This window comes from Aphelocoma coerulescens, unplaced genomic scaffold, assembly GCF_041296385.1.
Source record: "Aphelocoma coerulescens isolate FSJ_1873_10779 unplaced genomic scaffold, UR_Acoe_1.0 HiC_scaffold_94, whole genome shotgun sequence".
Lineage (NCBI taxonomy): Eukaryota > Metazoa > Chordata > Aves > Passeriformes > Corvidae > Aphelocoma > Aphelocoma coerulescens.
The window spans coordinates 618,609-688,757 of record NW_027184076.1 but is presented as its reverse complement, the minus strand read 5'-3'; the positions used below and the strand labels follow the sequence as shown (position 1 = coordinate 688,757).

Here is a 70,149-nt window from a genome sequence, read left to right as displayed (position 1 = left end):
TTGATATTTTCCCTGGGAAAATATCATAATATTCAGCATCACAACTCATAATATAACTCATAAGATGACCCATAATTCATACAACATACGGCGAAAACCAACTCTCAAGAAGTCATTTATAGCAATCCCCCCTCTTATTCTTTGAAACCATTATTTGGCTTGAGCTGTATGTTAGATTCTTTATCTGTGTCATTAGTTCATACCTTTGGTCTTAATCGTTTTTTTCCACCAAGCTTGCCTAAATAAGTTATCGCAGCAGTCACTGTTTAAGATGAATAACAAGCACCTTTTCATGTGAGTATGGGTTACCAGATAAGAATCCCAGGTACTTCCATAAAATAGATTTTGATAACCCTTCCAGCAGGGAGGGTTCCTTCTGCTTGCATCTCCAAATAAGAAGTGGAATAAGCACCAGAGGTCCAGTAGGACTCCTAATCCCACAGCCACAGCCTATGGGGTTGCCACCCATAGCTGGCTCCTTACGTGGAGAGTACAGATATCCACCTGGTCTTGCCCTCTGGCCTTGTAGGCTCACATCCACATCATACGGAGTTCCTGCTGGCATTTGGAAATACGGGGTTTGATTCTCTTTGATGGTCTCTTCCTATTCGATTTTGGTTAATTCTTGATTCTCTGGCAGCAATAGTTTGAATCCACAACATAAAACTACAATCACAGTTCTGGGGTTCAGATACTTCAAACAGGGTACGTAGCTAGCAAGAACCCCACAGATTTTAAAAGGACCAGGTGGGGCTTTCCTCTTTTTATATCTTACACACATACAAAGACAGTGATTGCTATACCCCAAACCTTCCCCCGCCGTTTGTGGACGGATTAAACCATCCCTGGGACGATGTCAGAGTTTATACAGTTTTTGTCCCTCAGGTATCCCAAACCACCGGTCTACTTGCCACCCGCTTTAGGGGCATCCTCAACTGTCCTGCTGCTGATGTTACAGTCCACTGGCAGGGTTCGTTGACAGGTCCTTTAACTCTGTTGACATGGGTCCAGCCTCGCTCAGCAGTCCTGACGGCTGTCTCGGTTGTTACCAGCACCTAAAAGGGGCCTTCCCATTGTGGTATTAATGGTGGTTCATTCCAAGATTTAATTAACACCCAGTCCCCAGGCTCGAGGTGATGTATTTTAAATCTAGAAGGGCAGTTTGGGGAATCATCCCTCGTTTTCTTCAATGTTCCAAATTTCAGGCTATGGTTTTAATATATTTTGTGATGTTTGCCTCCCCTTCCTCACCAGTTGCGGCTCTGTGAGCTGCGGCTAAAAAAGGTAACCCAAAGATCATTTTGTAGGGAGATACCCCTGGGTCAGATCGTGGTTGCGTTCTAACCCTTAGTAACGCAAGGGGTAAGCATTTTATCCAAGACATCTGAGTCTCAATCATCAATTTGGTCAATGCCCTTTTAAGAGTTTGATTCATCCTCTTGACCTGTCCGGAACTTTGCGGGTGCCACGGTGTATGTAGCTCCCATTTTATCCCCAGTGCTTGGACTAATTGTTGTAACACTTTAGAGACAAAGCGTGTTCCACCGTCTGAATCAATTCGGTTAACCATCCCATATCGGGGAATAATTTGTTCCAACAACATTTTAGAGATGGTGTTGGCTGTTGCTCTCACAGCAGGTATAGCCTCTACCCAATCGGTTAAATGGTCCACCACTACCAGTAAATATCTCCAGCGCTGGATTTGGGGAAGTTCAGTAAAATCCACTTGTATATTTTGAAAGGGTCTTAGGGCCAGGTCCTAGGCACCTAAAGTTGTTCTTCTCATTACCTTTTTGTTCATCTTCTGACAAATCACACATCTTTTGGTTACTTGTTTTGCAATTCCAAAAACACCTATACACCCATAACTTTTCAAAACTTCATCACAAAGGGCCTGCCTGCCCCAATGGGTCTTTTGATGTGTTCTTTCTAATATTTCTTTGGTGAGGGGTCTGTTTAACAGCTGCCTTTCATCTGGGAGTTTCCAATTACCTGCATCATCTATTTCTGCTCCTATTTCCTTCAACCTCTCCTCTTCTTGCTTACTAAACCTTGGAGCTTCTGACTCTTTATCTTTGGAAGTTAGGACTATCATTACTTTCTCCTTCCCATTCTCTGCAGCATCCTTTTCTTCTCTGTCAGCAAGAGTATTTCCTCTAATCTCTGGAGCCATTCCCCTTTGGTGACCTTTAATATGAACAACAGCTATATCCTCTGCTGATCTCAGGGCTTCTAAGACCTCCAAAATCAGTCCTTCATGAATCAGTCCCTTCCCTTCTGAGTTTAGTAACCCTCTCTCTTCCCATGTCTTTCCAAAGGGATGCACCATGCTGGAGGCATATTTTGAGTCAGTGTAGATTGTTCCTCTTCCACAGCCTATTAACTTTAAAGCCCGGACTAAAGCACATAATTCACAAGCCTGGGCTGACCAATTTGGGGGCAATTCTCCTTTTTCAGCTACTGTCATCTTTTGTCCATTTATGATGGCATCCCCTGATTTCTGTCGCCCTTGTGTTGAGCTTTTGACGGGGTACCCTTCCTTCTTGGACCAGGGTAAGAGAGCAGAGGAGGCTGCTGTTCTGCTAAGTTCTTTATTTCATAGTCTCATAGCTTTCTTGAAGGCAGAGTTCAAAGGGGCTTCATGATAAAGCCAAGCAGCAACAGCAAACAGTAGGCAGAAAACAACTTCTTCTTCTTCTATATGCTCTATGTGCTCTATATGCTCTATATTTTTTCTTACAGAATTGTGGATTATATTTGTTAACTGACCAATATGATTAACACACGATTCTACTTTTCCTTTTCTTAACCTATCCTGGTCTAATTCTAGCAATCCTAAGTCTTCCACAGGTGTTACATAGGTATTACACAGATTTGCGTCTATAGTTTCTATCAGTTCTTGTTGTTTATGTGAACACTCTATCTAAAAAACATGAACAGTATGATTCTACCTATATTTTGTCTAAAGTAAAGAATTCTGTGAATAGGTAACACTGCTGCAGCAAGAACTGTGTTTAAGGTCTGTGCTACAGCTTTTTAATGTTTAAGGCACTTAGCATATATTTCTACTAAAAGTTAAAAAGATCTATATTTCTATTTCACTTTGGTGTGGCTTCATGTATCTCAGCTTGTCCAAAGGTTTTAATTCAACCCCTGTTCTTTGGCTTCCCTCTGGGCCTGAGTCCAGAGGAGCTTTCACTCCAACACCCTTATATGCATCTTGAGAAGCCATCTATATACAGAATCTTCCCTCCTTGGAGTGGTTAGTCAGTTAAGTCCTCCCTCACTTTGGTTTGATAATCAATTATGTCTAGGCAGACATAAGCTCCAACCAGCTCCCCATATAAGAATTGAGCTGGGTTCAAATATTTGTTTGTGATCCATTCCAGATCGTTCCAGCCTGTTAGGATGGCCTCGTACTTGAGTATCCAAGAGGCTGTGAGCCATTTTTCAGCCTTTTGATTTAAAATGGTCCTCACGGAATGAGGAGTGTGTACGTTTAACTTTCCCCCAAAGGTTAATTTCCTGCTCTCCTCCACTAACAGTGAAGTGGTGGCTACAGCTTGAATGCATGTGGGCCACGCCCTACGAACGGGATCTAACAGCTTGGATAGGTACGCAACGGGTTTTTAGATCCTCCCCAGTCTTGAGTTAGGACCCCATGGGCCACCCCATTGTCTATGTTCACAAATAGAGAAAAGGCTTTTTTTAGAGCAGGGAGACTGAGGGCTGGGGCAGTTATCAATTTTTGTTTTAATTTCTCAAACCTGCCTTCATCCTCCTTAGTCCAGATTACTTCCTCTTCAGTTAATTTCTCATAGAACCATTTAACAGCCTGGGTGTATCCTTCAATCCATAGCCAGCAATATCCTAACAGTCCAAAAATCTGCCTTAGTTCTTTCTTTGGTTTTGGTTTAATAACTATCCCTGTAATTCTTTCTGGATGTAACCGTCAGCTGCTTCTGCTAATTATGTGACCTAAATATTGGAGTTCCTCTTCCACAAATTGGAGTTTTTTCTTTGACACTCTCAATCCCTGAGCTCCTAGAAAATTTAGGAGGTCTATTGTGGCCTTCTTAACTTCTCTTTCTTCTGTCCCGAAGAGTAACAAATCATCTACATATTGTATGAGTTTAATGTTGGGATTTAGGACAAAGGATCGTAGGGTGTCCTCCAAGGCCTGCCCAAACAAATTCAGGGATTCTTTACACCCTTGGGGTAGTCTTGTCCACCTAAGCTGTTGTTTTCTTCCTCTATTAGGATCCTCCCACTCGAAAGCAAAGATGTCTCGACTTTCCTCAACTAAGGCACAAGCCCAAAAGGTGTCTTTGAGATCTATTACACTGAACCATTGATGCGAGGGTGGTATCTTACCTAAAAGGGTGTATGGATTAGGGACTACAGGATAGCGGTCAAGAGTTCTCTTATTTACTTCCCTTAAATCTTGTACCAATCTATAGGTACCATCTGATTTCTTAACAGGTAGAATGGGAGTGTTATTATGTGGGAACATACATGGCTCGAGGGTTCTGGTTTTGACCAGAGAATTAATAATGGGTTGTAATCCCTTACACCCTTCCGAGGAAATAGGGTACTATTCCGAGGAATAGGAACTTGGATTGGGCGGCTTTTATCAGTTATTTTAATCGTAATGGACATCATGTCAAATTCACTCTGATTCTCTGGTCCTGCCCATACAATTGGATTTGTCTGTTTTTCACCATCCTCTTTTAGTTTGAACAATTTAACTACTATTTCCCCTTCTTTGGGCAGTACCCCAGTTCCTAATTGTATTTGCAAATCCCTCCCAAGAAGATTACATCCTGCCCCTGGTACTAGTAATATGTCCCCCTTTCCTGTTTTGTGATTTCCCTTAAAGATTACTTGTTTAACAATAGACGCTTGAAATCCTTCCCCTTTCACCCCCACTACTTGTAAAGATTCCTGGCTCTTCTCACATCCTTTTGGGATCTTACAGACACATGTTCTCTCAGTTCCTGTGTCCACCAAAAACTCAAATTCTTCTCCCTGAGGACCTAATTTTAAGCTTCTCAGGGGCTCACGATGCTATTTTGTTCCCAAGAGATAGAGTCCCTGACACTCCTGATCTTTTTGTTTTCCCTTTTTGTACTTCTTCAAAAACCTCCAGATCTTTACTCCTTTGAGAACAATTCCTCCTTAGATGTCCCTTCCCTTTACAATAAAAACATATGGGACCTTGGTTTTAGTGGTTGTTCTCACTTCATCCAGCTTGTTACCATTCCCGAGTGTCACGATCCGCTAATGCAAGCGGGGCTCGTGATGGTTCATTTATCGATCTCAGAGTGTAAAAGGACACAAGGGATTTCAGTTTTAATCAAAACAGTGCACCTTTATTAAGTGCCCACAACACAGTAATGCAATAGAGGAGAGAGATAAAGAAAAACAAGAGAGAGAAAGAGAGATAAAGAAAAAAAAAGTAGAGAGGAAGAAAAAGGGGGGCCAATAGCTACCAATGGATGAGATAAAGTGGTCTTCCACCAATAGATTCGTCTTCTTTCTGTGGGGAGATCTGGGGCTCAGTCATTTCAGAAAGTCCCTTTATAGTCCTTTTCAGAAGCGAGGGGCAACTGGCCAAGAGGTGGGGAAATCTGCAGCCGTTGTTATGGGGCCCGTTGCTTTGGGAAACAGGTACAGGACAGGCGTACAGGACAGGTGTACAGGACAGGTCATTCCTTTTCGCTTCAGCGCGGTCCTTCCCGCCTGGGCAGCAAGAACGGCGCAGTCCATTGTGACCTGCACTAATTTTCCTCAGGAATGCGTACCAGTTCCCAGTGGGCACACCCACAGGCAACACTTGGCAGACACCCCACCTCAGCCAGGCCAGGACTCCTGTGTTCAGTCTCTGTCCTTGGCGATGATCGTGAGGCAGATGAGGGATCTTCAGACCATCTCTTCCAGCGAGCATCTGTTGTTGCCACCCCCTATCCTGTCAGAGTTCCACTTCTCGTAGGTCAATTCCCTTCTCTCTCAGTTGCCACCATAACTTTAGCTTTTGTCTTGATTTTTTCCTCCTCCCTTCCAACATAGACTTTCTGGGCCTTCCTCAATAGTTTATTTAATTCTTGTTCCTGCCAATCCTCAAGCTTATGCATCCTTCTCCGGATATCTGGCCAGGCATGCATGACAAAGTTGATTTTTAATAATACCTGGCTAGCCTCTGTCTCTGCGTCTATGCCAGAATATTGCCTCATGTTTCTCCTGAGTCTTTCTAACCATTCTGTGGGGGTTTCCTCTTTCCCTTGCTGTTCATCAACAGCTTTATTAACGTTCTGGTTTCATGGAGCAGCCTCCTTTATTCCTCTAATTATCAAAGCCCTATAGTCCTCCATGTTTGGCCTTCCCTCTTTGGTGTTGTGATCCCAGGGGGAATGGGCATTTTCTCCCCCCCATTTTGTTGTCCGTTCCAGTGTTCCTTATCCCAAATTCTCATACCTGTCATCCTTATAACTTGCTTTTCCTCTTGAGTGAACAACATGCCTAGGATGGACTGCATCTCGTCCCAAGAATAAGTGCTTGGTCCTTAAAAGTGATCCACCTGTTCAGACAAAGCAAGAGGCACATCCAGTAATCCTTTCAACTCCTTTTTGAAGGCTCTCACTTCAGAGGAGTTGCGACAGATGTTTATAAACCCTACCCCTCCTTGCATTCCTTCCATCAGTACTTCTCTGAGGGGACACACTTGGAGCCTGTGACTCCCATCTCTAGAATTCTCCTTGCCCCTGGATATTGCTTTACTCCTAGTATTCTGGCTAGGTCCATCTGAGGGTATCCTCCTCTCCGGAGGCACTGGTGTTTCTAGAGGTACCAGTGCACCCGGGTCAGTCGGGGGTGCTGGAGTTTCTAGAGGTACCAGGGCACCTGGGGTAATCAGGGGCGCAGGAGCTTTCAAAGGTATGGGTACATCTGGGGTAATTGGGGCTCCTGGGGTTCCCAGAGGTACCGGTGTGTAGAATTTCTCACGTTTCACTCGTCAGAGGAAATAACTTTCAGGGATGGGACCATGTGACTAATTGGATCTATTGTTTAAAGTAACAAAATGCATCAGTCGAGGCGTGAGATTTTACAGTACCTCCGAATAATGGCGAATAGTCACAAGATTTAGAGTTACGTCGTAATTTCTAACATTCTAATCCAATAGGCACTTAAAACGACACTTTGCTTTGGATTTATGACCTATCACCTGTGGCACTTCTCCCTGCAATGCAGCTCTGTCTTGACCAATAACTTCTCATGTCACATACACACAGATGTCTCTATTATACCATCTACATTCTAAACTCAAACTATATGAAATCACACTATTATATTTAAAACCCTCCACCAGAACACCCAGTGTACATTTTTACTTATAACTATAGGAACACAGGCTTGTAATGCTTTTGCCTAAGATCTGTAAATCTCTGTCAATTAAGCCAGACCTAGTCTCTTCCAGGGTTGCAAATCAAAGCCTCCTCTAACTGCAGGAGTTTCTACTCCTCTGTCTCCCACACCGGTGCACCTGGGGTAATTGCTGTTTCCAGGGCTTCTAGGGGTATATCCATAGGTACCTTTTTACTTTCCTTCTTAGGCTTTTCTCTGCTCTTCCTCTGTCCCACGTTACAATCTTGGAGTTATCCTCCATTCCCTCTTCCTTCTCTGCCCCCGTACGCAACAACCAAATCCTTCCCCCTTTGCTATACACTTCTGGTTTCCACCTCCTCGTTTTCAGGATCCTTCTCCACTACAATTGCCTTCCCTCCCAACAGCTAAGCCCCCCTTCAGGGCCTTCTTGGGGCTTTCTGCTACCTTTCTTTTGCTTCCCACCATCTAGAAGTTTTCTGCTACCCTCTCTTCGCATCCTCACCGCCACCCTGTCCGTCCCTCTGCGTCTCGCCTTGCCTCTTTCATGGTTGCATCTTGCCCCAGCAGAATCCTGCTACCGTCTCTTTCTGCGTCACCAGCTATCCTATTTCTCATGTCTCCCGCCGCTTTTCTTTCACCTCACATCTCTGCCACTTAGCAGTTCCTCTGCTACCCCTCTCACTTTGCGTCTCTGCCACTTGCCAGTCTCTTCACGTCCCACTCCAGCAGCTCCCTGCTACCTTTCTCTCTCTGCCTCACCACGCTGTTATCCAGTCTGTCACTCTGCAGGCAGTTTCATCCTCGATCCCCCCGGAGCTCTTCAGGGTTCTCCCACCCAACTCCACCCCTGGCCAAGTCCCCTCCGCCTGTGTGGGCAGGGTCTTCATGCAAAGAAATTATAAATAACTGCCGCAAAAAACCAAATAAACAGGGGAATTTTTACTTTTGCTTTGCTAGTTCTCCTCGTTCCTGGTAATCCAGCTTGGGTCTAAGGATCTACTGGAGGTGCCAGGTGGACCACCGAAATCAGCGGGGCTGGCCTTCCCAATGAGTGCAGCCCTGGGACCTGCAGAACTGGTATGTGTATCCCAGACAAGTCCCCAAATTGTTATAAACGACCCAAATCCGATATGGAAATGAGTTATTAAAATTTATTGAGAACTCAATAAAAATGGCAAAGCTAAAGGGGACAGTGCTGGAAGTGTGGCTGGGTGCCAGAGGCTCACCCACAAAATGGTGGTCCTGCCTTTTAAACCTATTATAAGTGGTTTGATCTCTGCTAATTAAAAAGGTTAAGGAGGTAATTAATTAGTAGGGTCAGCATTGGATGGCGCATGGGACCGGTCAGTGGGCTGGAGTATCTGGAAAGTTCCGAGACGGACATTACATCATCGCTAACCCCACCAGAGAGGATATGGATTGGACTATAAGAGCAGAAATTGCTTGTCAGGAAAATGATTGGCCAGGAATGCAGCCCTAAACGAGCCAAGGACAGCGCGGATCAAACGCAACTGACCAATGTTGAGCAGGTCAAAAGACTGTATAAACTGTTCCGGTGCCTGGCACCGGGTCCTCCTTTGCTGACATGCTTGTCGGGGGAGCAGCCAGCGTCGCGCGTGCTGCTTCATCTGCCTTGTTGTTTTGGGTTCCTGAGCTACTCTCGGTTCCCATTCTCAGTCACTGTTCATAAAACCAATTAAAATTGGCAATATTGTCCACCTGTTTCTGACAATACCCTTCTGGCTGTATCAGCCTGATGCATATTTATTCATGGCTTTGCATAGTCTCGCCCCCTGGTCAGTCATTTGGGAGCCTGCGCTTTTCTGTTGCTGTGGCCTTCAGGGTCCTCACTGGTTGGAGTCCTAGTCCTTTTATGGTGGTGCCTTCAAAGTCTGGCTGGCAACAGCGCAGCCCTTTGCAAACCCCAGAACTGCTATTACAACATACAGATATACAGCCCTGCAAAACCAACCTCCACAACAAGACCACCCCAGCAACACAAAACATTTCAACATATCCTATCACCTTGATATTTTCCCTGGGAAAATATCATAATATTCAGCATCACAACTCATAATATAACTCATAATATAACCCATAATTCATACAACATACGGCAAAAGCCACCTCTCAATAAGTCATTTATAACATGCCCTCATTGGCTCATTTGCCTTCGCGCCTGTCCTGCCTCCCTGTGTCCCTGACCGCCGCCTTGCTGCTTCGCCCCCACGTCCCTGCCTGAGCTACCCACGTTCAACCCTGCTGCTCCGATCCAGCCATCACTGCAATCTTTGCCGCGAACCTGTGCAGGGTCCTGGACCTCCTGTTTGATTTCGCACTCACTGCGTGTGAGTCTACTCCCATCACCACGGGAGCGGCGCCTGTGAAGCTGTGCCTCTCCGAGAGCTGCGCAGGCTCGTTAGCAGGCAGCCCATCAACCCCCCAGTCGCGTGGACGTCGACGGCACTCCCTGATCTGCTGGTGGTAACGCCCTCTTTTGCTCTCTGTCTCCCCTCTCTCTCTCTCTTCCCCGCCCATTCCTTTTCCATTTTCCTTCCTTCTTTTCTGTCTTTTCCAGTCTCCTTTCGTTTGGGTGATTCCTTTTTTGTGTTGTTCTTTTTATTACTAATAAACAGGTCTCAGTTACAAGGTTTGCCTCATTTGGCTTAATTTTATTCTTGACCATCTAATTCTAAAAGAACTCCTCACAGTTTCCCTCAGTGGAACGGGACAGACATACTCATTACTTTGCTGAAACTTACAGGCTAAACTTTCCCCCAAATCCTTTGACATATTTAGATCACTTCTCAGAATTTATTCACATGAGAGTAGGGGTGTCTTGATGGTCTCTACTGGTTTTTGCAGCAGGTTCAGGAGAAGACCCATGCACAAAAAAACATAAGACACAACTGGGGTTGCAAAGCAAATTTATTTTATTAGATGCAGCAGCAAATGAAACATAGCGACCCCTGGATTCCCAAAAAGCTGCTGAGCAGGACAAGGCGATGGAGCATGGTGGTCAGAGGGAGTGGCAGGTAGGCAGTGCACCTTCAGGACATCCCCTGGATCAAAATGGTGTGCATCTTGTCTTTGTCACCTTCTCACCCCTCTGCTCAGAAGTGCCGTGCCTGAAGGACGCTGCCCCGTGCTCGAGCCTGCGGAGCAGCCCGGCTCCCTCCCGCTGTGCCCAGGCTGCTGCACACACTGCTAACCTTTCCCAGGACTTCCAGGGCAGCCGGCAGAAGAGTAGCAATCCTCAGCCGGGGCACCAGCCCTCGGCTGTCTTTTGCCTTTCTCTCCTCCTGGGCCGCCTCCAGACGGCCAATGGCACCAGTCTGCGCTGTGCCCAGCACGGCTACGCTTCCCTCGGGAGCAGCCAGCTGCCGCTTTGGCTCTGAGATGGGACGATGTGCCCGCTCCCAGGAAGAGGCACCCAGTGCCAGGCTGCTGCCTCTTGCAGCTCCAAGGGCCTCCTGCCAGCCTGCCTCTGCCCAGCCTCAGGCTGCTCTGGGCTCTGCGTGGGCTCTGCTGGGGCTCCGGCCTGGGCAAGGCCGGGCCGCTCTCACCTCACGCTCGCTGACAGCTCTGCCTCAGACGAGACCTTTCAGAGCACCCTCGCTGAGCTTTCTGCTTTCTCAGCTGAGCAAGACTCTCCCCGAGCCAAAGAGATTGCACTTAGGGATACAAATCCAAGTGGCAGGAACCCCAATGCTCTCGAGTCACAGCTCAACACCTACATCTGCACAGGATGTCTTGGCTGCACAACTCCTCCTCTGCTTTTGCCTGCAAATGCCATTGCCCGTTCTGCCTCAACTACAAGCACAATGGCTGGGCAAAAACCGGCCAGTGTGCCGTATTGCAAAGGCAGTGTGGTCTGGAGAGGATGAATGAAGAAGAGCCTGCCCCACTGACAAACCATACCAAAGAAGCCGTAAGTGTCACTTTCCACCTTTAAGGAACAATGGACAATTGAGAAAGAAATCTTGAGCTTCCCGACAGGGTGAGAAAGAAAGGAATCTTACAGATGAGTTGGGGTTTCAGAAACTTTATTTATTTAGAATCCTACTCTACAATCCTATTCTGCAATCCTACTCTACAATCCTACTCTACAATCCTCATCTAAGCTGGTCATGGAGAAAATAGTCCTGAATGGATGGATTGCCACTGCAATCTTTTCTCCTCCTCCTTCCACTTCTTCAGTGACTCGATCAGTGGCACCAGGCTGGATGCAGGCTTGGCTGATGTTACAAATGGATGCTGCCCAAAGGAAAAAAACAACCAAGAACAATGAACCATGACTTTCCGAGCTCAGTGCTTCAAAGGCAGGGGTAATATTTTTAAATGAAAAGGGGATTTACTCCGAGTAGGTCTAAGGAGCATAGTGCAACAGTGGCACAGGTTGTCCTGAGAGCTGGTAAGTGTCCCTTCCCTGGAAACATTCCAGGTCAGGTGGGAAGGGGCTCTGAGCAGCCTGATCTCTTTCAAGATATCCCTGCTCATTGCAGGCCACATGGATCAGATGGCCTTGACAGGTCCCTGCCAGCCCAGCCCAGGATTCCTCACCATTTTCATTTGGAAAGCACCAAGAGTGAAGATGAGGAGGAAGGGGGCTCAAATCTGATGCCTTGGGCTTCAGTGGAGGAGGAGCCCATCCTCGGACACTGTTTGACCTGCAGCCCCTTTGCATTTTACCTGCAGGAGCTCCTTGGCAGACCAGCGCCGCTCCTCCTTTGTCTGCAGGCAGCAGTTCAGGAAGTGACGCATAGAAGCCGAGAACAGGTTGGGCTGCCGCAGCTGTGGGGTCCCTCCTAAGGCTATCAGGAGTTCAGCCTGGAGAAAAAGGAAACACAAGACTCCACCTGCTTCTTTTGATGCCTTAGGTTTTAACTTTTCTATTTTTCAATTCCTGTACTGCCTAGTGTGTAGCTCAGAAGTTTTGTGTGGCCTGTTAGCTACTGTTCTCTCGTGCTAGTTAGACATAACAAAGCCTCTCTAGGTTTGCTCTCCAAGGACACTCCGATTGTCCCAGGGCCCAAAATGTGTGAACTCAAAGCCTCTGAAGAGGGGCAAACTTGGGCTAATTACATCATTAACTGGGCTCATAATTGGAGAATTAACCCTGCTATGGAAATGGACCAAGCTTACAAAACTGTGAAGAACTCATGACCCAGGGTCCATCTTGGATGTAGCCTTTTGACTGCCCAGGCTGTATCTTTGAAGGCCATTCAAATAAATACCTATTTTGATTCTCTTATTCTTGTCTAGTCTCTGGTTTTAGGTAGCCACTCCAGGCATCAGTTTCAAGTCTGTAAATGCTCTCCCAGAGCCCCTTGTTTAAGCTCAACTCTGCAGTGGCAATTTCTGCCTTGGCAGAGAGGCAGAGATGACTTTCCTATACCAACAAAAAACCCAAACCCCAAAGCAGCCACAGCTTTTCCAGCATCCAGCGGAGCTTGCCTTGGCAGCTGATTTGATTGGCTGACCTAGTTAGGGGCAACTACATCAGCAAAAGCACGTTTTGCTTCTCTGAAGATTCCCACCAGCTTGACAGGCAGTTTGGAAGAGGGACTTTGCTCTAACTGTTTTCAAGCATTATTATAGAAAAGGGAGTTATTGCTCAGGTAAGGAAAGAAACATTTGGAACCTCGCGTTCAACACAGACACGTTAAGATGCATGCAGAAAGGTCTTGGGATGAAAATGCCTGTTTGGGCACACAGGAGCCACCTGCAGCTCTGTCTCGCAGCAGTCTGCAAGTTCCAGCTTCTCTGATGTGGCAAAAGAAAATCTTTTCGCGGTCAAATCAGCAGAAGGAGAAATGCCATCCCTATGGTAACCCTCTGCTCCTCTGGATACTCAAGTCAATGCATTAAAGATGTGCCCATCCCAGAAAGTGCCAGGTAACAAATGGGAGGTTTTGGCAGGCTCTCCATGTCACCAGGCTGCAGCTTGGTCACGTGGAGAACGTGGCTTGGGCTATGACAGAAATATGGTCACTAAGTGTTTCAGCAACACTGCACAAGAAGCAGAAGACACTATGTGGCCTTTACACCCTCATGCCCAGGTTTTAGGCAAGTGACAAGAAACCGTACAGGGAGTGCAGTTCTTCTCTAGAAAAGCACTGTTTTAGAAACTTTGTTGGTTTGGGTTTCTTTCCTTCTTTTCTGGAAATGTAACACCAGCTCTGAGATGTGTGTTTTGTGTTATTAGAGACCTCTACACAGACAGATGAGCTGGAACACCTTAAAACCTAAAGGAAAGTGTTGCCTGAGAATGGAGAGTGTTTGCATGTGGTAGGGCCTGAGTTCCCCCACTGATGCAACCAAAACTACAGCAGATGCTGATGTGCTGCAGGGCCATTTTTAGAAGGGGACCTTGGTGGAAGCAGTGCCAGCAGACGGCAATGGGATTTTTTCTGATGGAGGACAGAACACAGGATAGGTGAAAAAGACAGAGGGATCAGTGAGTATTTGCTCCTTACCAAGGAAGGACTTTCATTCCAGTGAGGAGCTTCTCGTTCCACCATTTCGATCCCCACAATTCCAAGAGACCATATGTCCACTTTGGGGCCATATGGTTGACCTAGCACAACCTCAGGCGCCATCCACCAAGACGTCCCGACCACTGAGCTCCTTAGATTCTGCTCAGGGGTGAGCTGAGCAGAGAGGCCAAAATCAGCTGAGGAGAACAAAAAAGTTCTGTACAATTAGGAAACCAAGCAAAAGAACTCCCCACTGTAAGTCTGAGAAAGCGCTGTTGAATCTCCTGGAAATCCGTCCCTGCTCTGTTTCCTCAGGACTTTAGCCAAGGAAACACGGAAGTGGCTGCTTTTATAATTTTTTAATCCTGCCCCCAGAAGTGGCTTTTATTCCCTGGAACCTTTAGATTGTAGCTCCCTCCCTCTGGAAGGGACACCCACAGACCCAAACCAGTGCCACTCTGGACTGCTTTTTCCTCGCCATACCTCTGTGCACGTTGCAACTGTGCCTTCAGCTCGCTGCAGGGGTCCCTGCACTGCCAGCAGCACCACTTTGGGGGAACTGGCAGTCACTCAAAAGCAGCCCCAAACCCCACATGCCCGGAACGCTCTGCCTGGCCAAGAATATACCAACCCAGCTTGACAGAGCCGTCAGTTCTGAGAAGGATGTTGCTGCTCTTCACATCTCGATGGATGACATGGTTTGAGTGAAGAAAATCCAGTCCTTGCAGGCACTGAGAGAGAAAACAGAGACAGGAGGATAAAAATGAGTGGTGTGATTTGAGCCCACAAGAAAGGAAACAGCTCTAAAAGATTCCCTTTCCAGGGGAATAGAGTGTAATGGCAGAACACAGAGCCATTGAGAGGAAGAGCTTGCTGCTCCAACACTACCTTTCTAAGGGAAGGCACGTCAGCTTTTGAGAGAGCCAACGGGAATTGCTGTTCTAGACTGTCCTCTGCAAAGCAGCCAGAATGACTGCTGCTGCAGTGGATGTGCTTTCTTCATCCAGAGGACAAGCAAGGCTTTGCCAAGAAAGAAAGAGTCCCTCCCTTTGCTGTGAAGCGGCTCACTTTTGGGTGGGAGGCTGCATGGCAAAGGTTTTCTTGCTGGCCTCAGCACAGACTTGGAAGTATCACATGAGTCGCCTTTCAGAAGCAAACAGCATTTTGGGTGCACTACTACCCTTTTCAGCTGAGGACTCTGAGAAATGAGTCCCTTTTACCATTAGTTTCCAATTCTGCTACCAGCACCTTTGCTTTTACAGGCAAGGAATGCCGTGCAGACAGGCTCCAGGCAAGCATTCAGAGAGGCAAGGTGGAGAACAGCAACTACAAATACAAGAGACAGAGTGAGAATGCAACAGCAGGAGATAAGAGTACAAGAACAGAGTACAGGGAGTGCAGGCACACTGCCACGCAGTTCCCCTGCTTCCCCATAGCATAGCAGCCACACAGAAGCAAAGTTTGGCACATGGAATCCCTCCAGTTCTCAGCCCCTGTTTCCCAGACAATCCTGCCCAAGCCCTCGGAAGCACAGGTGGGATCCCTGACCTCCCGACTGACGGCTGCCATCTCATCTTCAGATATGTACATCTCATTGATGGCATCTCTCAGAGTGCCTCCATCCATGTACTCCATCACCAGCCAGACTTCATCATCCACAAGGTAGCTGAAAGAAGGAAATGAGGCCATGGAGATGAACGTGCATGGCTACGCCACTGTTTGGAAAAGACAACGATTGATTCTTGTTTCCAGGTCCCTTTGAAACGAGAACAGACTCAAAGGAATAGACGTTCCCTCTAGGCTGTGCAGCGATTGCAGTCTGTGCTGTGTCAAGGAGAAAGGCACAGCTGTGAAAAAGGAGATGTCTTAGATGGCCAGCAAGTGAAAAACGCAGTTTACTAACAGCCCAGATAAAAAGCTGTCACACATGGTGTTTATGGAAAAAAAGCACCTAGTCTTCCTGGCATGCCCAGCAATGGAAAAGAGGGGCTGCAGTCCAAGGGAAATCCTCTCTCGGATGGCTCATTAGCATTTAAGACTCTTGAGAAAAATCAAGCCCCAAGACAACGTGGTGGCAGTGAACTTAGAGGGTATTGACTTCGTAAGATAGCACTGGTGCAGGCTTTTGAAGAATTGTCAAACGATGTGTGCCAGGGAAGACTAATGCAGACAAAATGCACTCTCTTCCCATCCATTGGAGATGAGAAGAGAAATAATAATTGATCAGTAATTAATGGCTCTATTTTCTGCCACAGACCAAAGTGGGTTTTTGACCTCTCATGCTTGCAGTAGGTAAACAAACATTCATGGGATAAGACCACGACCACTCACCTGTCTAAATAGTTGACCAGGTTGGGATTCCTATTCATCTTCATGATCATGAGTTCATTGACAGTTACTTCCTTCCTCCTCAGTCCTTGCAGACTAATTTTCTTTATGGCCACCTAAAATGACAATGACAATCAGTACCTTGAGAAGTTGGTGGCACGAGACCACAACACACACGGAGCGAGTGATTTTGGAATGACACAGCTGAGCTGTGCCAAAGTGCCTTGTGATTAGACACTGGAGTAATTAGGAACTGACATTCCAACAGCCCATTTCTCCGCTCCCTTGTGGGCCAGAAACAGGACACATGGCCACTGACGTTTTGCCTTGTCCACTTGGTAACAATGGTGTCAACTATCACCCACAAAGCTCTGCCCACACTCTCTGCTGCTCTGCCTGGGATCCAGAGAAGTAATCCAAGCCTTGCTACTCTATGGATACATCCTGGGCTATAAGCAGGGCTTAGGGCTTTTAGGGACGCCTTGCAGATCCCTCCCTACGTGCAGTTCCCAAGTGCAGCACTGCAGGTTGCTAAGGAACTACCAGTAAGGTTCAGATGTGTTTGCTGGCAGCCAGAAATGAGAATTCAGGACTCTGAAGCTGTAGCCACAAGAAAGCAGTGAGATGCTCTAAGGCACCACCTTTGTTTTAGCCACTGAGAGTGAGTGAGCATTTCCTTCTCCAAAAGGAACCACTGCTCTCTTTGCCTTCCTTCTGGCAGCTGAGAAGGACAACGACTGTCCCAAATGTATTTTGCAGGCTGGCACCAGTCTGTGCTTCTTGTGCCTTTGCAGCACAGCTCTCGCGGTGACCCAAAGCTCCAGCCACAACTCACACCAGAGGGGAAAGCCCTCAAGAGCTGCAGAATCTGCAGGGACTGTTGACATTTACCTCTCCTCCTGTGGCAGTGTCGAATGCTCTACAAACTTCTCCGAAACCCCTAGAAACAAAACAGCAGCAAAGAAAGGAGAAGCTGTTTAGATCTTGGCGTGAAAGCCAGCCCGGACAGGAGATCTCTGCTCTAAGTGCCTAAAACCTGCAGGAGGCATGAGGGCTCTGCCAGAGGGCACATGATGCATTTTCCTCTCCAGTGCATGGGCACTGGGCCTGTTCCTGAAGCTTTGGGCTTTAGTCCCTCAGCTCAAAAAGAGAGCTTATTCTTTCATCTTGAGTTTCCGTTTCTAAACTGTGTGGTTCTAATCCTGACCACCGAGTATTTCCTTCAGCAACCTCTTGGAAAGAACTGTTCCTGAGAACTGTTATCTGACAGCTACCAGGGGCTAGGCTTCTCTTTCAGGCAAGCAAGATTCTCCTTTCATTAGTGTGGCCGTATGATTTTGAGACATACAAAAATGCTAAGGAAATTAACACACAGCTGTCCCACACTTGAGAGACAGGAGATCTTCCAGCTCCTGTTCCTTGCTGCAGGCAAGACCGTGGCAGCATGGAGATGTCTTTGACAATGCCTTCTGACCACACTTACAAATTCTGACCAGCACTGAGAGATGGGTCAATCTAAGCCCAGTGTCTGAACATGTTTGCAGCTTGCCTGACTTGACACTTGATAGATATTCCACCAGCAGAACAGCCGGCCCATGGTTTTGTAGAAGAAACTGTGGTTGGACTCACCCACTGCCGATATTTTCCAGTTCAGTGTATTTCATCACTGGATTTTCCATGCTCACCATTTTCCCTGAGGGAAACAAAGTGCAAGATGCTCACTTGAAAGCAGAGATGCCACCTTCCAGGAGATACAAAAGGCAGCCCCACTCTCTGGGGCTCTGAGCCTTTTGTGGTCATCTGGGTAACAACAACAACAGCGACGAGAACCACAACAGCAACAGCAACAGGCCAGGCAGCTCTGCAGCACAGATGGCCAGCACTGAGACTGATTTTCTACAGTCCTCTGAAGAGATCTCTTGAGAGGAAACAAAGCACAGAGAGATGCATTCGCAGGAGAGGATGGCATCTTGCCAAAGGAATGCCTTTCTTTTTGTAAACCAGAGCAGCTCACATTGTGACCAATACCAACGGGGCTTTCCGCATCAGGATGCTCAGCCTTTATGGGCAGGCTGAGTTCAAAGATGCCCTTGCCCGTGTCCCATGTGAAGAACCACACTGCTTGTCTTCCCCCTGACTGCGCGGATCAGTCGCTGGCATTGGACTCGCCCTCTCAGCTCTGCACACGTCCCCGCCTTCCCAGCTCGGCACAGCGGCCACGGGCAGCAAGGACAGCAGTGCTCCTCGGGTGCCGGCGTGGCACGGACAGCTGCCCAGAGGAGATGCTGAGCCTCTCGTGAGTCCAGGCCGTGCCATGCAGAAGCCGGCCCAGACGAGGGGCTGCTGCCTCCTGGCAGCTCCGCGCTGCAGCGGCCGGGCAGCAGCAGGACTCTCTCAGCTGAGGAAGGCTCCAGCCTCTGCAGTCGCAGCGGCCGTCAGGGGCAGGGCAGGTACCACAGCAGGGCTGGGAAGGCCCAAGGATGAGCACTGACAAGCACTGGGAAGAAGCCACAGCCAGACCGAGCCCCGTTCCAAGCTCTTGCCCCCTTTCAGGACACAAGAGGATTGGCTTTGAGATCAGACACACCGAGGTGCACATCAATGCCCTTCTTGTCCCAACAGGTGATGGTAGACACAGAGTCAACTGGGCTCTGTTCTCAGCCCCCCCAGGTCTTACCTGAGAGCACAGCACTGGCAGCTGTTATGGGCAGGAAGCAGATTCAATGGGCTGTGCTGCAGAATCACAAAGGGCTTCATGTGTTTTCCTAGAGAGTGAGCTGTGCAGGGCTTGGGCCAACGGGTGGCATTCTAACAGTCACGGGAATGACTGGGAATCAGGGATGAAAAAGTGCCACGGATCTGAGGGATAGACAGTGGATGGGCTGGAGGCTCACTCCTGAGAAATGCCTGCAGTGCAGTTTTACCTGACCACGCCACATCAATGTGTCTCTTGGACACATCCTTATAAGCATGAAACTAGGATATTAAATAGGGATTGTTATAAAAGTATCTGCTTTTTCTTTGGGGACATGTGGAAAACACCTCTTGCTCTCAATTTGTGCTGTCACTTGATGTTTTTTCAAAGAAGTGGTCATTGGCAAAAACGTTGCATTGTCATAAAAACCAACTGTAGATGTAGTAGTGGAATAGTAACAGTCATCAAAATTACACCAATAAGACACATGAGGAAGAAGAGCTCCTTCAGGATGGAGAAAAAACAACTTCACCAGAAAAAAAAAAAAAAAGGCCCAAACCAAACACACAAAAAAACCCCAAAACAACAAACCACCAACCAAAATCCTTACAAACCCACCAAAAGACAAAACTCCAAAACCAAACAATTTCTGCGAAGGTCTTTTGCTCTGATGAATGCTGAGAAATCAGGAGTCTAAGGAGAATTTAGGAAGCCAAATATTCCGTTCAGTTTGGCCACTAGCACAGAGGACTTGCCTAGATCATTTGCTAGGTCACAGCTGATGCAGGAACAATCCCTGCTTCTGCCTTCAGCAGAGAGGGAAGCTCAGGCAAAGCCAAGGCAGTCTGAGCTGTGCTCAGAGGCAGCAGGAACACCCAGAGCACTCCCTCGCTGCCTCGAAGCACAGCACTTCCTGTGAGGAGTCCTAAATGTCCCTGTGACAGCAAACTGCGGAGCAACATTTGGCACAGCTATGCTGACACATGCACACAATACACTGTCCCTCACACAAGAAATACACAAGACGTACTCAGTAGCTCCAGGAGGTCATCCTCCATCTCCTGTTGATGGGAAGAAGCTGTGTTGGTGTTGGAGCTGAGCAAAGTGCCCGGGCTCCACTTCTCAGGCTGGGGTGCAAAGGCTCCTTTAGACAATGCTGCTGCTGCTGCTGCTGCTGCAGGAGCAGGTTCCATGCGAGAGCCTGTGTAGATCTGAGACAAGAAATGAGGTTGTGTCAGAAAGTGTGGCTGGCAGAGATTGCCCTGGGATCCCATTTCAAATGCAGGCCCAGAGGAAGATGCTGTCAGCCACATGCAGGGCTCTTAAAATGGTTTTTTTTGCATGTCCACTTCTCAAACCGGATGGGTCAAAACCAAAGGCTGATTTTACTTGAGTTCATGGCCAGATTCCTGTTCCATTCTCATGGATTTTCTGAAGGATGACTGCTGCAATGACTATTCCACTTCCTCCCAAGCACTCTTTTCCCCCTCCAAGGACTATGGACACACTTGCATCTCCTTGTTCTAATGTTCTACCTCCTCCCATGGAGTCCTCTTTTCCTCCACCATCTTCGGGACGGGCTCAAGCTGCAGCAGGTCCGGCTGGGACAGTTCCTGTGCCCCACGCCAGCCTTGGGGCTCTTTGTGGCCAATCACTTGCTGGAAGTCTTTGCAGGCTGCCAGCTGAGATGTCCACACTTCCACCTCAAGTCAAACACAACAAAGCAGTCAGACACTACAGCTTATCCCTGTCAGCCGTGGGTCAGCGACTGTGAGGAAAGGGAAAGAACAGGTTCACAAGGGATACAGACAGCTTGTTTCAAGATCCATCAGGGTCACCAAGCTGACCTGCAAAAACACCTCAAGAAACAAGGAGAGCAGGAACAGGCCAGCAGGAATCCATTTGGATGACTGCTGGCCAAAAGGCCAAAGGACTAGTCACACTGTCCAGGGCAGCAGCTGAGATTCAGCAGCCCAGGACGTGTCCTTCAGAGTGGCTGTGATAGAGACCACAGCAGGATGGCACTCAGAGACATCACCCCACCCGCCTGCTGCTCTGCAGAGGAAAAGCAAGAAGGGCAGAAACCACCAGTTTGGTGACTGCAGCGGCTCTCTCTGTTTCACTCACTCGCTTTTGTAGAGCCTCATGCTTTTGGAGTAGAAGATTAATTTCCTCTCGGATGATTTTCAGTCCTTCACCCAGCCTCTTCTCCCTTGCCTTGATCCTAGCCTCAGTTTCCTGCAGCTCTGCCTGCAGCTCTTTGTCAATGTTCTGCAAGGAAGCAGAGAGAGGATGTCTCACGAGTGGAGTGGCTTCAGCTCTTACACTCACCTGCTCTTGTAGATCGCTCCTGTGCTGATGGAGATTCTTCTCCTCTTGGATGCTTCTGATGTCTTCCTTGCTCCTCCTCTTTGCTGCCTTGATGTCACTCTTGGCTTCGGGCAGCTCTGCTTGTGGCTCTGCCTTGATGTTCTGTACACACAAATGCAAAGCAAGTGACTGGCAGCTGCCATCAGGCTCAGCTTTTTCCTCTTTCAGCCTCAAAATCACATTCATTCAGCCCCTCCCTTCTGCTTCCCTACCCAGCTCTGCTTCCATTGGAACCCTCCCATCCCAGCACTGGGCTCTGCAGATGACAAGGCTCTGTGCTTTCAGTGCCTGTGGGACTCCTGGCCTCCTCAGTCCCAAGAGCTCCGTTTTATGTCCCTGTTCCTGCCCTTCACTCTGTCACCTGGCTAAGCAGGCTCACCTGGCCATTCTCTTGTGCCTCTTCCACCTGCTGCCTGAGCTGCTGCAGCTGCTCTCGGGCTGGGAACAGCTCTCGCCGAGTCTGGCAAGGCATCTCTGATAGAGCAATCTGCTCATGCTCTTTCTCTAGAAGGAGCTGCACAGAAAGCAAGAGAAGATGGCTTTCAACTTCCCATAAAATATTTATGGGGCAGGACTCAGAGACTGATGGGCTCGCACATTCCCAAAGCAATGTGCTGCTGCTCTCCCGGGTCCTTCTCTGCCCACGGGGAGGCACAGATTCCAAAGTGACACTGGCACTACAGTCAGGCTCCATCTGGGACTGAAGCTCCAACAGACTCTTAGGCATCTGACAAGGGAACGTGGGGCATTTCTCAAGGCTCTGCTGAGGACCTCGCTCCTCTTCTGCCGTGTCCTGCTTGTCTTTCAGAAGTGACTGACACCCAGCCCTGTCCCACAGCCCCACCCTGGCTCTGCAGGTGGCTTCCTGTGGGAGCTTGCTCCTTGTGAGAGACACTTCTGGAGTTCATGTTCTCTTCAGGCCTGCACTGCCATTCCTGCCTTTCTGACATCTACACTCTTGTTACAAATCCTGGATTATTCAGGAGATGAGGATGCGAACAAAGAGCCTCCAATGGAGGTCAGAGGGCCTCTATGGCCACCTCAGTATATGGAGGAGAACCAAGGTGTTTCTTGTCCTCCCTCTTTTATCAACTGAGAATTCTGACCGGCAGTAACAGAGACCCTCAGAAGGCCCCATTAACAAATTAGCTTAGACACCCTTCAGGATGCCAGTGAAGGAAACCATGTGTCCTGTAATGCATGTTTGACCAGAGTCACCAAACCCCACCTAGAGGATGGGATTGCTCCACACCCATAGGACAGACCAAACTTTCACGGATAAACAGGGGGAGGAAAACACCTCTGAGGGGAAAAAACAACCATCTCTGGAGGGGGAAACATATCTGCCTGCTTGGGATCGCTTGATGGAACATGTCTCTCCTCCTCTCCTGAAAGGATGTCTTTAGGTGAGCTTTGCACCTCCAATTGCCTTGGAGCAGAGCAGGGAAGTTTCATTTAGATAAATAGATCGATCGATCGATCGATCGATAGATAGATAGATCTATCTCACTGTTATCATCTCTCTTTTCCTATGCTTTCCCTCACTACACACATCAACACTTGGTAGCCAGTGCCCTGATTAGCAGCAGTCCTGAACTTGCTCTCCTGTTGCTTCAATAAACCACACTCTTGGGGAACCTGGAGCAGGAAGGTCCTTCTAGAATGCGATCAGACCCAGGACACTGCACTGGGAACTGCACTCTTTGTGCATCTGTACTGGGGCAAGTTCTTCTCTTGGACTCAACCAGACTGATGATGTTAAAGTGGCTGCACTTCAGAAGTGAAGCTGAGCCCCTCCCAGCCCCTCTGACCTCAGAGGACCAGCTGGAATGCAAGGGTGTTGATTTCCTGCTGAATTCCTATACCTGGAATACAACACATTCTGCTCCCCTGGGCTGCCAAAAGGCACGGGCGCTGTTAACCTGAGAGTGATGTGCAAGGCCCTGCTGGCTGGCCGGACACCAGAACAGCTCCTTCTGCACCAATCTCCCTGCCCCAAACTACGTGTTCTCATGCAAAAACACTGCAACTTCCAAAACCGCCAGCTTGCAAGCTAAAATTCTAGCAGAATCTCGTCCAGTGCTAGAAAAGTCCAGGAAAGGTTGAGTAAAAGCACCTTTGTTTGCCGAGAAAGAAAATACAGGGAGTCTCCTCCTAGAAAACCAACAAACCAACAAACAAAAAGATGAAAGTGTCACCTACTTCAGAGCAACATCTTTGCCCCCACTCTAGGCTCCAATGCAGTTTTCAAATGCAGTTTTAAAAACAGACTTCACAACAGAAAGTATCTGCAGAAACATGGCAGCCTCGGGCTTCTGCCCCGGAAGAAGGGCTCCCAACTGCGCACTTTGCTTCTTTTGCCACACGGGAGAAGAGGGGCCCCACACAGGTCCGTGCACAACACAACCATCTCTTTGCAGCTTATCAAAAGCAAAAACACAGGCGCACTCAGAGCCCCTGTCAGCTCTGCTCCTCACTGCTCTGCCTGAAGAGGCCAAAGAACAACCTGGCAACCAAGGCACCAAAGTCCCTGACTTCAAGCAGCACCTCCCCGTCCCCAGTGTGTCTCTGAAATACTCCCAGCTCGGCCCACCCAAGAAGCTCATGTGGACAAACCACCCCAAAGCCCTTGTGTGCTCACATCAACAGCTTTTGTGCCAGCAGCTACTTGGCCAGCCTGTGCAGTGGGACACGGCTCTCCAGGCCACCGTGTCCCCCACGTGTCTGGCAAGGCTGAGAGCGGTGTCTTTGGAGCACTCCCTTCTCTGGCGACAGGGGAGCCTTCATGATTCGTGTTTGCCCCTCTTGGAATCCCAGCAAGCTGGGGCCTAAACACGACAGCTCAAAGGCCGTGTTCCAGCTCTCACTGGCTGGGGGGAATCGCTAGGTCCTGCCAGGACTCCAGCACTCAGCATCCTCGGCCACCACCAGCAAGTGCTGGCCGCTCAGAAACTTGCAGCTCTGATTTCCTCTAAACACAGCCCCAACCACAACTGGCACTTACCGGCTCAGGACGTTCAGGTTCACGTCTGATGCCAGCTGGTGATTTCCAGACATTTTTCACCCATTTGGCCCTTGCTCCAGGAGCAGAGGGAGCCAGAGGAGCGCCGGCGGTTGGTTCTGTGCCCTGTGGACAGGCAGGAGTGTGAGGGACAGGCAGTTGCCTGTCATTTCTAACCTTATCTCTATTCAGCTCTACAACCAGCTCTACTAAGGAGAAATCATAACCTTGCATAGCAATGGGATTCCAAGTGCCTCCAACTAAAGTAAAATGGGCTAATTCAACAGTACTGCATATTGCTCTGAATTAGATATTGCAGCCTGGCTACTCTCAGCAAGCAACGTTCTCTCTGCAAAGCTGGGCTTTTAGTTCTGCGACAGCTCTGAAATGCAAAAGCAGCTATTACACAGCGATGCCTTTGCTATTGCTGCTGCAGACATGGAAACCTAAAACTGGATAAAATCTGTGCTAGTGCTGGAAAAGGGCAGGAAAGGTACAGCAAAAGCACCTTTGCTTGCTGGAGAAAGAGAAAATAAACAGGCCTTCTCCTCCGTGCAAACCAACAAACCAAGAGACCAAAAGACAAAAGGGTCACCTGCTGCAGTGCCTAAAGCCCTTGGGTGCAGTGAGGGGATGCTTGGCAGGGGATGCAACGGCACTTGTGGCGAGCACTGTCATGCAGGCATTTAGGGAAGTCTGCCTGAAGGTCCCGCAGGAGCCTCCCTTTCTCCAGCCTAAAGCTGCTTCAGCACCTCCTCATGGCACTTGGCCTCCACACCCTTCCCCAGCTCCCTTGCCCTTCTCTGCACACGCTGCAGCCCCTCAAGGTCTTGCTTCTTCACAGTGGCCCAGAACTGGACACAGCACTCCAGCTGCGGCCTCACTGGTGCCCAGCACAGGGAGACGGTCACTGCCCTGCTCCTGCTGCCCCACTCTTGCTGACACAGGCCAGGATGCCCTTGGCCTTCCTGGCCACCTGGCCACACGCTGCCTCACGTTCAGCTACTGTGGACCGGCACCCCTGGCTCCTTTTCTCCCACGCAGCTCCCCAGGCACAAAGTTGCACATTGACTTCAAATACAGCAGCCAGAACGGCAAGATCTCCTTCCTGTTCTTAACCCTACGAGACAGCACTCAAGGAGCTGCAGCTTTGCCCCCACTCTAGGCTCCAATGCAGTTTTCAAATGCAGTTTTAAAAACAGACTTCACAACAGAAAGTATCTGCAGAAACATGGCAGCCTCGGGCTTCTGCCCCGGAAGAAGGGCTCCCAACTGCGCACTTTGCTTCTTTTGCCACACGGGAGAAGAGGGGCCCCACACAGGTCCGTGCACAACACAACCATCTCTTTGCAGCTTATCAAAAGCAAAAACACAGGCGCACTCAGAGCCCCTGTCAGCTCTGCTCCTCACTGCTCTGCCTGAAGAGGCCAGAGAACAACCTGGCAACCAAGGCACCAAAGTCCCTGACTTCAAGCAGCACCTCCCCGTCCCCAGTGTGTCTCTGAAATACTCCCAGCTCGGCCCACCCAAGAAGCTCATGTGGACAAACCACCCCAAAGCCCTTGTGTGCTCACATCAACAGCTTTTGTGCCAGCAGCTACTTGGCCAGCCTGTGCAGTGGGACTCGGCTCTCCAGGCCACCGTGTCCCCCACGTGTCTGGCAAGGCTGAGAGCGGTGTCTTTGGAGCGCTCCCTCCTCTGGCGACAGGGGAGCCTTCATGATTCACGTTTGCCCCTCTTGGAATCCCAGCAAGCTGGGGCCTAAACATGACAGCTCAAAGGCCGTGTTCCAGCTCTCACTGGCTGGGGGGAATCGCTAGGTCCTGCCAGGACTCCAGCACTCAGCATCCTCGGCCACCACCAGCAAGTGCTGGCCGCTCAGAAACTTGCAGCTCTGATTTCCTCTAAACACAGCCCCAACCACAACTGGCACTTACCGGCTCAGGACGTTCAGGTTCACGTCTGATGCCAGCTGGTGATTTCCAGACATTTTTCACCCATTTGGCCCTTGCTCCAGGAGCAGAGGGAGCCAGAGGAGCGCCGGCGGTTGGTTCTGTGCCCTGTGGACAGGCAGGAGTGTGAGGGACAGGCAGTTACCTGTCATTTCTAACCTTATCTCTATTCAGCTCTACAACCAGCTCTACTAAGGAGAAATCATAACCTTGCATAGCAATGGGATTCCAAGTGCCTCACACTAAAGTAAAATGGGCTAATTCAACAGTACTGCATATTGCTCTGAATTAGATATTGCAGCCTGGCTACTGTCAGCAAGCAACGTTCTCTCTGCAAAGCTGGGCTTTTAGTCCTGCGACAGCTCTGAAATGCAAAAGCAGCTATTACACAGTGATGCCTTTGCTATTGCTGCTGCAGACATGGAAACCTAAAACTGGATAAAATCTGTGCTAGTGCTGGAAAAGGGCAGGAAAGGTACAGCAAAAGCACCTTTGCTTGCTGGAGAAAGAGAAAATAAACAGGCCTTCTCCTCCGTGCAAACCAACAAACCAAGAGACCAAAAGACAAAAGGGTCACCTGCTGCAGTGCCTAAAGCCCTTGGGTGCAGTGAGGGGATGCTTGGCAGGGGATGCAACGGCACTTGTGGCGAGCACTGTCATGCAGGCATTTAGGGAAGTCTGCCTGAAGGTCCCGCAGGAGCCTAAAGTCTGCCTGAAGGTCCCTTTCTCCAGCCTAAAGCTGCTTCAGCACCTCCTCATGGCACTTGGCCTCCACACCCTTCCCCAGCTCCCTTGCCCTTCTCTGCACACGCTGCAGCCCCTCAAGGTCTTGCTTCTTCACAGTGGCCCAGAACTGGACACAGCACTCCAGCTGCGGCCTCACTGGTGCCCAGCACAGGGAGACGGTCACTGCCCTGCTCCTGCTGCCCCACTCTTGCTGACACAGGCCAGGATGCCCTTGGCCTTCCTGGCCACCTGGCCACACGCTGCCTCACGTTCAGCTACTGTGGACCGGCACCCCTGGCTCCTTTTCTCCCACGCAGCTCCCCAGGCACAAAGTTGCACATTGACTTCAAATACAGCAGCCAGAACGGCAAGATCTCCTTCCTGTTCTTAACCCTACGAGACAGCACTCAAGGAGCTGCAGCTTTGCCCCCACTCTAGGCTCCAATGCAGTTTTCAAATGCAGTTTTAAAAACAGACTTCACAACAGAAAGTATCTGCAGAAACATGGCAGCCTCGGGCTTCTGCCCCGGAAGAAGGGCTCCCAACTGCGCACTTTGCTTCTTTTGCCACACGGGAGAAGAGGGGCCCCACACAGGTCTGTGCACAACACAACCATCTCTTTGCAGCTTATCAAAAGCAAAAACACAGGCGCACTCAGAGCCCCTGTCAGCTCTGCTCCTCACTGCTCTGCCTGAAGAGGCCAGAGAACAACCTGGCAACCAAGGCACCAAAGTCCCTGACTTCAAGCAGCACCTCCCCGTCCCCAGTGTGTCTCTGAAATACTCCCAGCTCGGCCCACCCAAGAAGCTCATGTGGACAAACCACCCCAAAGCACTTGTGTGCTCACATCAACAGCTTTTGTGCCAGCAGCTACTTGGCCAGCCTGTGCAGTGGGACACGGCTCTCCAGGCCACCGTGTCCCCCACGTGTCTGGCAAGGCTGAGAGCGGTGTCTTTGGAGCGCTCCCTCCTCTGGCGACAGGGGAGCCTTCATGATTCACGTTTGCCCCTCTTGGAATCCCAGCAAGCTGGGGCCTAAACATGACAGCTCAAAGGCCGTGTTCCAGCTCTCACTGGCTGGGGGGAATCGCTAGGTCCTGCCAGGACTCCAGCACTCAGCATCCTCGGCCACCACCAGCAAGTGCTGGCCGCTCAGAAACTTGCAGCTCTGATTTCCTCTAAACACAGCCCCAACCACAACTGGCACTTACCGGCTCAGGATGTTCAGGTTCATGACTGACCACAGCTGGAGAGTTCTGGACATTTTTCTCCTCTTCAGCCTCTTCAGCCTCTTCAGCCTCTTCAGCCTCTTCAACCTCTTCTCCAGGAGCAGAGGGAGCCAGAGGAGAGCCTGAGGTTGGTTCTGGGCTCTGTGGACAGGCAGGAGTGTGAGGGACAGGCAGTTACCTGTCATTTCTAACCTTATCTCTATTTAGCTCTACAACCAGCTCTACTAAGGAGAAATCATAACCTTGCATAGCAATGGGATTCCAAGTGCCTCCAACTAAAGTAAAATGGGCTAATTCAACAGTACTGCATATTGCTCTGAATTAGATATTGCAGCCTGGCTACTGTCAGCAAGCAACGTTCTCTCTGCAAAGCTGGGCTTTTAGTTCTGCGACAGCTCTGAAATGCAAAAGCAGCTATTACACAGTGATGCCTTTGCTATTGCTGCTGCAGACATGAACATGGATTTTCTTTCTGCCCACCCAGCTCAGCCTCCTTACTCTACTGCCGCAGGCCAAGCTCACAGCTTTCTACACAGTTCTTAAACACCAGGAACATCAAAAGTTCCTGTCTCACTCACCTCAGGGTCAGGACTGACGAATACGCGGATCATGTGACCTGCAGTGGGAAGGGAAAATGAACCAGATGCTGTGAAAAAACCGCCTGTGAAAAAAACGCTGTGAAAAAACCTGGTTAATCCCGCAGAACAAGTCCACCCAAACAGAGAGTGTTTTCTTTTCACAATAGCCCTCCAGCAGACACAGTTCTTCCACACATCCAGCAAGAGAGCAGGACAATATTCTTGGTTGTGCCTATGCTTTGGCCTCTTTTGCCAGTAAATGAATACAAACTTGATCAAGAAAATGCAAATTGTTCTTTAACACCCAATATTTCTCTTCTGACCAACAGCTAAAGCTGCCTTTTTTATCCTCTCCTTCAGGTTCTTTTTTTATAAAAAGGTTGCTAGCACTAATTCTCATTAAGTTACTGAAAACCTGTTGCCCAGAAAACCTTCCCCCAAACCCCCCTGAGGTGTCATAGTTCTACTGGGAAACAGCCCAGGAGCAGCTCTGGGGTTCAAGAGCAGACACTCACTGTTTGGGAGTTTGCACTTCATTGCAAAAAGAATCACTATTTTAGCACTCATTAAAGGGTCGAGTTAGACAGTCAAATCTTTTAATGACAAAATTTAGAAACAAAGAAGCTTTCCCTGAATTCCAGGCACAACTGCAGAGTTCTTTGAAGGCCTTCTGAGAACACCTCCCAGGCTGCCTTTTCAAAGTTGTCCTGCTTCACCCAGCCCCCTGAGGAAATGACAGACTCGGCTGCCACAGACTCTCCCGTGGAGGGAAGGGAACCCCTGCACGTTCCCTTGCAAATGCTGCCCACACCTCCCTGGCTACAGACACCCTCTTTTGAGCTGAATGTGTTGACAGGAGCTTTACCAAAGCAGTGGCATCCTAATGGTCTTTTTGTTTCAAAATCAACTCAGTTACTAAGAAAGAGCAGGAAGACCTACACAAGCCAGGTTGGGTTACACCCAGGGAAAACCTCTACTCACGTGTCAGGTTAGTCAGGTAATAGGCAGAATAACCAATGCCATACACAGTGCAAACTGCAGCAGCAAGTGCCTCCATGATTTTAGCACTGCTGTGCAAGTTTGCAGACTGTGCTCTAACACAAGAAAAAACAAGGCTCCTGTCAGAGTGCAGCTGCCCCCTGACAAGGCCTCAACCAGGAGGATGCTCCTGCTCTGAGCAAGCCCAAGAGCTGCTCTGACACTGAGACCTTCTGTGCACCAAGGCAACCTTCTGATGACAGCACCACAACGTGGCAACCATGCCCTGACATCACAAAGCAGCTGCTCTGCGTTGGTCTGGGGATTGATGCTAAGCAACCCAAGCTTCCCTGCAGCAAACACACAATAGCCTGGGAAGTTCTCCTCTGTCACAAAGCAGCACAAAGTCCCCTCGTGGGCCAAACCCTGTTGTTCAAGGGCTCCAAGAGTAACTCAAAGAGTGCCCCAAGCACCTGCAGCCTGTACCCCAAGTGAACACTGAGATGGGACCAAAGCAAAGGAAACTAGACCAAGAAAATGGCCCAAAGCATTGCACAGATCCAGGAGAGAAGGCACTAATTGCATGACAGCTGTAATAATTCCTAACAAATCTCCCCACACATTTGCACTTTTATTGGACACGCCCTGGTCCCCTCTGTAGGTACGTCTCTGCCTCTGCCTTTCGTCCTCTTTGGAAGCAGTCGAACGGGCAGGATTTGCCCACCCGCAGGAGCTGCTCCAAGCTGGGAATGCAACTGGCAGTGCTGATTTCCAGAGGCTTCTGGCTCCCGGCTGAAGCCAAGGCCAGGAGCGGGTTGAAAGGTGCTGGCACTGCTGCTGCTCTGTGCCAGAGAGCCCCGGCTGGGAGGGCACGGTGCCCACTGCGCCGTGGGCTCTCTCTCTCCTGCCAGAGCTGGGCGCACCTGGGAAGGAGTGATGATGACTTGTGGGAAAACCAAGGGCTTTGTGGGGGCTGCATTTCTCTGCACACACCCAGGCCACCTGGGGCACAGAGCTTTGGCCCCCAGGAAAGGGAAACCAGAGGGAAACGGCTTGAAATATTTCATTTCAACCTTTTTTACTGTTCAATATAAGTGACCACAATGAAAGGTTACCAAGCAGGGATCCATCCCTGCTGCCAGCTCAGCGTTAGAAAGGAGGCGGCACTTGATTTCAGTGCTGGGTGCATGGGGAATCACTTCCCTAACACGTGCACACCCAGCAATCTCACTTACTAGTTTGTACCCATGGAACTAAGACACACTCATTACTTTGCTGAAACTCACAGGCTAAACATGACTTCAAACTATTTGACATATTTAAACCACTTGTCAGAAGTTCTTGATGTGAGAGTAGGGGTGTCCTGAGGGTCTCTGGTGGTCATTTGGGGAACATCCCCATGTGTCAGGGATAGGAGACAGATCTGAGGCCTGACATGTTTGGTCCGCAGTGTTGCACATCGACAAGATAATGCAGAAGACGACTGTATTCTTAGTTAGCGGGACTAACTTCTAGAAATGAAACTAGGTATCGGTCACCTGGTGGAACTCATCCTGGGAAAGGAGAAACAATACATAATGGAGCCATTGTTGGCATGGAGTATGGTCATGGGCCAATGTGACCTCATCTCGTAAGTTGGCCCTGGACGAAATGATGTTGAAACTGGCCACTCCTGAGGAGGAGATATAAGGTGTGCCCCGGGGGTGGAGGGGAGAGGACGACATGACGCACGCCATTTTTATCCAGGGGACGCCCTGAAGGAGTCCTGCCCTTCTGCCCCTCCCACTCAGGAGCCATGCTCTATCTCCTTCTCCTGCTCGGTGGCTTTTCCAGCAGCCAGGCGCCGGTATGTATTTCTTGCTAACGTGACTACTAAAATTCATTTGCTTTGCAATTCTAACTGGGTCTTGAGTTCTCTGGGCATGGGCGTCCTCCTGAACCCGTAACACCCATTCCTCAAATTCTCCTCTGATGGTCATTTACACCTTCCTTCCCTGGGAATTGAACACAACATTTCATCACTGCACCCTGCAAGTGCTTTTGCTGCGTGAAGCCACATTGCATCTTTCTTTCCCAAAGTAATAAAGAAAACACAAATTGCCTACTGAAAGCCTTCTGCTCCCTTCCAAATCAGTTCACTACTCAAGCACAAGCCTCAGGCACATCCCCGATTCCCTCTGAGAGAGGAAGTAATATTTTGCTGCAGCCAAAAGGGGTTTAGGTCAAAGAATGAAAATTGCTGGATGTATGTTGGATTTATGGTTTGGAGCTGTTCTAGTTAATTTGCTGGGTGTTGCTGTGAGCTGGGAGAGGGGCAGGGTTGAAGACCTGACTAAAAAGGAAGTAGGATGGGAGGGGAGGGGACAGAAAAGAAGGTGGTCAGGAGAGCACCTAAGTTTCTTAGTACCCACCCATTGGGAAAGGGGACAGGGACCGTCCCGGCTGGGAAAGGGTCTAAAAAGCAGCCATTTTCTTAGAGGGGGGGTGTGTTGAGCTCTCGGGGAGGGAGGCACACACCCGGCTCAACGGAATCGTTACTCATAAGCAGTTTTCCTTTGCTTCGACGACTTTGTTACCATTTAATTGTATCCAAAAGTGAGTTCATTTTTAACACCTCTCTGCCAGCAACTCAGAGCTGCGTGGTGCACTGCTTGCTGTGCCCTGGAGAGCACAAAGCAGGCTGGCCTGGTGGCCCCGAATATTTCTGCAGAACGCTCTGCATTCCACACCTTTGCTCTGACTCAGTGCAGAACTGCTTCCTCCCCGAGCTGTGTGAGGCACTGGCTCCTGCAGATCTGACCTGACGAGCTGTCGCTGCCTCCCGTTGGCCTCGGTGCCCCTGGCAGAAGTGCCGTGCCTGAAGGACGCTGCCCCGTGCTCGAGCCTGCGGAGCAGCCCGGCTCCCTCCCGCTGTGCCCAGGCTGCTGCACACACTGCTAACCTTTCCCAGGACTTCCAGGGCAGCCGGCAGAAGAGTAGCAATCCTCAGCCGGGGCACCAGCCCTCGGCTGTCTTTTGCCTTTCTCTCCTCCTGGGCTGCCTCCAGACGGCCAATGGCACCAGTCTGCGCTGTGCCCAGCACGGCTACGCTTCCCTCGGGAGCAGCCAGCTGCCGCTTTGGCTCTGAGATGGGACGATGTGCCCGCTCCCAGGAAGAGGCACCCAGTGCCAGGCTGCTGCCTCTTGCAGCTCCAAGGGCCTCCTGCCAGCCTGCCTCTGCCCAGCCTCAGGCTGCTCTGGGCTCTGCGTGGGCTCTGCTGGGGCTCCGGCCTGGGCAAGGCCGGGCCGCTCTCACCTCACGCTCGCTGACAGCTCTGCCTCAGACGAGACCTTTCAGAGCACCCTCGCTGAGCTTTCTGCTTTCTCAGCTGAGCAAGACTCTCCCCGAGCCAAAGAGATTGCACTTAGGGATACAAATCCAAGTGGCAGGAACCCCAATGCTCTCGAGTCACAGCTCAACACCTACATCTGCACAGGATGTCTTGGCTGCACAACTCCTCCTCTGCTTTTGCCTGCAAATGCCATTGCCCTTTCTGCCTCAACTACAAGCACAATGGCTGGACAAAAACCGGCCAGTGTGCCGTATTGCAAAGGCAGTGTGGTCTGGAGAGGATGAATGAAGAAGAGCCTGCCCCACTGACAAACCATACCAAAGAAGCCATAAGTGTCACTTTCCAACTTTAAGAAACAACGGACAATTGAGAAGGAAATCTTGAGCTAAATCACAGGGTAAAAAGGAAGGAAATCTTCCAAATGAGTTGAGGTTTCAGAAACTTTAATTATTTGCCATCCTTCTCTACAATCCTACTCTGCAATCCTACTCTACAATCCTACACTAAGCTGGTCATGGAGAAAACAGTCCTGATGTGATTGTCACAGTCTTTTCTTCTCTTTCCACCTCTTCACTGAAATAATGAGTGGTGCCCGGCTGGACGCAGGCTTGGCTGATGTTACAAATGGATGCTGCCCAAAGGAAAAAAAAAAAACAACCAAGAACAATGAACCATGACTTTCCAAGCTCAGTGCTTCAAAGGCAGGGATAATATTTTTAAATGAAAAGGGGATTTACTCCGAGTAGGTCTAAGGAGCATAGTGCAACAGTGGCACAGGTTGTCCTGAGAACTGGTAGGTGTCCCTTCCCTGGAAACATTCCAGGTCAGGTGGGAAGGGGCTCTGAGCAACCTGATCTCTTTCAAGTTGTCCCTCATTGCAGGGACTGCTCATTGCAGGCTGTTTGGACCAGATGACCTTTACAGGCTCCTACCAGCCCAGCCCAGCCTAGGATTCCTCACCATTTTCATTTAAAAAGAACCAGAAGTGGAGATGAGGAGGAAGGGGGCTCATCTTATGCCTTGGGCTTCAGTGGAGGAGGAGCCCATCCTCGGACACTGTTTGACCTGCAGCCCCTTTGCATTTTACCTGCAGGAGCTCCTTGGCAGACCAGCGCCGCTCCTCCTTTGTCTGCAGGCAGCAGCTCAGGAAGTGGCGCAGCGAAACTGAGAATAGCTTGGGCTGCTGCAGCTTTGGTCTCCCTCCTGTGGCTATCAGGAGTTCAGCCTGGAGAAAAAGGAAACATGAGGCTCCACCTGCTTCTTTCACATCTGTAAATGCTCTCCCAGAGCCCACTCTGCAGTGGCAATTTCTGCCCTGGCAGAGAGGCAGAGATGACTTTTCTATACCAACAAAAAACTCAGACCCCAAAGCAGCCACAGCTTTTCCAAGAGTCAGCAGAGCTTGCCTTGGCAGCTGATTTGATTGGCGGACCTAGTTAGGGGCAACTACATCAGCAAAAGCACGTTTTGCTTCTCTGAAGATTCCCACCAGCTTGACAGGCAGTTTGGAAGAGGGACTTTGCTATACTAACTATCTATACTATCTCTAAGGATTATTACATGAGAAGGATCTCTGCAGTTCTTGTTGGTCCCTTAAGCGCAGCTTCCATTAAACAAAACTCATCAAGCTTTTTATCCTCTTCTTGAAAACAATGGTAATTGGAAGAAAAGACAGGAAATCCATCCGATTTTCCTCAGGTAAGGAAACAAACAGTTGAAATTGTTGGTGTGACCCAGCCCACTGCGGGGCTGGGGCAGCGTGATGCCAATCAATCCCAGCTGTCATGGGTTAGCAAAGCATAATCCCAGAAGTGATGCTCTTGCAAAGGGGTGCTTACAGCTTCCTCTGTGACCTGACAGAGCCTATCAGCTGGCCAGTTTGAATATGGACAATTCTTGAAGCCACTAAAAATTGTGGCCTCTGTGATCCACACTTAAGGATAGACACACCCCAGGCAGAGCCCTCTCTCGTTTCTGCTGCTGGGACAGGAGGCTGTGGGCCCTGTGCGGGGGCCCAGCGGGCCCAGCCCAGGCCCTGCTCGGGCCAGGCCGGGCCGCACCACAGCCATCCTGGAGCCGGTGGGCCCTGTTCCACCCGCGGAACACCCCCACAGCCCTGCTATGGGCAGCCGGAGCAGCCCGGCTCCCCCTCTCCAGTGCGGCCAAGATTCAGCTGAAGCTGCCCTGCTGTCCGGCAAAAGATCGTGTGACCAACAGCGATAAGCGAAATTCCAGCTGCAAGGCCTAGGTGAGATTAACCCTTTTAGTGCTGTGAAGAGCTGAAAACCTGAGGGAGAAGAAAGACGAGATGCTTAAAGCTGATATTCTGTTGTAAAGCTATGATGTATCAGAGTACCTGTTGTAATTTCATGAAGGCATGGGGGGGTGGAGTGTTCAACTTGTACTTGTGAGCAAAAGCACCTGCGCTGAGATAGGCAGATGCTGAAGCAGCTGTAATTTGAGGAGAAGTTTGAACAGGGAGAGATGGAAGTGATGAGGACTTTTGCTCCAAATGGAAAAGGAGAAGACCTCAGTTCCTAGAGATGCTCCCAGAGATAGCCCTAGAGATGAAGATGAGGAGGACCCTTTGCTCCCAGGGAAGGAGGAGGGCCTCTGTTCTTAGAGATGAAATGCTCCCAGAGATGGCTGAAGAGAACTTCTGTTTCTGAATGGCTCAACCTTCAATTTGTACCCCAGTAATTCAAGAGTGGACCCTCGAAAGCAGTTGTGGGAAAAGCTGCATGTCAGGGGAAGGGACTCACATGTGAGCAGAGAACCAACCCGGGCAGCTGTCTCATTGTGCTAATTTCTCCATAGCATGGGCAAGAGAGACTCCTCTTCCTAAACGGACTGAACAATTATGGAAGTGGTAAACAGACTGAACATCTCAAGGGTTGTCTTTTTACATTGTCAGTGGGAGATGGGAGAAAGGTGGGGGGGAGGAGAAGTGTTCTGAAGGTGTGGTATGATTTTTTTTTTTTTCCCCCCTCTTTTAGGTCTGTTAATAAATTTCTTTATATTCTTTCAAGTTTGGTGCCTGCTTTGCGTTTCTCCTAATTCTTATCTCACACAAGGTAAACAGGAATGAGTATTTGGACCAAACCACTACACCAACCCATCCACTGGATCGAGTTTCCCGAAGAGGCAGACTCAGAGGATGGGTCAATGGGCGGCTCAGAAGCCTAAGCCGCACCCCCCTGGGCAGTGCCCGGGTACAAGCCGCCTCCCCCGGTTCGGGAAAATTCTCGGTTACTTGGTTGTTCACTGGTTCTCTGTTATAACTCCCACCTCTCGGTTTCCCCCAGTGGTTCTTGTGAAATTGTTTCCTCCCCCTGGCTTGTAACTCATTGGTTGTTTTCCCCTTTCCCCGCGGTTTTCAAACTCTATAAAACTGCGGACAAGCCTCAGGGAGGATCCCATCACATTCCATCCCTTCCCAGCTCGTTCGGGTTGCGAAACTTCTAACAAGAAATCTGTTAGGAGCCAGACCAGAACAGCCTCTCTCTTCCTTTGTCTCCGAGCTAACGTGAGCTGATACCATTGGCTCCTGCCATGTTTCCTCTGCCGAGAAGCCAGCTAGCTAATTCAGCCAGCAGCTCTTTTCCTGATGCTGAAGTCGCTTCTGCGGCGGGCAGAAGTAACGCAGCTGGGCTGTCTCTGACCTGGGGCACGCCAGAGCTCGTGCCCCGAGCAGCAAGAACTTGGTTAGGTTGGCGCACCAAGCACGGGGCTCACACGAGTGGATCCCTGTGACATCGTGGCTGTCAGTGGACAGCGATAAGAAGCGACTTTGGACTGCTAACGCCTCTCGGAGCAGTCTGCTCTGTTTTAGGAGCAGTGCCCTGAGAGAAGGCTGCTAACTCCCACTCACTCTGCACTGAACTGACTTTGGAGAGCAGGCGTGCCTCAGAGAACCCAACCTGTGCTTTTTACTTTGGGACCAGACAAATTTGTGCTGATGTCTGAAACTTGTGCGAGTATCCCTGGTCCCTGATATTTTGTTTCTTTTTTCTTTTTTCAGGTGGTGGGCGGAAGAAGTGCCCAAAGAGAGATGGGATCCAAACTCTCTCAGCCCCAAAGAGAGGTTTTTCTCCAAGTTGTGAAATTCCTTTCAGTTACTGGTTTCAAATTTTCAAAGGGTCTGTTAAAACAGTTCGCTGGCTTTTCTTTTACCTTCCTCAAGTGTCTCCAGCAAATTTAAAATCTCCTGCCTTCTGGAAGGCTGTGGGGCATAAGATTACTGATTTAAAGCGAAAAGGGGACTCCTCTGGAGAAAAATTCTTTCCTCTAGTTCTAGTGCTTCAGGACTTGCATAAAATGGATCAGAAAGTAAAAGAAAAGCACAAATCCCCTTGCAGTTCTTCCTGTATCCCTCCTTTCTCCCCTCCTGCTCCTCATCCCACTTCCCCTTCATTGGAAAAACTGAATGGGGTGATATGCCCAGAGGCACAGAGTTGCTACCTTCTCTCTGACCCCTCTCGCTCTTTTCAGCCACCCTGTTGGGGTAGCTCTGGTCAAGCTGCCTCGACCTCTTCCCAAACCCTGTATCCCTTGCCCTCTTCCCGTTATAAGCCCAGAAAACTGTTTTAAATGCTGTTTGCCATTGTCCCCCCCCACTCCACGTGTCTGAACAATGGCGCTGACCACATGGCACAGTTCACCCCTCCCCCCCTTGTTCTTCCCCCAGGCCCTTTCGCCCTCTTACCCCCAACCCTTTCCTATCCCCTCCCCGAGATGTGATGTCATCGGGTTCCTCCCATGCATTGGGTACTGCCCCCTGCGTTGGGAATCCCCGCCCATCCTGTGACCACGCCTCCTGGTCCTCCAACCCCGCCCCCTGTGGAGGAGTTCCTGGCTCCCACGCCCCCCCCATTCCAGTTCCCACGGGGTAGAAACCGGAACCACCTTGAAATCAGGTCCGGGAGTCTCCTCAGCCCCTTCCTATCCCTTTGCTGTTCCTGTAACATATGATTGAACTGGCAGTAATCCCACATGGAAACCTTTTGATTCTGCAGGGCTGAAAGAGCTTTGCAAAGCCCAGAAAGCATTTGGGAGGGAGAGTCAGTATTTTAAGAACCTTCTTAAGATAACTCTCACCGGTACAGTGATTGTGCCACATGACCTCAAAAGCATTTTCTCCTGCTTGCTTTCCCCATCCAAGTTTCAAATGTGGGAAGAAGGTTGGAGGAAGCAACTGGGAGAGGTCCTCCTTATTTTACTGCAGGATCCAAACAACGCGGGGGTTTCTATGGATCACCTTACCAGTGAGGGGTTATTAGCCAAGCCCCAGAACCAGGCTCAAAATACACCAGAGCCGGTCCTGAATGCTGTAAAGCAAGCAGCACAGCAAGCGTTCTTAATGATGCCCCCTAAATTAGCACCTCAATTGAATTACACTGAGATTTGGCAACTGCAAAATGAGCCATTTATTGATTTTGTGGATAAACTGAGGCTGGTAGTGGAAAAACAAGCGGAAGATCCGAAAACAAGAGAGCATATTATAACGCAAATTGCAAAGATTAATGCCAATGATGCTTGTAATAGAGTGGTTTTGGGTCTTCCATTCGAACCTCCACCGACCTTAAGTCAAATGATTCGTGCTTGCACGACATTGGTGCCAATTCATCAGCCAAATTTAAAAACGGGGAAAAACTTAATAGAAATTGCAGCCGCTGCTGATGCAACAGCATCTCAGGGCAATAGAAATGCTAATTGGGTCTGTCACAGGTGTGGCAAACCAGGGCACTTGGCCCAAAACTGCAGAGCTCTGGCTTCAGTTAATCAGGGTTCCTGAGCTGTCTCCCCAGGGAAAATGACATCGCCTGCCGCCGATGGGATGCAGCCAAAACACTGACAGGACTGTGTGGATTGGCAGGGCCACATGGGGGAATGAATGAAGAAACTGCCACCAGGAAAATGGTTACCACGACCACTGCAACTCAAATGGACTCGGTGACACCCCAGAGAATCGTCGTGAGTTGTGAGAGTCTGAGAGACTGTATATTGTTTGTGTTAAAAGATGTTGTACGTTCACCAGCTGACATTTGTGTTACACCAGAAATTGTTCAAGTGGGCCCACAAGGGTTCTTTACTGTCAATATCCAGTGTGTTAACCCTCCCTATTTTCTTGCTGCTAACCAGGTTGTGGCCCAAGCTATTCTCATGCCCAGTAGTCCGCCACAGGACTACAACCCCTCTGTCTTCTGGGCTGAGGCAGCTGGGAATGACAAACCCATGCTTAATTGCAAACTGTCTGGCCAAGGCTCAGACATCAGCCTGGCAGGAATGATGGACATGGGAGCAGACGTGACAGTCATTTCTTCCCACAATTGGCCGTCACACTGGGAGCTGCAGCTGGCAGAAGGTATTGTGACGGGTGGGGGGGGATCTATATCTGCTCAAAGAAGCAAGGCAGTTGTCCAAATTGAGGGTCCAGAGGGACAGATAGCATCAGTCCGTCCTTTTGTAATTGACTCTGGATTTCCATTGCGGGGCAGAGATCTCATGTCCCAGTGGGGGGCTCGAGTCGAAATTCCATCTCAACCCCAACATTTTTTGTACAGGCCACTGCGGAGTGCCCCTTCCAGAAATTAAATTGGATCTCTGACAAACACATCTGGATGGATCAATGGCCTTTGAAAAATGACAAATTAAAGGCACTTAGCACACTCATGGAGGAGCAATTGAAAAGAGGAAATATCGAACCATGTAAGAGCCCTTGGAATTCCCTGGTATTTGGAATCAAAAAGCTGGGGAAAGACCAGTGGCGCCTCCTCCAGGACTTGCGGAAAATAAATGCAGTCATAGAGGACATGGGACCCCTGCAGCCCGGAATGCCTTCACCCTCCATGCTCCCCAGGCAGTGGAAGGTAGCAGTCATTGATATTAAAGAGTGTTTCTTCCAGATCCCACTACGCTCAGACAATGCGCCCTGGTTTGCCTTCTCGGTCCCTTCCATCGACCGAAAGGCTCCCGTGCAGCGCTACCAGTGGTGAGTTTTGCCACAAGGCATGAAGAACTCACCCACCATCTGCCAGTGGTATGTAGCTCGCATTCTGTCCCCTGTCAGAAAGTTAGCAGCAAAGGCAATAGTGCTCCACTATATGGACGATGTTTTGGTGTGTGCTCCTAACCAATCCTATTTAGACTGGACATTGGGGAAGGTAATTGAGGCCTTAGAGGCAAATGGATTTGAAATCCAGGCCAAAAAGGTCCAGAAAACCTCTCCATTTAAATACCTTGGACTAAAAATCCAATGAGCAGACTGTGGTTCCCCAACAAGTCAAAATAATTGATAACCCTAAGACCTTGCAGGAACTCCATCAGCTCTGCGGGTCCATCAATTGGGTGAGGCCTCTCCTAGAGCTGACAACAGAAGATCTCGCTCCTCTGTTCAACCTCCTGCGAGGGAAAGATGACCTCCCATCACCCAGGCATCTATCAGAGGAGGTGAGACAGTCCATCTGTAAGGTACAGGAAGCGCTGTCGTCCCAGCAGGCACACCACTGAGCCCCAGGTCTGCCTTTTCAAACTGATTCCAAAAGAAATTCAAAGCAGAAAACCATTAAATGCCTTGACAATCTTTTCAGATGCCTGCGGTCGTTCCCGCAAGTCTGTCATCACATGGAAGTATCCCTGCACTCAGAAGTGGGAGTCTGATGTACAGGTAGTTGAAGGATCCTGAAGTGGCAGAACTTACAGCGGTGGTCAGGGCATTTGAGTGGTTCAGTGAACCATTTAATTTGATAACTGACTCAGCCTATGTTGCAGGTGTAGTTTCCAGGGCAGAGAGAGCCTTACTAAAGGAGGTTGCAAACCCAAAACTTCATAACTTGCTTTCGAAATTGATTCAACTGATCTCCCACTGAAAGCAACCATTCTATGTCATGCATAGTGTGTGAGATCACACACTGACCTGGCAGGATTTAATGCCGAAGGGAACAGGAGAGCAGATGCCCTAGCAATGCCCATCGAGTTAGCGAATGTGCCTAACAGATTCCAGCAAGCCCAGCTGAGCCATGCAGTGTTCCATCAGAATGCTCCAGCTCTCATCCAAATGTTCCACCTCACTAGAGACCAGGCAAAAGCAAAGACGATCTCTTCTTCTGGCCGAGCTGCCCTCACTTGTGCCCCAAGTGTGGCCATGCAGCTGTGGCACCCTGAGGAGGGCATCCCCTGGGCATGGGCAAGGGCACCTGCTGGACTGTGACCACTGGAGATGGTTGTGCATGGACAGAGAGCCTGCAGTGCTGCCCACAGCTTGGAGAAGGGCAGGCTCAGGCCCGGGGCAGCTTCTCCCAGTGACACTCCAGCTCTCAGAAGCCTCCAAGGTGCAGCCACACTTGCAGTTGCCTGCTCACTGCTTGGGGTTCTGCATGGCTCCACACGGTGCTGAGGGCAGGGCAGGGCAGGCTGTGGCAGCGCTGGCCTGGCTGTCTCCACTGATGCCTTTGGTTCTCTTTTCCTCTGCAGCAGCAGGGACCGGCAGCAGCGGCAGCAGCAGCAGCAGCGGCAGGACGAGGAGGAGGTGGCTGCCCTGGCCCTTTGCTCTGCGGCGGGGCCCAGCCAGGGCTGCGCGGGCGCCAGGGCAGGAGGGCTCCGGCTGCAGCAGGGCGCTCTTCGGGCAGCCCCTGGCAGCCGTCTGCGCGGAGGACGGCACGCTGCCCCGGCCCATCCAGGTGAGGCGGCCGCACAGGGCTGCCCGTCCCTCCCTCTGGATGCTGCACAGCCAGTGTCCCCACGCATGTCCCCCAGCCATGGGGCACTGGGCTCTTCAGCCGTGCCTCAGGCTCCTGCTCCCAGCCCCTTTGCAGCAGGAGGCAGCGAGCCCAGGCTGGGGCAGAGCTCTGCGAACAGGGCAGCTCCTCACACAAGCCCCTGCCCTCCCGCCTCTCCTGCAGGAGCTGCTGGCTGTCCTGCACCAGGAAGGGCCCACAACAGAAGGCATCTTCCAGAAAGCAGAGAGCGCCAAAGCCTGACAGGAGCTGCGGCAGGCCCTGGACCACGGCCTGCACGTCGACATGGCAAGCCAGCCAGTGCTGCTGCTGGCCATGCTCCTCAAGGTGAGTCCTCCTGAGCTGCAGCTGCAAAGGCTCCTGCCTGCGCCACCGTGCTCCAAGGCTCACCGGCAGCCCTTGGCATTGCAGGACTTCCTGGGAAGCATCCCCGGCAAGCTCCTCGTCACCGACCTCTACGAGGACTGGACGGCTGCGATGCAGATGGCCAGCAGAGAGGACAAGATCTGTCAGCTCAAAGAGTAAACGTGGGCAGCAGCTTCCAGCTCCGCAGCAGGCACTGCTGGAAGCCTGGCACTCTCCTGAAAGGGGACACTCTCCTGAAGGGGCTGTGTTTTTGGACAGCTTGCTCTTGCTGGCTGGCAGTCTGATTTTGGGGCAATGCACGGGGAGCGTTCCCTTGCGTGGGCTCGGGGGAAATCAGGAGCTGGGCAGCAACGCCCTGCATCCTTCCCACGGGAGCGCTGGAGCCCTGAGCGCTGGCCGAGAGCGCCTGCGGAGCTGCGCAGCAGCCGCTGGCTGCCCCCTGCCTGGGGCCAGCTCTGGGGACGGCCGTGGGCAACGTGGGCCTGCTGATGGACGCTGCCTTCCTGTTCCCTCGGGGGGGCCAAGAAGTTGCCCGCAGCAAAGCTGCTCCTCCTCAGGCAGCTGCTGGCACTGCTGCGACTCATCGGCCAGCACGTGTCCAGCAGCAGAATGACCTGCAGCAGCCTGGCCGTCTGCCTGGGGCCAAAGCTGCTGAGCCCACCGCAGGAGGAGCAGCTGGAGCTCGAGGCCATGCTGGCCGAGAACAAGCAGGTAAGGCTGGCTTCAGCAGCCGGCTGCAGCCTTGCTGGCCAAAGGCAACTTGGCTGCCCAGAGGTGCCTGTGCCTGGCGGCCCCCTGTGTCCAGCCAAGGCTGCTGCGGGAGCTGCCTGCAAGAGCTGCCCCCCAGCCAGCGCCTTCCTCCTGTGCAGAGGCAAGGCTCAGCCGTGATGGCTCTTCCTCCCTCCTCCCTCCCTCCCTCTCTCCTTCCCCCCCCCTTCCCTCCCTCCCTCCCTCCCTCCCTCCCTTTCCCACTCTCTCCTCCCTCCCTCCTTATCCCCCTCATCCCTCCATCCCCCCCCCCCCCCTCACCTCCAGAATTTCTGCTTCAGGCACCTCCAGCTTTGTCTCCAAACACCCACCAGAGCTCCCCAGAGTCGCTGGCCAAGGCCGAAGCCCTGACGAGCCTTTCTGTGTCAGGAAGGTAAAAGGAGCCCACATTGGTTCCAGCAAGAAGGGACTGAGCTTGTGCCTCCCACCTTTGCCTCTCTAATCCAACTTTGTGGCTAAAGGCTTGTAGGCTGCTAGCCCCAGGAAGAGAAAAAGAGAAGGAAAAGACAGCGAGCAGAGGCCTGGCCAGAAGACAGGGAATAGCAGCCAGAAAGGGAAAGGAGGACACACCAAAGAAGACTGGAGAAATGCAGGAAGCTCTGGCAGCCCAAGAAGCCCAGGTATGGATGTGCCAGGCTCTGCTGCCCACCCTCCTCTCCACACTGCCCTGAGTCAGTCCAAGGCACTGGCAAGGGCCGGCAGGGGCTGGTGCTGGGCAGGGCTTGGCAAGAGCTCCATGGCAGCTGTGCAGGGGCTCTGCAGCCCTTGGCTTCCTCCACGCCCACGTGCTGAACCTCTGCAGGAGGATGGCTCTGGGCGGGACGAAGGGGCTGAGGGAGAAGCTGTGAAGGTGGGGCAGCTGGAACCCCTCTCCCTCTAGTTCTGCTTCTAGATGTTTATAGTGACACCTATCAAGCTAAGGTTTTCATTCTAGAGGCCGCTTTTTCACATGTTCCATGTCAATGGATAATTAGGTACGTCTCTTGGTACCTGTCAAGGCATCTGCTGCTCTACCACATCTATCCCCACTCTGCTGCCTCTGTCCCCATTGCCTTGTCTGCTGTGCCAGCTCTGTGCCCTGTGGCCATGCTGGGAGCCGGGCTGGCGGCCAGGCCCAGCTGAGCAGCACTTTCAGCCCCCGGTCTTGGCTGCCCACACCTGACGGGAGCAGCAGGAACCGCTGGTGGCAAAGCAAAAACCAGGGTGGGAGCTGCAGGCACAAACGGTGGCGTGGGCTTTGGCCGCGGGCACTGGCCGGCTGGGCAGGAGCGGGCCCTGCCCGTGCTGGGGCCGCTCAGCGCGGCTGCCCCGGGCGGCACAGGGGCTGTCCTTGGGCAAGGCAGCTGCGCCAGCAGGGCCCGGGAGCGGTGCCGGCTGTGCCGCGCTGCCGGGGGCTGCGGGACGGTCCCGCCGGGGCTGCGCTCGCCACAGCCTGGCCCGCTGGGCCTGCAGCTGGCCCAGCCCTGAGCTGTGGCTGGCTCTTCTCCTTGCCTGGCCCTGGGGATGCTTGGGGAGCTCTCTGTGGGTGCATCGGAGTGCCGAGGGCTCGGTCTTTGTCTGGCCCAGCTGGAGGGAGCCTCCTGTCCCTTTGGAGCAGAGGGAGAAGACCCGGCAGTGGGGTTTCTGGCAGCTGCCTCCTGCCAAGGAATTGCAGCGAGACAGTTTTCCCAGACGGTTGAACGAGTAGGGGAGAGCTAAGTAGACAAGAAATTGGTTGTTGTAAAGCCCCAGAACATGTGGGGATTTTTTCTTTCTCACCCTGCTTGTGAGGATCGAAGCTTTTCTCTTGCCTGACAGAAGTGCAGTTGCTGCCAAGGGAAGCGCACCCAAGGACCAGTAGTGACTCGGCCTTCCCTTTGCTTCCTTTCTTCTTCCCTCACTGCTCCACAGCTCCCTTGTGCCAGAACCTCGGTGCTGCCTCACCTGAGGATTCACAGCTGCTTCCAGCCCTTCCAGCACAAGTGCAGGTTCTCAAGAGCATGAGGCTTTCCCAGCAACTCCCAGGAAAGTGTTTGCCACCTCCAGACTTCTTGAGGATTCATCAGAGGAACCAGGCACACACAGATTTCTACGCCAGCCTGAGCTCATCATTCCGCTGGTTCCCGTAGACCATCAAAGCCTTTTTGTGGCCCTTCCAGAGAGCAGCAGCTGCACATCTTCAGAGCAGCACACCCAGCCTACAGCCCATCAGGTAGGGAGAGAGTTTCTACCGTTGCTTTTCAGGAAGATCATGAAAAGGGACCATTTGAAGTATTTTCCTGCAGTGCTCTATCATGTGTACATCTCCAGTGTGAATCAGACAGGAATTGTCAAGTGAACTGGGAAGCAGGACCTTGAAAACAAAACCAATCTCTGTCTGCTTTTCCTGTCCTTCCTCCAGATTTGGAGGCTGTTCTGGCCATTTTCCAGACAGCCTCTCTGTAGGGATGAAAGGGAGAGGCAAAAAACATTGGTCCACAACCGGTCAGTGTCAGGTGCACCCCCATCTCTCTTGGAATGAAGCCCAACTAGGATGCTGACAGGATATTGCAGAGTTTGCAGATTGTCTCTCCTGCAAAGAAGGCTATTAAATTTCAGTGAGCTCTGTGTGTCCCCAGAACTGCTGCAGCTGCAGAATACAGCCTCACCCACAAGGTTGCTTTTTACAATACAATCAGATTTGAATTTTAGCATGTGTGTCTGCAGATCTGGGCTCTTCCTGGGTGAATCCACTTTCTGTGGTCTGTTGGGATGAGAAACTCAGAAGCAGCCATATCTAAAAGCTGCTGGGGAGATAGAAAAGGCTGAGATTACAAAGTCTTTGTGTGTAGATCAGTTTTACAATCCATCCTTTAATATCCATACCCATCAATTAGAGGAAACACTGTTTGAGAGGAAGAAATCAGTCTTCCAATCCCCTGGGAAGTCAGAGTACATCTCTGGAATTGAGTTTCTGTGTGCTTCCTGTGATGTTTGCTGCAAGGCAGCAATAGAGCTCTGTGTCCCAAAGCCACATTCTGGAGCCTGACCAATGTGTTTGGATTCCTGCAGCCACACCAGGCAGTTCAGCCCCCAGTGCTCCAGCTGGCAGTGCTGCTTGGGCAGCTTGGACGGCCTCCAGCTGGGCTTGGAATAGTCCTGGGGAAGAGGAATTGCCACCCCTGGATCTAGACCTTGTTCTTGAGACACTGGAGGAGATGCTGTCACCATCCCTGCCTGAAAGGTCTCCCTTTGCTCAGGTAACTCCATTGGGTGGGAGTGAAAGGGGCTGGGCTGAGAGCTGTGGATGTTGTTGCATGGCTGAGAAGCAAAGGCTTCTTGGATTAAGCTTTGAATGGAGAAGGAAGGATTTGCTTGGTCAAGCAAGATTTCCAAAAGAAGAGGGAATGAAAAGTCTCCCCCTTTAGGGAGGATGAGAGGTTTGAGCAGGTGGTGGCCAGGTTTGGGTGCTCCTTTTGCTGGGGAGAATCCCTGGTGCAGGGGCCTTTGTGGTGATGAAATGGAAGCTTTTGCAGCTTTTGGACTGTGTTTGAGAAGTCAGTCTTCTCCATGGTTGAAGGCCTTTGGGGCCCAGACTTCTTTGTTAGGAACAAGGGATGGAAGTGTGTGAGCAGTGGAGCTTTTAGGGGGCAGAAGTGTTGGTTTTGAGGCCCCATGACTTGTGTGATTGGTGAGCAGGACAATGGTGATGCTGGACATGAACGGGTTAAGGACTCCTTTAAGCCCAGGGGCTTCTTCTGTGTGGAAAAGCAATTCAGTCAGGGACCATGAGTCCTTGTGTTTGACAGATTCCATCTTTGACTTAGGAATCCCCTTCCTGTTAACTCTTGCCTCTTCCCAGATGTGCCTGGAGTGTTCAGTTCCTGTGTTGGCACAGGCCTTTTTGCATATTATTATACAACTTTGCCAAAGAATTTCTCTGTTTTGTTTAATATGCACACCCACTGCCTTCTTCAGATTTATTAGCCAGGAAGGGCAGAGTCAAGGTGGCGAGTGGGATTTTTTGGGATCCCCAATATCTCATTGCCAAGTGTGTTGAAATTCTGTCTTCTGTAAACTCAGACACAGCAGTTTTCAAAAGCATTTTCTTCCTCAAGAGAAGGAAATGTGGCAGGCTCTGAAGTATTGTACCCCTGAAGTAATTCTAAGAAAACAGTAAGTGATCTTTGGGTTTCTTTCTTTCTGTTTTTTTTTCAAGGGGAATATTAATGTTGCCCCTGAGTCTTCAGGAGGGGAGGCCGGGAACAGGGCTGCAGCAGAGGGAGCTTTGCCTGGTGCCATGAGCTGCAGAAAGAGGTCCCTGGAGCCCGAGGAGCCTGGTAAGGAGAGAGCCCACATTGGTTTAGAGAGCTCTGAGGCAGCTGCTCTGAGCCTGCCTCTGGCAGGAAGGGAGATGAGAAGAGTTGAGCTCTTGTTGGTGCTTCCTGGTGCCTTTAGGTCAAATCCTGCCCTGGCACAGCCTCCCCGAGCCCTGCCCTCCACGCTTCTCCAGAAGCACTGACACCGAGTGCTGTGCTGTGGCCAGAGAGCCATGAATAACCCTGACCCCGTGGGAGTTGTGTCACCAACCCGGGTGTCCCAATGTGGTTCATAACCGAGCTCACAGCACCCTTCAGCTTCAGCCCTTTCAGTGAGGACTGAGGTGTCTCTGTCAGCACAGAGAAAGAACAAGGCTGGGCTTCTGTGTGGGAGCTGGGACTGTCTGTGCTTCAAGCTCTCGTTGGTGCCATTTGCACTGGGGATGCTGAGAATTTATCGGGAGACTTCAAAACTTCAGAGTTTCTGAAAACTTGAAAGGATGCCTGTTCTTTAAAGAGCAGCCTTCAAATTCCTAAGTGAGACTCTGCCTTTCAGGCCACCTGTAACAGTCCCTGATAGGAGGACAATTGCTGCCCAAGAGAAATGTGCACGAGGGTCGGTATTGACTCACTGTTCCCTTTGCTTCCCAGATCCCATGTGATCGACCTCTCCAGGAGGGCTGTCCTGAGTGGGAGGAAGAGACAGAGGGAGAGCCTGTGACCATCAGGCAGGTGCAATCCCTCTGTCTATAGTGATATTGATAGATGTGTATAGTTATATTTATCTCTGCAGTTATCTTTATAGATTTATACAGTTTTAGTTATATGTCTATGTAGTTGTATTTCTAGAGCTATATAGTTACATTTTTATATATAGTTATATATCATTATATTTATATATACGTAGTTGTATGTATAGATCTGCATAGTTACATTTATACATGTGTACAGTTGCATTTATATAGATGTAGTTATGTTTATCAATACTTAGATGTGCATACTTCTATTTATATAGTTATAGGTATATGGAGGCATAGGTACATAGATTGATATCTGTATAGGTATAGGCTGATTCTAAGCTCTTTCCCTCCTCTACTTCCTTTTTGATCTCTTGCTTTTGCCCCTGTGCCCCCTCTGTCCCCTCTTCCTGGGCTGGCTCCGAGCTGGCGGCCGGGCCGGGCGCAGCAGCAGCTGCAGCCCCGGTGTCCCTGGAGCGGTGGGAGCTGCCGGCGGCCGCAGGCACTGTGCCCTGAGGAGCTGCTGGAGGGCGGTGAGCCAGAGGGGGCTGGGGAGAGGTGACACTGAAGGGACGGTGACGTTGAGGTGCTGGTGGGGCTGAGGGGATGGTGGGGGAGCAGAGGGGAATGGTGGGGGCTGCCGTGAAAGGGAAGTGGCACAGGCTAAGGAGGGTGGTGGGAATGAGGGAACTGGGAGAGCTGATGTGGATGGCAAGAGCTGAGGGGTCTGGAGGAAGCTGAGCGGGTGGTGGGGCTGAGAGGTGTGGGGGTGCTGAGGTGACAGGGAAGTGGCACAGGCTGAGGAGGATGGCAGGTCTAAGGGCACTCAATGGGTCTGAAGGGCCTGAGAGGGGTGAGAGGGCTGTGGGGGTCTGAAGCACCTGGGGGTGCTGTGGGCTTGCCAAGGGCATGGCAGGGCTGAGGGCATGGAGGGGGCCAGCAGGGAGCACAGCGGGATCTGGGACTGTGGCTCTGCCAAGCTTTGGAACCCATTCCAGAGCCTCCACTTTTGCCACAGCTGCCCTGAAGTCCTTGAGAACATCCAGAGACTGATGAGAACCATCAGGGAGAAGCTGAAGGCCACAGCAAGAGCAGTGAACGGGGACCTGCTGCTGCCGCCCGAGAGCCTGGGTGAGGCCCCAGGGCCGCTGAGGCAGGGTGGGCGTGAGGCTGGCGTGGGCTTTGGCCGCGGGCACTGGCCGGCTGGGCAGGAGCGGGCCCTGCCCGTGCTGGGGCCGCTCAGCGCGGCTGCCCCGGGCGGCACAGGGGCTGTCCTTGGGCAAGGCAGCTGCGCCGGCAGGGCCCGGGAGCGGTGCCGGCTGTGCCGCGCTGCCGGGGGCTGCGGGACGGTCCCGCCGGGGCTGCGCTCGCCACAGCCTGGCCCGCTGGGCCTGGTTTTTCTTTCTAAGCCTCCTGGGGAGGCTCTGAGATTTCTCTTCCCTGATGGAAGTGCAGCTGCTGCCAAGGGAAACGTCCCGATCCTGACTCAGTGTTCCCTTTGCTTCCCAGATGTCCCATCTCTGTCCCCATCCAGGAGAGCTGCTCTGCACGAGAGGAAGAGACTGAGGGAGAGCCTGGGAATATCGGCGGCTGCAATCCCTCCTGATATAATTCTAGTTATAAATGTGTGGAGTATGACTAAGAGCGTTAGAAGAATGGGGATATTGACACCTGTATATCTATTTGTATGGGTATATTGATGCATGTATATCGATCTGTTTACATCTGTAGTTATATTTACATACTTGTTCAGTTGGGTACCTCTAGAGATCGATTGATGGGGTTGGAATGATTTTTATATTAGTACATTGATATTTGCATATTTATAGAGGGATTTGATATGTGTGTATTATAGATGTCTCATTATATCTCACATGAAATATTTAATATATATTTACATCTGTGTGTTTTTATACGTATTTGTATTTGATATGTATTTACTTATATTTCAGATTTATGGAATTGTATAGTTCTAGAATTCTATTTATTTAGTTCTGGATCTGGGATTCTTTAGAGAGGGATATCTGTATTTCTGTATTCATATATGGGCCGTACAGTTGTAGAATTATGTCATAAATTAAATTGTTAAACTTCAGTTGATATTTGTGTGTAGTGGTAGTAGAGGGTTCCAGTAAATTAATTTTTTTTAACTGAAGTGGGTATTTGTATATATGTACATAGCATGATTGTAACAATAAATTAGTTTTGTAAACTTCAGTTGATAGTTTTATGTTCATGTATTAGCAGCGTGGGTGTAGCAATTTAAAATAAATGTCATTTTTAAACTGAAGTTGCTTTTTTTGTATTTGTACATTAGCAGTGCAAGGGTGGCAATCTGCAATAATTTCCATGTTTAAACTGCAAGAATGGTAGATTTGTGCTGTACAAAGGACTGGGCAGATGTAAACAGGATGGTGCTGGAGGATTTTGGCCATGAAAATCCCCAGCCGTGCCCAGCAGATCCCCCAGCTGCAGCCAGGCTGGGCAAGGGAACGGCACATTTGGGCTGGCAGCAGAGCCACACGTTGGCTACAGACTCGCTGCAGAGGCCTGCTGAGAAAGCGGGACTCCCCTTGATGCCTTTTCCTGGTCTTAAAATCGAGAGTCAAACATGGTTAGAAGGGGAAAAGGGATTTTACCTTGGGATTTATTTTAAGGATCCTTAGGTGCACACGTCCAGGTCGTATGCATTGAGATGCACCCCGCTGAGTATGTGTGTGTCTCCCCAACATCGGGTATAACATTATAGGTTTTACTAATTAGCAGATCTATCAAAGGTTCCCCAAGGAGAGGCTCAAGTGAGCCCCCTTCTCTAAGGAACCTTCCCCTGCCATGGTTCTATCTTGCTTTACAGAATGTGTTCTGGAGAGGACCTTGGGCTCTGGGGCACACTGATCCCTAGCTACCAAGCTCCTAAAATGTTTTGTCTCTCAGTTTGACAAACAAGTCTAAGAATGTCGGCAAAAAGCACGAAGAATACAGAAGTTGTAAAAAGGTATAACGGCTATAAAAGAAAAGGCAAAAATCTTCATGGCATCATTGCCCCCGTTTTAGAGACTAACAAAACTCTGTCTTGTCTGGTCTGTATTCTTTACCCGCAGAACCTGTTTACACAACCAACTGCTCCACAGCAAATTACACAGATAATAACTACAATTACAGCTGTTATGAATATTTCTTTTACCTGGGCTCAGTTTGGTAATCATGAGGTGAGGGTATCAAAAACATGATCAAATTTTAAGGTGTTATTTCTAGAAGCTACTTCATGTAGAATTTGAGTTCTCTTCCAAATTTCATCTAAATCTCTCTTAATTCTTCCACTTTGGTCCACATAAGAACAACAAGTGGTACTGACAATAGCACATACACCTCCTTGTGCAGCAAGTTTGAAATTGAGAGCTACCCTGTTTTGCATAACTGCACGGGACAGACTGTCAACTTCCTCCTGTAAGGCTGAAATTGCATCTGCAGTATGCTGCTCAATACGTTCAATGACAGCCGAGATGTTTACAATTGTTCTTTCCAGTTCAACTACTCCGTAAGCGGGTACAAGGGCTCTGATTATGCTATGAAAAAGTGTGGGATGTTCAATGAGGGGATTAAGAGACCTTTTTTTCTTCTCATTTGGTTTTTCAAGATGGTCAAATATTGTTATATTTGGGACCACAGCCCCAATAGCACAAGCCTGGTCTTTGTTCACAGGCATAACTTTCCAGGCCTTATTACCACATATCCAATACAACCCCATCCCAAACGACTGAGCCAGTCTCCACCCTGTCAGTTTCATCTTTGCTGCAGTTCTTGGGTCTATTATTTCCCTGAAATGGGTCTGATGACAATATGAAGGAAGAACGGCTTTTCCTGTGGCGTTTACAATTGCACAAGGAACCTTATAGTTGGCATGCTCTACCAGGCTACTCAGGGTAATGGGGAGCAGAAGGGTGCTATTCATTGGTTCCCACATTTCAGTGCGGTTCTCTTCCATTAAAATGCCAATCAATGGCCACTGACCCTTCCCATCTAGGGGTGGTAACTGAGTACAGATCTAGCAATTGCTCTTATTAAGAATTTTGGACACATTTTGGACCACAGTCTTATGCAAATCATGGGGTGAACCTTGAACCATGGTTACCAGTTGGACAAACAGGAAACATGTCAAAAACAGTTTAAACTGCATCTTTCTGATTTGTATCAGTCTCTGTATCAAATCTCGGTGATTTTGGGAGCAGAAGCTTTCTTCACCCTGGAGTAGTGGATCCACGGTCCCTTGCCAGCAACCTTGACCCCAGTAAAAGTGGTCAGCAAAACTTGGAATGGTCCCTTCCACTTGGCTTGCAAGGGGTCGCTGTCCCACCACTTGATGTAGACTCAGTCTCCAGGCTGGAATGGATGAGCAGCTGTGTCCAATCCTATTGGTTTGGATAACACGACGAATCTCTGGAGCTTCTGCAAAGTGGAACTCAGAGCCATTAAACACTTTTGCAAATCATTTTTACTTCTCATATGAATTTCCCCTGGGATATGTGGAACCTGCTATGGCCTGCCATATAATATTTCATAGGGACTGATGTTGTCCCTTCTCCTTGGCTGTATGCGGACTCTCAGCAAGGCTACAGGCAGGGCTTGAACCCACGTCATGGATGTCTCTTGACAAATCTTGCAAATCTGGGTTTAGAGGGTCCCATTTCTACACACATAGCTACTCTCTCTGGGTGGTCCCTGTACTTCCCAATTGAGTTTTTCCACTGCTGTCATTCTCCATGCATATGACCTGGACATGTGCACCTAAGGATCCTTAAAATAAATCCCAAGGTAAAATCCCTTTTCCCCTTCTAACCGTGTTTGACTCTTGATTTTAAGACCAGGAAAAGGCATCACCCTGAGCGTAGAACTGTAACCAGGAGCCACCCGGGGAGGAGAAATCCACCCCCATCCCACCGGAAGCTCTTCAGGGAGCGCTCCAAGTGTCCCTCTGAAGGTCATCCTGGAGAGCAGCAGCAACCAGGGATCCTGAGCCAGCTGCGCTGCCTTTGGCAGCACTTTGGCAAAAGGTCTGGAGCCAGGGCGAGGGAACAGTGACTGTAACTGCTGCAGGGCAGGGATGAGGGAAGGGCCATTGACCCAAGTGCTGAAATGCTCCAAAATCCAGAAGGATGCTGAACAACTGGGAAGCAACAAGTTCTCACAAGCGCTGAAATGATGGAAGCCCTTTGAGTGAAGTTCCCTGAAGGAACTCGCAGGGGAAACGCTGCTATAATAAGTAGGACCAGAAGGCAAAAATGTAGCACTGCTAGGAGATGGTCTATAAGCCCCACAGGCTATGGCTTAGGAAAAGATCAAGTAGAAATTTGACATATTCTATTTATTATATCTATTAAAATATATTGTATATCATACTATATAGGATAAATTGAAGAGATGATAAATTAATATGTATTATTTGATACATTTTGAGAAATATTTTCATTTCATGTAGATTTGAAATATTCTTCCAACTTGGGAGAGTGAAGATGTACTGCTGTCCAAAGCCTTCTGCCCACACAGCCATCAGCCCACGGGTGTGTCCGTGCACACCCACCCACCGTCCTTGCTCTTCTCGGCATCTCTGGGCTGCTGTTTGCACACAATTAGGGTGAATTCAACTCGACAGACCTACCAGTGGGGTGTCCAGCTTGTCAGGAACGCTGATGTGGCAAGGCACAACACACAGCTCTCAAATCACTTACATTATCACACGTGCTTTCTTTCCTGCTGGGGACTGAGGAACTCTTAAAAGCACCAAAGATACAGAAAAGAGGTGCAAAGAATTGGCATCATGCTACTGCTGGTATCCTCAGGTAGGAAAACCTGTAGGGTTTTTTAAGGTTGCAACTTTCCAAAAACTAGGAAAGCTGCTCAGCATCAGCACCCCCATTGTAAATGGTTTTATTGACTTGGCAAAACTGGAACGTTACCTTTGGACTCCATCCTTGGTTAAAATCACCTGCCCTGACCTACAGACTAAAGCACCACCCGCAGCAGAAGCTACGTCAGTCACTTCTCTCAAAAAGATGTCTTAAATTTGCAAGGAGAAAGGAAAACACGTCAGAATCTATGGATTAATGACAAGACTCGGAGAAATAGTCCAAAGAAGAACTCGGAAGAACTACTGGGAGAAACAGCTCCAAAGCAAAGGGCCGCAGCTTCTCTGGGACGCTCCTCGTGCTCCAAGGCAGCTGGGCTGCCCTGGCTGCCCAGGACGCTGCGCACCACGGGCCCCGCAGAGCTGCGCAGCAGGGAGGCAGCTTCGGGCACCTCAGCCCCTGGGCAGGAGCGGCCTCCTTGCTCTGCACGGCTGCCCGTGGGCAAACGCAGCGTGCCGGCCTTCTGCTCTTGGCCCCAGCCCGGCCTGGCAGGGCTAATCCCGTTCCCTGTCTGCAACCTGCTAAAGAGGGACTTGTTCCTTTCCAGCCCTCCAGGGCATTCATTTGCACCACAAAACACTGAAGGACTGAGGCCTCAGCAACAGGCCCTGAGCCAAAGTTGCCCTCTAGATGACCCTTCCTACCAAATGTTCTACGGGTCTGCTCCTTAACCAGGCATTACCATCAATGGGATCTGTGCAGCCCTTCATTGGTGGAACGTGTCTTTACCTTTCAGTATTTAGAATGCGGACAAGACCACGTCTGGCCCTGTTTGGGGTGTAGGATCCAAGACAACTCCCTCGGTTCCTCCTCCAGCCATGGCTGGGCTTTGGAAGGAAACAGTAGAATGAAATCAGATGTCCCTGCAATACAAGTTCTGTCAGACTGGTTGTTCAGCACTATCAAAGCCAGGCTACTGCTGCCTAGGCAACAAGATAATGCTTGAGCTCTGCAAAAAGCTGTAGCTATGCAGAAAGAAGTAGGTCCTTTGTAACAGGGTATGTGAATGAAGCCCTTTTTAGAAACCAGCACATTTAGCAGGACAGGCTAACTGCAAAAGCTAACCCCTGGCTATTTGAGCCGGCAATCTTAGAGAGCACGTGCAGGAAGCAGGGGTGAGAAGTTCAGGAAGACTTAGGAGCCTTCATCAGAAATGACCACCAGGAGGCTGACGACCACCGCGTGCAGAGACTGTGCATGTGCTCCAAGGGCTGACATAAACGTGTGATTAGAAAATGTCTTGCAATATGAAGGTTAGGAAAGTATAATGTGCACATTAAGGAAAAAAAGTATAAAATCTACTACTGTGTGAAGAATGGAGTGAGTTTGTGGTGGAGTTACTCCCCTCCCTCCCTCCCTCCCTCCCTCCCGGTGTCCAATAAACAAATACCTGCTCTATAGGCCTTATACTACGGAGGACTGCTCTCTTGCCCAGGTTTTGGGCATCAGACTTTAAAAACTGTTGTTGATTTCAGACCAGAGGAAGAGAACAACTCCACAGTTTTTTCCCAGCTCCTTCAAATGGTGTTATAAAATTCTTGTCTCTTCCCTTATTCTTTCATGGTCAGACAAAGATTTACTAGAAAACTATCAATTTACCCCAGCAAGCACATTCCCTTTTCCACTGCTTAAGTCAGGACAGTTATTGCTCTCCACAGGGTTCATAACTAGAATCAGACTGGCCATGTGGCACAAAACTGGGCCTGTGGGAGAGCCCAGCAAGCACAGACCCCTGCTTTTCATGCTAAGATGGCTCATGCTCCTCCTTTCTCAAAGCATTTCCACCTCTTTCTCCTTGTAATGGTATATCCTATTGTTTGTCCAGCACAAATACAGTTCAGATCGAAATCTCAGAATGAAACAATCAGCCTTGCATTCTAGTTTGCCTACAACAGACATCTTTGATTGCAATTTCCATCATCTGCTGTGCTGTCTGCAAAAAATAAATTTACATTCTGTCATCAAAATAATTTTGTCCGATAAACTTGTCTAATTCTTAAACAATGCCATTGCTTTGACCTTAACAGGGGTTAATTTTGTGTGTTGGCTTCACAGAAGCCCACAGTCCTCAGCTGGTGCCAGCGAGTGCTGAGTGTGCCTCAGCACTCAGCACTCTGAATGTGTGGAGTTTGATTGCTGGAGTGCAGTGTTTTAGCAAACATCCCCAAGGCCCGTATCTGTTCCCATAAACAGCAGGAGCTCAGAGGAGATGGCTTGTGCTCCTTTTCACCCGCTGCTCATCTCCACACACCGAAATACCTGAGAATCATGGCTGTATTTGTCGGCAGACAAGGAGCTGTTATTTGGCCCGGTCAGGAGGGACTGTAATACCATAAACAGAAGTGATGTTTCCAGGAAAGTAAGGTACCAACTTTTTTGCTTAAGAGTAACGGTCAAATTCTCCCGACACTAAAATGTCCTTCTTATTTATTCAGTGATAATTGAATCTTGCTACCTAGGATGTATGGTTTTCTTTCACATTCAAAAAGAGGTCTAAACTGTCTTGTGTCAAAGGAGTGACATTATGGGAACAAGTTTCTCCACCTACTTTTTATTTCGTTTGGTGGGGGATTGGTGTTTGGGGGGGGGGTTTTGTTAGTTTAGTTCAGTTTAGTTCAGATTAGTTCTGAGTTGGGGATTTTTGTGGAGTTTTTTTGGTTGGTTGGTTAGTTTGGTTTGGTTGGGTTTGCCTGTTGATGGTTTTAGCCTGAGACCTACAGCATACAGAAAGGTAAAATCCCTGGCAGGTGCACACCTGGAAAGCAGTTGGGTGCATAAGCAGGCAGACTTATATCCCTAGCTTTAATAGAGTAAACCCTGCTTTGTTTCTTCATTTCTTCACTTGAGCCTTTTGCAAATATTTGCATTTTCTTGATCCTAAATACTGACAACGGATGCTTTAATTTCTTTCTTTTCTTTTACTTTGGCTTAGGTGTCGAATGTCTTCAAGTTCTTCTGGTAAGAAGACATTCTTTACTGAAGGACACAGCAAACATATGAGGTGAGTTTGGAGTCTATGAGATGTCCAGCTTCCCAGTACTTCCCTTGACATGAGCTGCAAGATGCAGGTGGCCAAGTTGATATTCCTGGAGAAGAAGAGGGAGATATTTCTTCCATTGCTTGGCAAGAAGCTTTTCCAGCAAGCAGAAGGATGCTGGAGGGCACCTGAACCCCAGGAGCCCTGCAGAATTTGTCTGCCTCTCTCAGCTTGTGTGTCACTCATAAACACACAGGCCCACAGCCACACATCTGGATGAGGAAGAGTCCATACCATTTAAAGTCCAACAGCAGTATTCCAAAATCACTTCTGAGCTACCTTAGCCAGTGACTAAACTACCTGTGACAGCAGCCAGAACAAGATGCAATTATTACTGAAAACTCCCCTTAATCCCAGTTTTGTTCCTTTGCCACAGCCCTCACCAGAGCATTTCACCATGACCTTTAGTCCTCCTGGAGCTACTCAGGTAACAAATGCCATTTCCCCTCGGCACAGTCACAGCCAGCCTGAACGGGCACAGACGATGAGAATTCCTTCCACCTGAGGTACCTGCGCTCTTAAACGTCCCTGGAGCGCTTCCACTAGCTCAGCTCACTTGAGGGAGGACAACCATCCTGGCAGACCTGAGCAGCATGTCCAGGAGACAGGGAGACCCAAACCAGGGCATCACAACTTCAGGTTTAACAAGACTTGTGCAGACATCACACAAAACAGTTCATGCAGATATTCAGTGGAGGCTGCAGAATGTACAGAGAGATTTTAGTCGGGGGGAGCAGCACTAGAACAACCTGAGATGGTGTTTGCAGACAAACAAACCCAAGGGAGCAAACAGAAAGAGGCAGAAGCTGCTTGTGAAGTTCAGCAAAGAACCATTTCAGACCAAGTTCATCCCAAAACGGAGGTGCAGTTTCAGGGCAGTTACCATGAAGTTTTACTTTGTGGTTCTGTTTTTTTGTAGAAAAGACTTTATGTTCTCTCTTCTTACCCTCTAAAGTCCAGGGACTAAGGTGGCCCCCTCAGTGCTGGTGAGCAGGTTTCAAAACCTGTGTTTTGAATTCACTGGACTCAAAAGCGTGGATGCTCTGTACCTGCTGTTGCAGTAAGATTCCCTTTGCCTGGTGGGATTCTACCTCCTATGCCAATATTTTTAGTTATGTCAAACTTGGGGTCTAGGTGTTCCTATACTGGGTTAAAACCACATCTGTAAGGAGGAAGAAAGTGATGAAGATTCTCTTCCCCGTTCTGTAGCCAAGGAACCCAAGAAATACATGCTAAATTCAATGACTTATTACTTGTTTGCCAGGAATTTCTCACTTTTATCAGCAATGTAAGTCCAAATACAGACTCCAGCTAAATTGGTCAGAAAAATGTACATTTCTTTCTTCAGCTTCTACTCTTCATGCTGCTGTGGTTAGACCAAGTAACCTACAACACTGGCAGGAACAGCCTTTGCCACAAGTACGGTATAGAAGTAAACAGCAAAGGATGGGTTCAGGACCAGCAGTTAGTTCCCAGAAGATCAGGAACAGCTTGGGTGCTGCATGCCCACCATGTCTGCATCACCTTAAGGGACATTGCTATCGCAGGTGTTGGAGGAAAAACTGTCTGAGCATCTGAGATGGAAAGGTGAAGGCAGTGACACAGCTGTGGGCCAATCAGAAAGTGAAAATTGTGTCTTCCTACGCCGCAAGGAGATCTTACATGCTAGCAGAAGAGCACAAGGGACAGTTTCACCTGAAACACACACTAATGTATTGCAGATATACTGAAAATATTTATAATTTCTAACAGCTTCTAAAATAAGTCAGTATAGACTGTTTTAACGTTGCCCCTGTTGCATGTAATACCAGGAGACTAGTGAAAAAATATATTTACATAAGGCATATTTTGCTTTCAGAACTGACTGCTCTTTAACTTGGAACTGGTAAGTATTCACCAGTAGGAAAAACATTAAAACTGCATTGTCAAAGTGGTAAAAATTGGGATTCAAAAGCTACGGTGCCATGTAGGGAAAAAGGAAAGATATGGAACAGTAATAATACTTAAAGTCATCAGGCCTGTACATTGAGTGATGTTCTCTACAAATTACTTTTAAAGGGGAAAGGAGTAATTTTAAGAGAAAAATCTTAATCTAAAACCACATACCACAGTTTTAAGGATTTTTCTTTCCTAAAAGTTAACAACCTTTTCTGTTGTTAATTATTAAACCAATTTTTGGCCCAAACACTGAAATGTAATATCCATCATTTGTCTTGTGGTGTTTGTAACTGACATTAAATTCTACCAGTAGGGTAGAAAATTGGGAATGAGTCATGCTGCCAGACACAAGATAAGCACCCTTCTTTTCAAGTTTCAGTAGCCTTAAAACACAGCTAAGGGTAACTTCTCATTCTTAGCCACAGAGTACTGTGGAAAAGTCAATGCAACCATAACCATACTTCAGGGGTGACTAAACATTCCAATGGACAATCCGCTTTTCAGCCACCTGCTTCCTCATCTCCAGTAGGGCACCGGTCCAGTGATCGTGTGTTTCTCATAACTCACAGAGAGTACAGAGGAGATCTTCAAAGAGGCTTTTCTGGATGAAGCAGCACATAGACAAATGTCTGGGAAATAAGGGCCATGAAACATGAAGAAAGATGTCCCTTCTCTTCTGAACTCCTGTCTTCTCCTTTTTGCCTATTCATTAGAAATGTTGTTGCAATTCGGTCGCTGGGATAATTTTTACAAGAGTTGTTACACTGTGTTTAAAGAAAGACAAACCCCATCCCACTGAGGTGCATCATTCGGAATTCAGGTACTGTTTTAAGCTGTTTAAGATGAATTGGGAAGAGATTTTCTGGGTAGTGGGTTTCCATTTTTCTGAGAAAGCCAGCACACACAGGAAGAGATGACAGGGCATCTTTAAACCACTCAGTGCAAAAGACTATTCCAGAATGTGGTGAGACCAACAATCCTTGTGTCACCCATAGGGCAGGGACCAAAGTGACAGGGCAGGGCTCCTCACAAAGGGACCTGGAAGGAGGGCAAGAGAAGGCAGTGTTAGCTGGAACTCAAGACAAGCTGGATGTAAGGAGAACATCCCCTCTGTGTGTGGGATGAGCTTATGCCACAGCACCAAACATACTCACATGAGCCCGCAGGGTTAAATGATGTAGAGATATTAAAAAAAAAAAAAAAAAAAAAGGCACAAATTAAAGAGATGGAAGAATTAGGTCTATTTTTTCCTGCTATGAACAGAAAAATCTTTCCAGTTCAAAAGAGAATTTAAAAGAACAAGTGACACTAAGCACAGAGGATTGGAAGATCACCTTTGTTAGTGTCCATTGAAAAGACTTGGCTGCAGGAGGGATTTTGCATTGGAACTCTCCCCAGACTGGGGAAAAAAAAGAAGAGAAGAAATGATTCCTGAGGAAAGAAAAAGGCACAATCTCTTGGAGAGACATCAGCGGGAGTTCACTACAACTCTAGGTCATTAATCCCTTGGGGAAAGCAACATCCATCCACGGTGCACGATTTAAGCTTTGATGGGCAACGCTGACAAAACTGCTGCCCCTTCCTGTTGCTGCTTCTGACTCCAAAGAATGAGAAATGGGCCAAATCTGCCCAAGACAGGCAGAAACAGTGAGAAAGAGCCAGCCAGTTAGCTGGAAAAGGGGCAAAAAGCAAGTCCTCAAGTCTCTCCTTTTCATCATTTCCCCTGGTCTTGTTGGACCAGTCTGCTTTGAAGTAGGCAACTCTGGTAGCAACCCCAAGCAAAAGAGTGAAGCTACTCAGTGGAAGATCTTTTTCCTCCCTCCCTTCAGCCATGCGGAACACAGAGAGATGTGGCTGCCACTTGACACATAGGAACAGTTTCCCATGGGATTCCTCAGTTTGGACCCTTTCTGAAACTGGCTGCGCTTGCCTTGGTGGTTTGGGGTCGTGCTGCGAGCCAAAGGCAGAGGGACGATTCCACGCAGAGAAAGAAAGGGTTTGCCCCGCTCCGGTCCGTGCCGCGCCCGGGCAGCGCCCCGGGAGCCGCCCCGCCCGCGCTGTGCCCGCAGCCCCGGCTTTGTGCCGCTCGTTCCCGCGCGGGGCCGAGCGCAGCGCCCCCCTCAGGCCGCGCGCCGCCGGTGCAGCTGCGGCCGTTGCGGCGCCAGTGGGCGACAGGCGCGATGGCCGAGCTGCCGCTGCCCGCCGGGCTCAATGCCAGCACCTTCCCCGCCAAGCTGTGGCGCCTGGCGAACAGCCCCCGCGTCCGCTCCGTGCGCTGGGACAGCCAGGGCCAGGGGCTGCTCATCGACCGCGCCCTCTTTGAGCAGGAGCTGCTCAGCCCGGCCGGCGCCGACGGGGCGGGCGGAGAGGGAGGGGCGGCGCTGCCGGACTCCTTCAAAGCCACGCACTTCGGCAGCGTCGTCCGGCAGCTCAATCTCTACGGCTTCCAGAAGGTGCTGGGTTGGTTTGGCGCGGCTGTGCCGGGCGATGCCGGGGCCGTCGTGCACTTCAAGAATCCCAACTTCCGCCGCGACCGCCCCGACCTCCTCCTGCGCATCAAGCGCCTGACCAGGGCCAACAGGCAGCGGCTGGCAGCCGGGCTGGAGGTGCGCAGCCGCCAGCCCAGCCGCTTCCAGCAGCTCAACACGGAGCGGCCGCTGCTGCACTTCCCCGCCGGGCACCCCCCCGGCGCCGGTGAGACGGGGTGGGAGCTGCGGGCGTGAGGCTGGCGGGGGCTTTGGCCGCGGGCCCTGCCCGTGCTGGGGCCGCTCAGCGCGGCTGCCCCGGGCGGCACAGGGGCTGTCCTTGGGCAAGGCAGCTGCGCCGGCAGGGCCCGGGAGCGGTGCCGGCTGTGCCGCGCTGCCGGGGGCTGCGGGACGGTCCCGCCGGGGCTGCGCTCGCCACAGCCCGGCCCGCTGGGCCTGCAGCCGGCCCAGCCCTGAGCCGTGGCTGGCTCTGCTCCTTGCCCGCCCCTGGGGTTGCTTGGGGAGCTCTCCGTGCGGGTGTGTAAGCCGAGGGCCCGGCTGTGGTCCCGCCCAGCTGGAGGGAGCCTCCTGTCCCTTTGGAGCAGAGGGAAAAGACCCGGCAGTTGGGTTTCTGGCAGCTGCCTCCTGCCAAGGATTTGCAGCGGGACGGTTTTCCCAGACGGTTGAATGAGTAGGGGAGAGCTAAGTAGACAAGGAATTGGTTGTTGAATAGCCCGGAAGCATGTTTTTTTTTTTTTTCTTCTTTGTAATCCTGCTTGGGAGGATGGGAACTTTTCTCTTCCCTGATAGAAGTACAGTTGCTGCCAAGGGAAACATACCTGAGAACCAATACTGACCTAGTCTTCCCTGTGCCTCCTTTCCTCTTCCCTGCCTCCTACACAGCTCCCTCATCCCAGCACCTCGGTGCTGTCTCACCTGAGGGTTTAGAGCTGCCTCCCGGACCTCCCAGGACAAGTCCAGGTGCTCAGGAGTCTGACGCTTCCCCACCAGCTCCCAAGAGAATGTTTACCACCTCTGGACTTCCTGGGGTCTCATCTGAGGAACCAGGCACATGCAAATTTCCACTCAAGCGTGAGCTCGTCATTCCACTGGTTCGCATGGACCTTAAACGCCACCCTGAGCTCATGGTTCCACTGGTGCCTGTAGACCATCCGAGAACTTCCGTGGCCCTTCCGCAGAAGCGCAGCTGCACATCTTCAGAGCAGCACACCCCAGCCTACAGCCCATCAGGTAGGGAGACAGTTTGTACCCTTGCTATTCAAACAGGTCCTGGAAAGTGACCATTTGAAGTCTTTTTGCACAGTGCTCTGTCGTGGGAAGATCTCAAGAGAGAATCAGGTAGAAAGTGTCAAGTGTATGGGGAAGCAGGACCATGAAAACAAAACCAGTCTCTGTCTGCTTTTCCTGTCCTTCCTCCAGATTTGGAGGGTGTTCTGGCCATTTTCCAGACAGCCTCTCTGTAGGGATGAAAGGGAGAGGCAGAAAACATTGGTCCACAACCGGTCAGTGTCAGGTGCACCCCCATCTCTCTTGGAATGAAGCCCAACTAGGATGCTGACAGGATATTGCAGAGTTTGCAGATTGTCTCTCCTGCAAAGAAGGCTATTAAATTTCAGTGAGCTCTGTGTGTCCCCAGAACTGCTGCAGCTGCAGAATACAGCCTCACCCACAAGGTTGCTTTTTACAATACAATCAGATTTGAATTTTAGCATGTGTGTCTGCAGATCTGAGCTCTTCCTGGGTGAATCCACTTTCTGTGGTCTGTTGGGATGAGAAACTCAGAAGCAGCCACATCCAAAAGCTGCTGGGGAGATAGAAAAGGCTGAGATTACAAAGTCTTTGTGTGTAGATCAGTTTTACAATCCATCCTTTAATATACATACCCATCAGTTAGAGGAAACACTGTTTGAGAGGAAGAAATCAGTCTTCCAATCCCCTGGGAAGTCAGAGTACATCTCTGGAATTGAGTTTCTGTGTGCTTCCTGTGATGTTTGCTGCAAGGCAGCAATAGAGCTCTGTGTCCCAAAGCCACATTCTGGAGCCTGACCAATGTGTTTGGATTCCTGCAGCCACGCCAGGCAGTTCAGCCCCCAGTGCTCCAGCTGGCAGTGCTGCTTGTGCAGCATGGACGGCCTCCAGCTGGGCTTGGAATAGTCCTGGGGAAGAGGAATTGCCACCCCTGGATCTAGACCTTGTTCTTGAGACACTGGAGGAGATGCTGTCACCATCCCTGCCTGAAAGGTCTCCCTTTGCTCAGGTAACTCCATTGGGTGGGAGTGAAAGGGGCTGGGCTGAGAGCTGTGGATGTTGTTGCATGGCTGAGAAGCAAAGGCTTCTTGGATTAAGCTTTGAATGGACGAGGAAGGATTTGCTTGGTCAAGCAAGATTTCCAAAAGAAGAGGGAATGAAAAGTCTCCCCCCTTAGGGAGGATGAGAGGTTTGAGCCGGTGGTGGCCAGGTTTGGGTGCTCCTTTTGCTGGGGAGAATCCCTGGTGCAGGGGCCTTTGTGGTGATGCTCTGTAGGTTCTAAGAGGCTCTGTGTGATGGGAAAGAAGAGAAGAGTGTGGGGAGAATTGCCACTGAAGGCAAAGTGTCCCATGCAGGGAGGGGCATGCGAGAGGTGCCTCTGTTAGAGCAGCAGACGTGGGCTCTGCCTGTTTTGGGTGGGAAGGCCAAGGCAAAGCAAGGGCTGGGCTGCAGCTGCTGCTGCTGCTGTGTGAGCCGTGCCGAGCGTGCAGGCGCTGCCAGAGCCCTGTTTGGGGATGGGCTGGAGCTGCAGCTTTCTGCTCCTCTCAGTAGCCTGGTGCCTCCATTCCTGTTTCTATCTGGCAAATCCTCAGCTGGGCAAACTTGCCAGCCTTGCTCTCCGTTTTCCAGAGCTCAGGCACCTTCCTCTTGGGCATCTCTGTGGGAAGAGATGTGTGTTCCCATCCAGACCCTGCAAAGCTGCAGCCTGGATGAGAGTGTTCTGCTGTTCTGCTCAGGGCTGTGGAGGGAGGAGCACATCCCTGTGCCAGGAGCTGGCAGAACTCCTTCCTTAGTGCCCACTTCATGTGTTCAGTGTGAGCCCCACATTCAACTTTGTCGGCTTTGGCAGCTTTTGGACTGTGTTTGAGAAGTCAGTCTTCTCCACTGTTGAAGGCCTTTGGGGCCCAGACTTCTTTGTTAGGAACAAGGGATGGAAGTGTGTGAGCAGTGGAGCTTTAAGGGGGCAGAAGTGTTGGTTTTGAGGCCCCATGACTTGTGTGATTGGTGAGCAGGACAATGGTGATGCTGGACATGAACGGGTTAAGGACTCCTTTAAGCCCAGGGGCTTCTTCTGTGTGGAAGAGCAATTCAGTCAGGGACCATGAGTCCTTGTGTTTGACAGATTCCCTCTTTGGATTAGGAATCCCCTTCCTGTTAACTCTTGCCTCTTCCCAGATGTGCCTGGACTTTTCAGTTCCTGTGTTGGCACAGGCCTTTTTGCATATTATTATACAACTTTGCCAAAGAATTTCTCTGTTTTGTTTAATATGCACACCCACTGCCTGCTGCAGATTTATTAGCCAGAAAGGGCAGAGTCAAGGTGGTGAGTGGGATTTTTTGGGATCCCCAGTATCTCATTGCCAAGTGTGATGACCTTTCGTCTTCTGTAAACTCAGACACAGCAGTTTTCAAAAGCATTTTCTTCTTCAAGAGAAGAAAATGTGGCAGGCTCTGATCTATTGTGTCCCTGCAGAAAACAGTGAGTGATATTTGGGTTTCTTTCTTTCTGGTTTTCAGGACAATCGTAGTGTTGCCCCTGAGTCTTCAGGAGGGGAGGCCGGGAACAGGGCTGCAGCAGAGGGAGCTTTGCCTGGCGCCATGAGCTGCAGAAAGAGGTCCCTGGAGCCCAAGGAGCCTGGTAAGGAGAGAGCCCACACTGCTTTAGAGAGCTCTGAGGCAGCTGCTCTGAGCCTGCCTCTGGCAGGAAGGGAGATGAGAAGAGTTGAGCTCTTGTCTGCAGGGTTGGTGCTTCCTGGTGCCTTTAGGTCAAATCCTGCCCTGGCACAGCCTCCCCGAGCCCTGCCCTCCACGCTTCTCCAGAGGCACTGACACCGAGTGCTGTGCTGTGGCCAGAGAGCCATGAATAACCCTGACCCTGTGGGAGTTGTGTCACCAACCCAGGTGTCCCAGTTTGGAGCTGAAGTCTGTGGATGAGTTTGCTGCAGGGTGACAGTGCTCTGGAGGCAACACTGAGTGACTCCTGAAGCAAGAGAGCAAAACCCCAGCAAAAAGTCAATGTAGAAGTCTGAGCTTTTTGTCTCAGAACATTAAATCAATGTATGACCAATCTGCTGGTAGGCCTAGTGAGACACATTAAAAATACAAGCAGCAGAAGCTCTGAGGCCAAGCAAATGATAAAACACAAGGATTTATGATTTGGAAAGGAAAAACTTAACTTACCCCAAATTAGCAAGAACTAATAGGAGAGAGAGAGCACCTTGGATCTGCGTTCTTGAGCAAGGCTGGTGCAGCCTGCAGGCCTCATGGGGAGATCTTTCCCTCCCAGTTCTTCCTGCCAGAGCTGATGGTCGAGTTGAAGCCGCTGTTGCTCACTGCAGAGGGCAGTTTGTAGGTCCCAGGTAATGGAGCTGGTTCGTAACTCAGCTCACAGCACCCTTCAGCTTCAGCCATTTCAGTGAGGACTGAGGTGTCTGTGTCAGCACAGAGGAGGAACAAGGCTGGGCTTCTGTGTGGGAGCTGGGACTGTCTGTGCTTCAAGCTCTCGTGGGTGCTGAGACTTTATCGGGAGACTTCAAACCTTCAGAGGTTTTGAAAACTTGGAATGCTCCCTGTTCTTTAAAGAGCAGGCTTCAAATTCCCAAGGGAGAGTCTGCCTTTCAGGTCACCTTCTACAGTCTTTGATAGAAAGGCAATTACTTCCAAAAGGAGAGATGCCTGAAGGCCAATATTGACTCAGTGTTCCTTTTGCTTCCCAGATATCCATCTGATCTACCTCTCCAGGAGGGCTGCCTTGCGTGGGAGGAAGGGACCGTGGGAGAGCCTGTGACCATCGGGCAGGTGGAATCCCTCTGTTTATAGATAGATTTATAGATGTCTATAGTTATATTTATATATCCATATAGTTAGTTATAGTATTTACACTATACTTATTAGTTACATATAGTATTTATAGATTTATAGAGTTGTGTTTATAGGTGCATATATTTATAGATCTGTGTAGTTAAATTTATATATATAGTTATAGATGTGATGTAATTATACATATGCAGTTACAGTTATAGATTTGCAGAGTTATATTTATATATGTGTAGAGAAAAATTTATATATATATCTAAGTTATATTTATAAATGTACGCAGTTATATAGTTAGAAGTATTTGGATGTTTAGATACATAGATTGATGTTTATATAGGCCTAGGCTGCATTCTAAGCTCTTTCTGCCCTCAGCCACCTTTTTAATCTCTTGTTTTCCCCCTGTGCCCCCTCTGTCCCCTCTTCCTGTGCTGGCTCCGAGCTGGCGGCCGGGCCGGGCGCAGCAGCAGCTGCAGCCCCGGTGTCCCTGGAGCGGTGGGAGCTGCCGGCGGCCGCAGGCACTGTGCCCTGAGGAGCTGCTGGAGGGCGGTGAGCCAGAGGGGGCTGAGGGCGCTGAGGAGGCAGCGACACTGAAAGGACGGTGACCTTGAGGTGCTGGTGGGACTGGGGGGTTTGAGGGAGCAGAGGGCGAAGTGGCACTGAGGTAACAGGGAAGTGGCACAGGCTGAGGGGGGTGGCAGGTCTAAGGGGACAGGATGGATCTGAAGGGACTGAGGGGCATGAGAGGACTGTGGGGGTCTGAAGAAACTGAAGGCGGCTGTGCGTTTGCCGAGGGCATGGCAGGGCTGAGGGGATGGAGGGGGCCAGCAGGGAGCACAGAGGGATCTGGGACTGTGGCTCTGCCAAGCCATGGAACCAAGTCCAGAGTCTCCACTTTTGCCACAGCTGCCCTGAAGTCCTTGAGAACATCCAGAGACTGATGAGAACCAGCAGGGAGAAGCTGAAGGCCGCCAGCAAGAGCAGCGAATATGAACCTGCTGCTGCCACCCGAGAGCCTGGGTGAGGCCCCAGGGCCGCTGAGGCAGGGTGGGCGTGAGGCTGGCGTGGGCTTTGGCCGCGGGCACTGGCCGGCTGGGCAGGAGCGGGCCCTGCCCGTGCTGGGGCCGCTCAGCGCGGCTGCCCCGGGCGGCACAGGGGCTGTCCTTGGGCAAGGCAGCTGTGCCGGCAGGGCCCGGGAGCGGTGCCGGCTGTGCCGCGCTGCCGGGGGCTGCGGGACGGTCCCGCCGGGGCTGCGCTCGCCACAGCCTGGCCCGCTGGGCCTGGTTTTTCTTTCTAAGCCTCCTGGGGAGGCTCTGAGATTTCTCTTCCCTGATGGAAGTGCAGCTGCTGCCAAGGGAAACGTCCCGATCCTGACTCAGTGTTCCCTTTGCTTCCCAGGTGTCCCATCTGCTGTCCCTGTCCAGGAGAGCTGCGCTGCACAGGAGGAAGAGACCGAGGGAGAGGCTTTGAAAATGGGGCGGCTGGAATCCCTCTGCTTGTATTTCTGTTTAAAGATGTATGGACTTGCTCATAAGATAGTGATAATTACATGGATATTTATATGTAGGTTGCTATTTGTATAGGTATATTTCTATATGTATGTTGTTATATTTATGGATGTATGCTGTATATATATATGTTTGTAATTATATATATGTGTATCTATCTATCTAAGTATATGTGTATGTTGTTATGTCTGTGTTCTGTTTCCTATGTATACTGTTTTCTAGGTATCTATTTCTATTGATGTAGTTCTAGGCATATGGCTACTTAAATAGGTATAGTGGTATTTGGTTAGGTATATATGTCTATTTTTATATTTTTATATGTATATTGATCTATTTCTATGTATAACTATCTTTACATATGTGTTGAGATGTACAGCTATATATTGGTATTGATTCGTTGTATGGATATGGAGATTTGTATGGTTGCCTAGAGATAGGTTTGTTGTATGTATGTATTTCTAGATATAGTATGTAATATCTAATATTTCATCTATATCTGTATCTTGTGGTGGTTATAAATGTCTTTATTTCTATTTAAATATGTGTAAAGTTGTACAGTTGTAGAATGCTGTTTATTGAGTTCTTGGCATAGGGCTATTTAGAGAAGGATAGTGATATTTTTGTACTGATATATGGGCTGTACGGTTGTAGTAGTATGCAATAAATTAAGTTGTTAACCTTCAGTTGATCTTTGTGTATAGTGAGTTGTTGTAGAGGTTGGCAATAAATTAATTTTTGTTAACGGAAGTGGGTATTTGTATAGTTTTACATTGCATTGTTGTAGAAGTCTAATAAATTACTTTTTTGAACTTAAAGTTAGATCTGTATAGTTATATATTGTCAGCGCGGGTGTAGCAATTTGTAATAAATGACATTTGTCAACTGAGATGAGTGTCCTGTGATTTGTGCTCTCCAAAGCAAGGGGCAGATGTAGACGTGAGGACGCTGGAGGATTTTGGCCATGAAAATCCCCAGCCGTGCCCAGCAGATCCCCCCAGCTGCAGCCAGGCTGGGCAAGGGAACGGCACATTTGGGCTGGCAGCAGAGCCACACGTTGGCTACAGACTCGCTGCAGAGGCCTGCTGAGAAAGCGGGGCTCCCCTGAGCGTAGAACTGCAGCCAGGAGCCACCCGGGGAGGAGAAATCGTGCCCAATGAAAACAAGAAAGAAAATGTGGCAAAACAGATGTGATGATACTGTGGGAGCTTGATTAGATGCCCTAAATCACCACTGTCTAGGCATGTATTCAGCAACAATAATGTGTATAAAATCCCTTCCAGGAAAGATAGGATTGCACTTTCCCCTTCATTTACCTTGCTGTTTAAGTGGAAGATGTCCTTGTTACTGAGAATTTTTGCCCTTCAGCACCTCCCTCCCTCCCTCCCATTAAATAAAAGATTATGTACTGCAACGTGTCACCATAAATGAAAACAGCCCTGGCCTCGTGACAGTGTTTGCAAAGTCTTCCCTCCTCCTGCCCCTTCCTGTCCAAACTCTACCTGAGGTGAGTGAGGGCTCCAGGAATTCAGCAGGGTGCAGTACCACCACAGGTGGGAAGGTTTTGCAAAGCTTCCTAAGTATCAGGAAACTCTGGCTTTGCCAGTCTTCCCCTGGAGTATTGTTCTGCTCGTGAATGATCTGGGAGGACGCTGTGCCTCCAGCTCACTCAAGTAAAGTTTGTTTTCTTCATGGCTTGAATAGAGGAAAATGAAAATTGTAATTTTTAAAGTGAAATTTGGGCTTTGGTGCAGCTGAGTTTGCTTCATGATTTGCTGTGGAAAGTAGGGTAAAAGCTTTAAATTCCCAACAGAAGCTGACACCTGGCCCACACAGAGAGTTGAATGAGGCCCAGGTGTGCTTGCTGCACACTGGTCCAAGGGAGAAGTTGGAAAAAAATGCCCTTGTATTGCAGATGAGCCTCTGTGTACTGTTGTCGGAAGGGCTGTTGGTGGTAAAACGTGGTAATCCAGCCAGAAACTGTGGATATGTGAGCTCTAACAGCAACCTGCTTCTCCAGAGCAAGGGACAGGGCCAGCCCCAAAGCCTGAAAGGTGTTCTGGGTACTGGCGGAGGTACTGGAAGGCCAGGCTGTCCTTGTGCAGGGATGGCCTTCAAAGGGGCCTTCACACCTTGTGCTGCTGGCAAAGGGCAGCTGGTGGCCTTCCAGAGAAGGCTGCTTTTGTCCAGTTCTTTGAAGTGTTCCAGCCAGCATCAATTCCTGCTGCTCACACCAGCCCCTTTCCAAGCAGGAGGAACTCTGTGTAGGCAGCCTGACAGCGTAGT

At 50.0% G+C, this 70,149-nt stretch overlaps 1 protein-coding gene and 1 long non-coding RNA gene across 3 annotated transcripts; one reads left to right on the top strand and one right to left on the bottom strand.

Annotated features, from left to right (window-relative positions):
- Positions 1-11,428: 11,428 nt before the first annotated feature.
- Positions 11,429-38,662, bottom strand: LOC138102607 (serine/threonine-protein kinase PAK 3-like). Its single transcript, XM_069000329.1, has 15 exons — positions 38,631-38,662; positions 29,722-29,834; positions 28,145-28,254; positions 21,635-21,769; positions 21,013-21,357; positions 20,421-20,588; positions 19,916-20,096; positions 17,820-17,883; positions 17,082-17,130; positions 16,194-16,306; positions 15,411-15,528; positions 14,494-14,593; positions 13,863-14,059; positions 12,076-12,213; positions 11,429-11,640 (listed from the first exon to the last, which is right to left on the bottom strand). Exons 1-15 carry the CDS (start codon positions 38,660-38,662, stop codon positions 11,512-11,514), a joined length of 1,992 nt encoding a protein of 663 aa, XP_068856430.1. The 3' UTR covers positions 11,429-11,511.
- Positions 38,663-65,064: 26,402 nt separating this feature from the next.
- LOC138102615 (uncharacterized) lies at positions 65,065-68,752 on the top strand. Of its 2 annotated transcripts, XR_011147456.1 has the most exons (4): positions 65,065-65,183; positions 66,262-66,970; positions 67,265-67,378; positions 67,757-68,752. It is a non-coding gene; the product is annotated as an uncharacterized lncRNA (long non-coding RNA). The 2 variants fall into 2 exon arrangements; XR_011147455.1 differs by having other exon boundaries at positions 66,262-67,378.
- The last annotated feature ends 1,397 nt before the right edge of the window (positions 68,753-70,149 follow it).

Bases quoted from the DNA above. Each gene is read 5' to 3' on its own strand.
- LOC138102607 (XM_069000329.1), bottom strand. From the start codon at position 38,662: ATGTCGTGCAAGCACGAATCATTTGACTTAAG. The intron at 21,770-28,144 runs GTAAGTGCCAGT...CTTTCTGTGCAG, and splicing joins AACCTGAACATCCTGAGCCG to CTCCTTCTAGAGAAAGAGCA. The intron at 20,589-21,012 runs GTGAGTGAAACA...GTTTGACTTGAG, and splicing joins ATGAGGCTCTACAAAAGCGA to GTGGAAGTGTGGACATCTCA.